Source organism: Sinohyriopsis cumingii, chromosome 14, assembly GCF_028554795.1.
Source record: "Sinohyriopsis cumingii isolate HCF-2022 chromosome 14, ASM2855479v2, whole genome shotgun sequence".
NCBI classification, from domain to species: Eukaryota; Metazoa; Mollusca; class Bivalvia; order Unionida; family Unionidae; genus Sinohyriopsis; species Sinohyriopsis cumingii.
Genome location: NC_142974.1, coordinates 104624394 through 104696482, shown reverse-complemented (window position 1 = coordinate 104696482; position 72089 = coordinate 104624394). Strand labels below are relative to the sequence as shown.

Genomic DNA, 72089 nt, shown 5'->3' with positions numbered 1-72089 from the left:
GAATGATTCAATACAGGCGAATCCAGTCAGATCAAAATCAGGTAATGGTCCATTAATTGCCACTCGCGTCATCTCGTTTGTTGGGTGACCAAATCTTTCAAAGTACACAGAACAATCTCCGTATCCCAGAAAACTTCCTGGATAACATGCAACCATATCAACCGAAATAACATCATTGTAATTATATTTGGTATTCCATAATCCGCCATGTCCATATTCGACGCAACTTGCGCGTACGTCCTCGAGTAAATCAAATCGTGTTGGTTTCCAGGAATTTCTTTCTCTGGCGAAATGAGCCGCAACAGATGGAACGGTAAAACAATTAGTTAGTAATTTTTCAGTATTTTCCGCGTGCTTGCACTCTAAAAACGTCGCGAGATCTTTCATCTCGTCATGGAGGGATTCTGTTCGATATATTTCACCGTTTGGTTTGACAAACTGATCAAATTCACCTTCTTCATTACTTTTAAATAACCATACCGATACAGGATCGGTTTTACTTATTTCTTTAATAAAATCAAACATACCTCCCCCAGAATTATCTGTGGGGTAAAATCTAACAGTTCGATCACGTGGAAATATTGTTACTGCGTTAGTCCATGCGTGCGCGTTATGATCGATAATATTTATTGGAGCTCCCTTCGATTTATATTTTGATTGGTACAGTACTTCTCCCGTTATTGTCGCTACGGTTATTGGAAATTTTAATATTTTTCCTAACTCAGCAACATCTTTTATTGTAGCACCGGTATCCTTAACTGAATCAGCCCACGAGTTTATTTTTTCACGCCTTAAATCAGTTAATCCATTTCCACGCATCGCGTTTGTAAAGTGTTCTATTACTCGTTCGGCTACACAATTTAACCTTGAAAATTTCATCGGCGCTAGTTTATCAACGTTGGGTTTTTTATTTATCTCATAGATTCCATAAATAACCGCTGTTACAGGATATGCTCGCTCATAATACGGTTTGTCAGTACCCGTCAGCAGACCCGGTCTGGAATTTTTACTTAATATGACAGTTTTATTATTGCCAAGGACAGGATCATATTTGTCACGGATAATCCAACTACCTGTTTCTGTTAATACAATAAATTTTACTCTGAAGAAATATTTTTGATTGCCCTCGTATTCAGCGATGTAGTTAATAATAGTTGCCGCTCGCTTGTCGTTCATTGTGGCGTCCGTGACTTTGTCAGCTTTCTTGACTCCGTCAAGGCGTATGATCTTGAACGTTGACCATGTATGAGATGCACCATCCGTGTAAAATTCTTTCTTGGCGTCGTGAATTTTCGAGATCAAACTTTTATTTTTCGGATCAACCAAATCTCGCACTGGCAAGTCAGAAGATAATCTGTCAAGGTTGAATTTATATTTAACAGGCCTAGTTTGGGATAATCTCTCAAACTCGTTCATATAATTAAAACAAATATTTAAAATAAAAAATATTATATATACAATGTCTCAATGCAGATGGTTGATGATCGGCTCAGTAAATCGATGCAACAAATCCTGCAGAAAGGAATTTTGTTGGATGCACTCACAAAACATACGACGAGGAAGTCTAGGGCCAATACCATGTCTGCGGTGTGGTATTGGAGTGCGAGGAAAAACAGAATTATGTGGAAAGTGCGGCGAAAAACGGTTCAGAGAACTTAAAAGATATTATGACAAAAAAAAATAATAGCGGTGAAAACGCTATAAAATCCGTGGAGGATTATATATCAAGATTTCAGACAAACAATGATTTAAACAAATAATATTATTATAATGGAGCAAAATAAATTTGTCCCACATCCTGTCATAACAAACTATGAATCAAATATTAATGGTATCATCAGACACTGCAAGTTGAAGAGACAAGTTGGTTGTATTAATAATCATGGTTATCTAAGGTTCACATGCGGGGGGGGGGAAGAAAAATTATTTCTGTCATCGTTTCATCTACGAATGTTTCTTCGGAGTGATCAAAGACGGTCTTGTTATTGATCATATTGACGGGGATCCTCAAAATAACTCCCTACACAACCTTCGAGTTGTCACACGAAGCGTGAACTCTGCATGTGGTAATACAGTAAGATGTAAGACAATCGGAAAGAGGGCGGTAATTTCCACAAACACAGAAACTGGCGAAAAAATTATATTTCAGTCTATGCGTGCTGCTGCTAAATATTTTGATATTGACCCGCGTGTGGTAAAATACGTCGCAGAAAATATAACCAGATCTACTTTCTCGAAAAAATATAAACAGAAAATTACCTTTCAGTATCAATAATTATCATCACCACATTGAATTATATCATTATTTGAGGGGGCCCAGTACTGTCTGATTGTATACTACTGAATTTTTGATTATATAAAAGGGAGATTACTTTGTAATATATAGTTTTCTTCGTAGATTTTTGATTTTTTATGATCGTAATTAGTCAGTTTAACTAATTACATCGTAATTAATTACTCGTAGAAGTATTATTTATGGTTTTTAAATATTTCCCATCATACAACATTACGAGAAATCATGATAATGTTATTGATCCGCAAGGAAGCTGTAATACAGGTACAGAACAGAAACCGTTGTCATGGTAATCGATCTGCAGGTGTGTTCATGCCACTGTTATTATTGATTCGCAGTCTGCTTAGGAAAAACGCTGTTTATATTCAGAAACTGTTGTTATAAATACAGAAACTGTTATTATTCAGAAACCGCTGTTTTATATTCAGAAACTGTTGTTATAAATACAGAAACTGTTATTATTCAGAAACCGCTGTTTTAGTGTAAATATTGGTTCCTTGGCTATATATTAACTTCCGAAACATATGTTCGTAACAAGGTTTGATAGCTCAATCAGTATGGTATTGGACTGTGATGCTCGCGGTCCAGGATCGAATCCCCATGGCTGACAATTTTTCGGTGGTGTGCGCATAATTGCGATTTTTATAATAATGGGGGAACCGCAAAACCCCCCGCTCAGCAAAATTTAACCACAATATTGACTTGTGGTTGATACATATTTTCGTATCACCCACTGGATTAATTATTGTGGGTGGGATTTTTGCTGAGCGTATATGTTTGTACTGTCCTTAGTTAAGTTATATGTTTGTGCCGTCCAATGCATAATCTGAGCTCGCTAATACACTCGATAGGGGCTCTTCATTCATAATCTGAGCTCGCTAATACACTCGATAGGGGCTCTTCATTCATTGTATATAATCATTTCATTGTATATATCCATTTCATTGTATATATCCATTTCCTTAGTTATATGTTATGTGTATATCCTCTAAACTTGGTAGATTGCGGTGGCAAGCTACGAGTTTAATGAGGATTGTGCCGTCCTTAGTTAAGTTATATGTTATGTGTATATCCTCTAAACTTGGTAGATTGCGGTGGCAAGCTACGAGTTTAATGAGGATTGTGCCGTCCTCCCTCTTGGGCCTTCTAGACCGTTGTTTGGCGGGTTAGGGGCTCTCGTAGAGGGAATATTTGCCTAATGAACTTGGTAGATTGCAGTGGCAAGCTACGAGTTCTTGGTTGTGCTGTCCTTGAAACATCCCGACGAACTCGCTAAACACTCGATAGGGGTTCTAGGGATATTTTTTTATTTTAAAGATTTATATATTATATAATGAACCATGAAAATATCAATGATGTAATTGTTGCTATTAAAAAATTGAAAAAAGATGGAATTAATATATCCGATGAACTTAATCCTGAAAAAATAGTTTCTGACTTTGAGATTTTACAAGAACGTAAAACCCAGGGGACACACACACTATCATCTGAATACAAGCTCATGAAGCGGATTCAGGCGGCAATGTTTCAGTCGCTAGCTACCGTAGAAGATGATCATGTGAAGGAGTTCGTTCCTCTCTCTGCCGCCGTAGAAAGAATTAAATCGTTATTATCCCACGAGTATGAGGCAAAGAAAACGATTAGTACTCGTATAAGACAATTAAGAAAAATTATGTCAGAGAGTAACTTCGTTACTGGTGAAACGATCCAGAGTAACTTTGTTACTGGTGATAATGAAAGTTTTGGTAACTGGGGTCCCTGTCACGTGTAGTGTAAAATGATCAAATTTTCAGAAAAAAAAAAATATTTTTTTTGCAAGGCCGATTAATTTGTACCAAACACAAATTTGTGCCAGTAATAATAAAATATTTTTTTATTTATTTTTTTTAAGTTGATCGAATTTGAGTCTGATCTCTGTTACAAATGTTCTTCTAACTGTTAAGAAATCCTCGTGTGTAAAAACCCTCCATTACATAAAGATCTACGATTTCACATACAGATTTATCACAAGTTCTTCTCCACGTATGTCAATTAAGCGATTAAGGTGGTCTGTGAGTTTAAAATTGATTCGTGTTAACATATTATTGTGACACCGCAAATACACAGGATTAGTTGGTTCTTGCACGATTAAACTTCCAGGGGGAACTTGTGGTGTGAACGTGTACAGGATGTATCCTTGTTGAGCTTGATTTGATCTTCCGAGATCTATTTGATAGCTGCCATCGATTACGTCACAAACCAGATTGACCGCGACCGTCGGTGTTATATTAACGATTCCCGGAGATACGTGTCTTCCGCCGCCATGTGGATCATTATCATATCTAAGAACGGTTGCTGGTGGAATTAATTTTCTCCATGCATCGAGTATTTTAGGAAAAAACTCATCAATGACATCATTGACAGATTTTCTTAACTCAATTACACTATACCCGGGAAATTTAAAATTTGGTACATCTGCTTCTGTTAATTTATACTTTTCTAACCATTTATCTGCACCAACTTGTTTAAATGATTCTAAACTAACCATCGCTTGAACTATTCGGTTATTAAAATATTCCATATCTGATATAAGCTGATTTAATATTTCCACACGCGTGATGATTTTTTCACGTGATGACGCTGATATGTCAAACATATGTTCGTTAAAATATTGATTTAGTTGATCTAGTTGTTTTTTACATTCTTGATTGATTTCCTGAAAATATTCAATAATATCACTTCGATGAAGACCAAAAGTATTAATTGTTTCCTCGGGATTTCTAAAAGTCCATGCCTCCACACTACCGAGAAAGATAAAACTGCTAAACATTGATTTATTTTTTAAAATACGTAGTTTTTCCCCGTATGATGGATTAATTTCATGATATGATTGCCTATCCGTGACATAATCAGACTTTTTCGGTTCTGGTGGTATCGGTGTTATCGGTGGTGATATCTCGGGCCATCCTAGTACGGATCTTATCGTGGACTGATAAATATCAACGGCATAATCAGGCAAGTTTATTTCAATCGTCGAGGATAGGGTGGGTTCATGAACATTAATTGATATTTTTGCTTCTTTTCCTGTTATTGATTTTATTCTACGTTGAAATTCCTCACTGATCTCTTCAATCTCGTAACTGCCAGTTGGTATTCCAACAACAACCCAGTCAGGTGTTCCATCGAGTTTGTTGTTGTTAGCAAATACAAGCGAATTATTTGCTGGTGTACCATTAAATGATTTTGATCTGATATTTGGCCAGCTGTAATATACTCGTAATTGCGCTAGTGCTATTTCTTTTACTGGAATTGCAGTAGGAAAATTAACACTAAATTCAGGATTGATTGAACTTACCGAGATCATCGTTATCTTTGGCGGAGTTGTGTTGGTCACGATCTGCTGGAGTAATTCTGTCATTATTGATGCTTGTATCTTTAATACCGATACCTTCGTCGTATATTTTGGTTATCATTGAAAATTCGAAATCAGATATAATTCCATCACTGAGACTCGCTGATAACAACGAGGATAATTTCGAGTATGCTACTGTCGCTGTATGTAATTTTATTGTGTAATCGGATAATTTTTCGTTCGTGCAAGTACATATTTTTTTTGCGATGATATTAAGCACACCTGCAATAGTTGTTGCTGCTGAAATACAAATAGTTACAGCTACTGGTGCCATCGTTGTCAACGCTGATAATATGACACCGGTTTCAGCAACAACAGCGGATACTGAATAAACAATCACGTCGACGATAACCAATCGTCGTCGATATTTTTTTACTTTTACTGTATATTGATCGACTTGATCTTTTAGCTCCGCCTGCCATTCACGTGCTTGATTGTACCTGTATTGTGCACCGTCCATATATATTTTTATGCAGTAACCAATTGAGGTGTTTCAGCTACAAATTCCAAACACCACCAGAAGGATGTTGCGGTTAATTTCTTATCAGCTGCTTCCAGAATAAATATTTCTTCGTTTGCGCTATTTAATACAACAGATACAACCCCGGAAAACCTGTCGGTGGAATGACGCCATGGAAACCTTGTAAATATTTCAAATTTTGCAGCACTAAACACAGACAGCCTGTACACGCCAGTGACTGTTGCGGTATATTTGATAGTATTATTTTGCTGCGACCATGTTGCAAATCCCGATGATACCGTGCATACGATGTTTGTGATATGCCCGGGAGTTATTCCAGCTGAAATTTTAATCAAATTGGTTTTATTGATAATCTCAGGAATTCCCGCTATGATGTCTAGCTGTGTTTGTTTGATCGTGTCTAGGTTAGTTTTGATATCAACGAGTTTCATGTCAATGGCGTGTGGAGTACCGAAGAATTTATTTACGGCATCATCGGTTTTTTGAAAATTTCTTCGAAGTCTTATAAAACCGGTTACGTGAACATCATATTCGGCCCGCAGCGTGGATAGTTTTCCATCCAAGTTGTCAACGTATTTTTTTGTTGCTGCGTCTTCGTCAGATGTTGGATCTTTTAAAACTACTATTTTATTTCCGTTCATGCTGAGTTCACCTGTCATTGTGTCACCGGTGTTTTTTACGCGATTAGCAACACTTTTTGCAATTTCATCTCTGATGGTTTTAAGTGACATACTTGAATCTCTGATTTTGCCGCTATCAGTAAACACGGGAATATTATCCGGAACTGTACCGAGTACTCGCCGGACTATATCATTCCATTTGATATTGCTGGTTTTTAGTTCACCATATCGATCTTGAAAAATAACAACTTCATCTGGGTCAACTTCAGCCAGGTTCATGATATCAGCAAGGTCATCTTTAGTCGCATACTTTGACAGATCAACGTCGCCGGGCTTTTTCTTAACGCGTGAAGATCTTCTTCCGTAAATATCAACCATTATATAAGATCCTTCGGATCTAAGATCTGTTTAAAACGCTTTACGCGCAACAAATCGGTTGCTTGTATAATCGTGCACGACTTTATGTGGCGGCCTGGATGATTTTGATATAGCGTCGAGTACATTAATTACTTCACGGCCGCATATTGGCGGATCTGTCATTGTTTGTGTGGGTAGCGTTGAATACCAAACTTTGGAACCTCTGGTTGTTGCGTGAAGTGGTGCGACATACTTGATAAATTCAACAGGTGGAGCTAACCCGTACGAATCAAAATAAATGATTCCACGTGGATCAACCGCGTATGATACCCAATGAGTACCGGGTCCGGAACGTTCGTCAAGATTAATAATACCTGTTTCGAGTTTGTTTGGTTGTTTCGGTAATTGATCTCGCATAAAAACACCTCTAAAGGCTTTTATTTTTAATTTTTTAGCGGCATTAAGTAAATCAAAATTTGATGCTGGAACGTCTAACGAAGTGATCCTGGAAGCCTTAGGCCTCTCCCCCAACGAGATCCTGGCAATCTTAAGCCGCGTCCCTTTTTTGTATCCTTGCCCTGTTGCTTTCTTTAGTGCCATTCCAGCAGCTGTTCCAACAGCACCTAACGCGGCTGCTTTTGCTACGGCTGGAGCAGCTGCAGCTATTAATGCCGGAATGGCCGCAAGAAGTGGAAATATACCACCGGTTTTAAACATGTCTTTGATGGCGCTCGGGGAGAGATGGAATTGAACTCCAGTTTTTGATTCTAGGGCTTTATTGAAATGTTTAATCTGATTATTTGTCAGCGATAATTTGTTTGGACCACCACTAATATGATCTCGTTTTAGTGATATTTTAGTTCCGCATTTGTTGGCGGTTTTTGATTGAAGCTTTTTTACCTGACCGGGGGTCAGAGTAACATTAACATGACTATACGACATTTTTTATATAAATAATATTTTTTCTGAATAACTAAAGATTTTCCACTGGTGCATCAACAACTCTCATTCGACCACTACCACCTTCAAGTAACATGGCTTTGTCGCTAAGTATGACCGCGATCGCTCTGTAATCAACACCACCGGTATTTAATGTTGCTTTGAGATGTATATCAACGACAGATTGTTTTGATAGATCAAGATGTTCTAATGAAAAATAATAAATCGGGTACAAGTTTTTAAAATCTAGTTGTGATATTTGCAACCCAGTATCTACATTTTGATCACGTCCCATAAATGACATCAAACGATGATATGCACGTCCTATATGATTTTGTGCATAATTTAGTTGTACGTTCTCTGTTGGTTCCTGTTGTCCGTTTATCCGTAAGGAAATATTTGTGAGACCTAGTTGGTCAAATATCATATGAGAGTGAGTTTGTGAGTTTAAACGATTAGTTTCCTGAAAAGCAATAAAAATATGTCGTGGTGCAGAAACACCCTGTTGTGATGCTATATGCCATGTAAACTGACCGTTAACGTTAGTTTGCATACTATCCGTGCTTGTTGTTAATCATGACAACAAGGATTTACCACCTGCATCCATGAAAGAAATCAGTTTTTGTTCTTCTGCGATCGTTGGAGTCATTAAAGGCATCCACAGTGAAAGTTTCGATAATACTACTTTACCAGCATCACCAGCGGGTCTCCACAGAGCATCATTATCATCGTTCTTTCTTACAAGAACAACCGTGTGTCTAGCTCCAAAAATAACCTTTTAAACATTCCTGCAAAATCCAAAAATATGCGATAGTGGAATTGTGCATGAAAAACCTCTATTGCCTCCTAGCAACATATTTCTACGTGCTGCAAATCCCAAATTGAAATTGTCATTAGAACCATGAACTACTGGCCACACAGGAGCATCAGCGGTATCGGCATCATTTCTTGGTCGTCTTATATTATACGGATTGCTTTCAGGGTGATTGGAGTTATCTTTCACAAACATCATTGTGGGACCTGCTGATCTTGTATAATCATCAGAATATCTTGCCAATCCTATTATTGTTGCAGCAACGTCGACATCATTCTGAATTGATTCAATATTTTTTCCATCAATCATATATGTGGCGCCACTAAATAATGCCATGATCCCGTTGTTGACAAAACCAATTTTTACTGGATCTAAGTAATTAGTATTATCCGTTTTCACAATTGTACCTTCTACCTCAAGAAAGGCATCAGCGGGTAAAAAGTATCTACTTGTGTCATGAACTTGTAGTTCAATTCTTCCACGTTGATCTGGTTGTTTTGCGTCATAGGAATAAAATTGATAATCACGTACCGATTCATCCTTAAGGACGGGTGCTTCCATGTCAAATGCTGTGTCGGATACGCGCTTGAACATTTTATTATAATTATTTTTCGTCTAACACGTTGATTACCGCTTTCGGGAAATTCCACTTCGGGAAGTTCCACTTCGGGAAGTTCCACTTCCGGATATCAAACTTGAGATATTATTTCCAGATTCACCGAGTCCTTGATCTACTAACGCTGCTAGTTTTTGATTTGCAGCTTGATTTATTATTTTACTAACATCTGCAGGCATCACCTCAGTACTTGGTAATTTTACTAGTGGTTGTTGTTTTCGTCGCAATAATCGTGCTAGTCTTTCTTTGATCGCCGAGAACGCCTTACCAGCAACATTGACAATTGCACCAGGAGCTTTATCACGAACAATATCAATAGCCTTCATCGATAATTGTTTTGCAACAGGTGCTACTTTTGGAGCTATCCTTGTAAATAATCCCTGAATAACATCACCAAGTCCATCTCCGTAAGTAGCTCTATAGATTGGTAATCGTGAGTTTACAGCCCTGACCTGTACAGGTTTGCGATGATTATTATGCATTATCATCTTATTTTTATTTACCATTTATCTAACAACTAGTCATCAGCAAGTTCATCGATAAGTTCTCGGTAAACGCCGATATCCATGATACCACCTTGAAATAGTCGCCGACAAATATCAGCTGCTTCATTAATTATTTCTGGTGAATTATTTCCAGCTCGTTTTCCTCCTATGAGAACTTCTAACCGTGACACGTCATTGATGATATTATCAGGACAAACAAAATTGTTTTCTTCTGATGTAGTCAGAAAACCACTTCCAACAGCGCTCGGAGGATCATCATCAGGATCTCTTTCTTTACCCAGTGAACGTAATTTCTCCTGTTGTTTAGTTTCTATACCTCTAAATATTTCTTCTTCTTGTTTCCATTTTTCTTCTGCTTTTCGCTTCATTTCCTTTGCCATCTGCCTCCTTTTCTCTCTAGATGGTTTCAACATCAATTGTTGTTGTTCTATTTGTTGTAAAGCTGAAGGAAGCTGATACTGGGGGAATTCTTCTTGTTCTGGTTGTTTCAGTCTCTCTCTATGAAGTCTTTTTACTTCTTCATTAAGTCTTTTGAACTCTGAACCTCTAGCTTGTTTTTTGTTGTAATATACGCGATATATCCATTTAATGAAATTATCATCACTTGTTTTTTCATGAAAGGGTTTTAAAATATTAGATTTATCAGATATATTATTTAATATCATCTCAGGTAATTTTTTTCTTTCAGTATTTCTAATAATATCAACAACTCCTTCGTTAAATCTTGCAATTAGTTTTAAGTTTTCTTCTGCTGATTTGGATTCAGATGCAAGTTTTTTTCTCACATCGGCGACTTCAGTACGAAGTTCTCCAATACTTTCAAGTACTTCCTCACCAACAGGTGGAGGTTGAGCTGCAGCTATGTCAGTTGGAAGGTCTCGTAAAATCTTCTTTGCCTGTTTAGTTCTTCTTGCTATTTTTTCTGATACCGGAAGAAGATCTTCTTTGATGACAGTTGTAACTTTCTCAGTAGCTGCAGTGACGGGCTTAAATAGTTTTTTAGTTTCTTCTTCATACTCAACTTGTGCTTCTTGCTGCGCTTGCAGATTTTTTCTGAATGAGTCTCTGACAGGAAGAAATTTTTTAATTGCTTCTAATCGTTCTCGTGCTGTTCTTGCAGTATGAGATCTGGATGTATCATTTTATTATAACATAATGATTTAATTAATATCAGCAGAAGGGGTGTAAATTAAATTAAAAAAATAATGAACAACTGTGCGTGGCTGCGTCAAGGAACCACTAACAAATGTAATAAAAAATGCCGTGGAGAATATTGCAAGAAACATAAAGAAAAACCTTCATGCTGGTCCACGAAGTTGTGTTGAAAACAACGGCGTTAGAGGATTGTATCAGATTTGCAAAAATTGCGGTGGAGATCGATATCGAAGTTTGATGATATATTATAAACACAGAAAGAACATAAATCCAAAAATAGAAAAACCACCATCAGAACTTGAATATTACTTGAAACATAGAACAAATAAAGATAAAACAAATAAAGATGAAACAGATGAGGAAAAACGACAGCGAGAACGCGTTGAAAAATATTCATCAGACTTGGTATGGTGGTAAATTAATAGCAGCAGAGAGGGTACCTACCAACGTTGGTCGTCAAAAAAACAAACAAAAATAAATAAACACGTAGAGTACTTTATTTTTTCAGCTACTATTTCGAACTGAGGTTTTATTAGTACAATCGGTCATTACAGAAATAAAACATCTCAAGGAAAAGTTCATTTGTAAAAATCTTGACCTTTCTACGAGATGATTTTATTTGTTTGTTTTATTTGTTTTGTCGGAATTTTATGGTCTGTTCACCCTCTCTGCTGCTGCATTTGGTTACAGCGCCCCGTTTTAAGGGATTCTCAGATTTGTGTGATTACTTGTTTGATTATTGGAACTCGGTGCAGTGGAGATATCTCTTAGCCCGAAAAATAATTAGCCAATTACTAGGAGCAAAGGCTACGGAGGGAAGTGTTAGTGAGTTTCCATGATGCCATGGTTCACCTTTAGTGAATTCAGGTCAAAACCGCACGAGTGTCCCTGTCGTACCATAGTCCTTTTAAAACCTAGTGGTGTACATTGGTGGTGTGACTGCCGCGGCAGTGTTTACGATAGGAGACCGGTACATTACACAATGGAATTAACAAGAAGGGGACTCGGCAGATACCGTTTATGTCGCCATGGTGGCAAATGTCATGCAGTTTTACTGGTGAAATGTGCCTTGAAACCATCAATTGGCTGGCCTAAGGTGGCGTATTAAAATTGTTCCATGTGTTATGGGGTATAGTTATATAGTTTCTTCGGCGTGAACTGCTGCCGGAACGGAAAGTTGGTGAAGAGAAACCATGCAGATGTGCGGTTGATAGATATTTGGAACGTTGTGAGAGCTGTGGTCTTGCATTGATTAGAGTAAAATTTATATATAGAATGGACACTTCGGGCTTTCTAATTTTCAACTGAAGTTGTATAGAAGTCTTTGAAAATTTTGGAGTAAACGTATGACTTCTAGCGGAATAGCGCCAGGGTTCGATACCGCTCGGTCAAGCAAATACTCCTGGCAATTCTGTTTGAATTTAATAAATTATTGTTTCGTTCAGTGTTTAATCTTATGTATAAACTTGGAGTGAACGCCATTTGTAACGTTAGCTGATTCATCGTGGTTTTGTTTGTTCTATAGTTGTGGTTATATTGTGTAGCACTTTTAGTGTCTGAGAGATTTTATAGCATACTGTTAAACTGTCTCAAGATCGTCCCACCACGTTTTCATGCAAAAACCAGGTCAAAAACATATTTGTAAACATAATTTGTCACGTTGGATAAATATTATTATTATTATTATTATTATTATTATTAAGTTACTTTCGTTGTTTAAGCGTCGGGGATAGAATCTTCAAAATGATGATATGATATGTTCACATATATACTGCAACTAAACTGCACGTACAGGAATCCAAGACCACATTTCATAGGAAGTGTTCGAAAAATATTATAGTATACCACGGCAATAAAATTTACTTTGAAAATATTTGTATTTATTAATGCAGGAGCCTATAACTGAGAAGCAATAACAAGGCAAAGATGATAGAAATGGAAGGGGTATAATATGAAACACAAGTATGCCTCAACCCAACGATGAGGAATAAATACAAGATTGGTCAGTTTAGCTCTTTCTTCGTTATAATTTGGATTCGACTTTGCCTTCATATCATTTATGTTTGCAAAAAGAGAAACATTTCTAAATTACATATAACATTACATTAAAAGGTAATAAGTCACATGTAATATATATAAATTAAATACAACATTTAAAAGTTACAGATAAAATTCAAGATAGCCGTATTATCCAAGACTTGACTTTGGACAAATAAAACCCAACTTGTCCCATCAGGCAAGCTCTTTCACGTGGATTATTATTGAAAGTGAATTATTCGGGCAAATAAAATCTTTTGGGAAAATAAATTTCACGATCCACTTTCCCCACAAAGGTAGTTTCTGAAACTAATGACATCACCTTCTGTTTTTTTTTCTTGGAATTATCCTTTTTGTGCTCATTTATTTATTTATTTATTTTTCGGGAAGGGTGCTTTTAACTGGATGATATTTTTAGACCATTTAGGTAGGCACTCCTGCCCTACTATTATAGTTGCCAGGCGGCACGTATGTTATAGATTTTGATTTTGTATATGTTTAGGTTCATTATTATTATTATACATCTGTATATTTTTACCCTGTGAATTGTATTTTTAAGAACAAAATACTTATCCATATATTCTAGACATTCGTTGTAATCTAATAGGTATCTTTCCATCAGTCTGTACTCTTCTCTTATTTTCTTCTTATACCTTTTGCTCTCCTTCTGCTCCTGTCTAGTTCTTTTATTTGTTCTTCTGTCCGAGTTGATTGTTCTGGTTCAGTTGTTTTTGTCTCTGTTAATGTTGTAATTGTAGATTTCGATGTGTTTTGCTTCGATTTCGTATTCTGTTTATCTTGTTCGTCTTGTTGGCCCTGTCTTTGTTCTAGCTGATTTTGTTTTTCCTTTTGTTTGCTTTCAAGCTTGATGTTCATTTGTTCTTGTTTCATCTTAGTTTCTTCCTTGGCTGTTCCTCTCATTCTTTGTCGTTGTTGTTTCTGTTTTCCTATCTCTTGTTTCTGTTTTTCTTTTTGTTTCACGATTTGCTTCTGTCCTAATTATTGCTGTTGTTCTTCTCTGTGTTGTTGTTTTTGGACGATTTTTTGTGTTGTTGCTCTTTATGTTTTTGTTTCCCAGTCTCCTGTTTCTGTTTTTCTTGTTGCTGTTGGAGTTGCTTTTTCCCTCGTTGCTGTTGTTGTTATTATATTATTATTGTTCTTGCTTTGAGCATTGTTTTTCTTCCAGTTGTTTCTGTTGTTGTTGCTGTTGTTGTTGTTTTGTCTGTTCTTCCTGTTGCTTTTTGTTTGGGAAGATTTCTAACGTCGCAGTGTAAGTTTGTTCATTTTGTTCTTTTGTCTCTTCACTGGTCCCTACTTGTGTCTCCTATTGATTTTTAGGGCATTTACGTGTGTGTGTGTGTTGTTTGTTCATTTGTATAGATGATTTTTTATTTTAAAAAATATTTTATGTTAATTTTTGATGGGATATTTATTATTTGTCTCTAGTGTTATCTATGGGGTTGTTCATCCGAGCAGGTTTCTTTAACCTTACTCGAATTTCCTTCCCATTTGTTTTGTGTGACCTTTGCCAGAGGTCTCCTAAGTCCCCTGTTTGCTATGTGTATATTAGTACTAATATTAGTACCCTTACTCCTATCTCGTGGACAGGGTACAAACATGAGCATATACGTGTCAATGGAGCAAGCATAATATCAACATTTTTAACATATTCCTTGCATATAATCCAATAAACTGAGTAGTCCTCTTATTTAATACCGGAAGTATCTAAAATCATTGTAGAAATAGTTGTAAAGACTCGTTTACAAAGTTATCCGATATTTTCGTTTAGATCGTCCGCCATATTAGTTCAAATAATGATTACTTCCGTTCTCAGCCTCGTTTGTTTGTGTGCCATATAAAGACATTGAGGCCTTATTTGGAAACGTAAACAAATCATAGTAAAAATATTGCGCGGTTTGAGTCAGAAATTCTGCGCATTAAAAGTAGATACGGTTTATCGGCAACTTTGAAATTCCACTTAGAAGCCATTATTCGCCACTTGATTGATAAAAACATAGCGTAGAATATCCAAATATGGTCTGGCAAGCCTTACGTAGAAAAGGGATCACGGCAAGAGTCTCGCGTTATCTGTCATGGCGGACACGGTGAGGTTAGTGCAACCAAGCCAATTTAGTTGATCGTGTTAGGCGTAATAAATTCCAAATAAGCCAAACTTCTTTCACAACATGATTATACTTATGTCGTAGATTTCTACAGTTTGTTTTTCTGACTTTAGTGATGATTTTTTTTTTTGCTCCATTACATGATATAGGATCAGTTCGTAGCCTCAACCACAACAATTCAAGTTGAGGCTACGACGAAAAAAAGTGGAGAAGGAAGGAACTATACAGTAAGGGATATGTATAGTTGATTAGAGGGATATAGAAAGGTGCTAGATTCATAATATCCTATTTCCCTGTGTTTGTGTATTGTCTACATGGGGTGTTTTTCCAAGACTATTTCATGGGCCTGTCCAATTCGCGTAGCGCCATGTGACATAGCCCCATGACGTCATTGCCTCGTACATTCCCAAAACATAGATTCGCTGTCACACCCCTTTATTTATTTTATGCTATTGACTACAATTTGTTTTTCAATGCTATGGTGAGTTTCATTTAGGTCCGGGTTGAGGGATGAGGTGGGGGCTCCAGCTTTGCTTTGTACGTGCCTTTGCCGACGATAAAACAACAGACTGTATTTGTCAAGAAGGAGTTGTACAACATGCTCTGTTATTGTATTATTGACATTTTCCAACAAATAACAAAAACAAAATCAACATCAAAAGAAGTATACTCAGACTAGTCACAATACTAATATGAACTCTAAATCAGCCATATTTTTGTACCAGACGAAAATCTAACAGGTGAATTGGTCTAATAGTATGTCTTATATTTGATACTATCACGAGAATAAACAAAGAATACCAGCTATTTTGTTTACATTGTTTAAATATTTATTCTTGAAACAGATCTCTGATAAGGTTAGATAATTAATGAAAGTAACTTGGAAACAATAGTTGCAAAAGTGATATTGCCACTGTGACGATAAAAGTGACATCGCCACCGTGGCATTTTGCCAATTCCCCTCTTCCCCTTCCCCTTCCCCTTGACATGTTTCACTATCTCAGTATAAAATATATTATAAATAAGCGAGTAGCAAAGTTGAATATCTATACCTGCTTGGATGTATTAAGGAAAGCGCGTTTATGATGGAGAAAGTTTTGTTCACCTGTGAACTATGATTCTCTCTCTCTAATATATATATATATATATATATATATATATATATATATATATATATATATATATATATATATATATATATAATACTATCATACACGTTAGAGAAATTTGAATTCGTACGCTACGGAGAATTGAACTCAGGTCCGCGGGTAATAAACGAACCCATCGCCTTGCCTGCACACACGAATCTGGAATGACTGTGAAGATAGATGAGAAATTAATTACTAGGTCGTCATGCTACACACGAGTGCATATAACACCGATTAGGAATCATCGTTTATTGGTGATGTGAGCTTATTTATTAGGGAATATGCTCGTGTGTGCAGCCAAGGCGATGGGTGCCGTTTACCAGCGGTAATTCTCTATAATTAATTCTATATAACTTGATTTCTTTCATAGGAATCCGTAATCACTGTGTTTATAGATGAGAATTAATTACTGTGTTACGTATATTTGATTTAATTTATGTTTGATTTAATTTCATTGTTTGTTTGTATGGGTTTTTCTTCTTCTTCTTCATTACATGTTATTGTAATGTAACTTTATTTACTGGATTTGATATTGTCGAGAAATTCAGTTCAGTTCTGACTGATTTTTATTTTTATTTTTGAGGTAAACAACTTTATAGGAACATTGTATCTAATGCTCAGCTAATTCCTGACAATGATTCAGAACCAGTTATAGTTTGTAGTAAACAACTTTTAAAACAAAATCACATTCTTTCTGAGAGTAACACTCATAAAGTGGAATCAATGTGGTATCTGGCCTATGTGTCAAATAACATGTATCAAATGGGTTTTTCCAGAGGAATGACCCATATCCAGGCATCTGTTTTGCGTTGTAGCTAGATTTATTATTGATGTTTTGAGAAAGAATAGTCATTAGTGCCTTAACACTTGAGAAGTTAAAAGTATTTTATGTTGTGACCAGTTTGGGGCAAATTGTTTAGTTTTCTTCAATTTATTTGGATTTCAAGTTTGTTTTCCCTGGAAATGTTAGTGCCCTAAATTAATTCTTGGACAAAGACATATATCGTAATTTACACAGAATTAAAAAAAAACTGGAATATTATTTTCTGTGATTCAACAAAGAACTGTTTACACATCAGTACGACGCCGACCACAGCATACATCGTCGCCTTTCATTTTGGATTTCATCGGGATTTGAACTCAGTTTCATTAGGACTTTTTATTACTAGGACTTCTATTTTTTAATTCTTGGATTAATCTTGGATTATTTTTGGGTTTGATTCGTAAAGCCGTAAGCTCTTTTTCTCATTTTTAACTTCGTTTTCTATAGAAATAAATTATTTGTTAAATTTTACAAAGCTTGTTGTTTTCACTCTTTTATTGTTACGTTTTGTAAGAGCCTAAGCACGTAACACTAGGTCGTCATGACTGTGTCTCCTACACACGAGTCCATATAACACCGATTAGGTAGCATCATTTATTAGCGATGTGTATTTACTTGTGAGGAAATATGGGCTCGTGTGTTCAGCCAAGGCGATGGGTGCCGTTTACCCGTGGGCCTGGGTTCGATTCTCCGTAGAGTGCGAATTAAACATTCTCTAATCTGTATGATAGTATTATTTGTATTAAATCTTACTATTGCCTATTATTATCAAGGATTCTTCTATAGAATCCATGGATAGCACTTTCCGTTCTGTCAGATGTATGTATGTATGTATGTATGTATGTATGTATGCATACATGTGTGTGTGTGTGTGTGTGTGTGTGTGTGTGTGTGTGCAGCATGAACACCAGAGGCAGAAGACTCATATTGACCTTACAATCCATGATAATGACCTTGCTGACAGTAAATCACAGACGATAAAACGATAAAAAATAAAGTGAGAAAAAAGAAATATAATGATATCTATTTTCTTTTTCATTATTACCTATCTCTACTTTATACGAATGCCTGTACCTGCAGTCGATAAAGCTTGTTAGCACACACTACACAAAAAGAAAATGAAGTACAATACTGGAAGATGACAGTTTTTACATCCGGGTATTTTGTTGTTAATCTCGAATTCCGCAGAGGTGAAAAGTAAACATGTATCCTTCATTAATTTAGTATTTTCATGACCTAATTTTGACGTACTGATCGCACCTTTCTTAACCTATTATTTAATGGCTTTCTCTTCATGCAATTAAACACGCTCATTCAATTATTTAATGATGTGATTTGAATGCTACTTAAAACACAAGTGTGCCTAATTCAGTCGTTCCCATCCGGGGCGCCAGGATTTTTCTTTTTGGGCGTAGAAAAAATTATCAATATGTGAAAACGGGTTCGTTAGACTCCTGACGTGAAAGTTCCGAAATTTCAGGTAACAGGCAAGGAGACCTTATCCTCACCTCTTCTCCTATGAGATTTAAAAACTGAACGAAATTTCCCTATTGTGCTATTTTTTTGATAGTATTACCTTTGAATCGAGAGAGGTGTTTTACCTCTATCATCGATACCTTGCATGTTAATTGCGTCATTCAATGAATAACAATAAGGAGATTTTAATTAGAAGTGAAATGTCTTCAATAGTCAAATATGCTCATTACCGCACAACACACACACACACACACACACACACGAACGTGTGGTGGGGTGGGGGCGGACTGGGCCAAAAAAAGAGAATATCTGCCGTAAAAGGCAAACAATGTGTTGCATTTTTATATCACTGTGTGTCTACAAATTGCAAACTAAAAGCATATCCACAATCGCTTTGACGATGTCATATGTTACTAAAGAATATAATCCCTAAGAAAATGTCACGGCTATAATTTTAACAAACATAGCAATATGCATATGCATGTGTGTGTGTGTGTGTGTGTGTGTGTGTGTGTGTGTGAGAGAGAGAGAGAGAGAGTTGGATTTTTAACGTAGCTTTAACAATTTTCAATCATATCGCTACGATGTCTGCAGTGTGACATTTTATAGTGATGTCTTGCACTGGGGCATCATGTCGCAGACATTTAGCATGATGTCCCACCCACTCACATTATCCTGACACCAGGCCGACCAGTCCTAACACTAACCTCATAATACGCCAAGCGAAGCAGCTGTTGGTACCATTTGTATAAGTCTTTGGTATGACTCAGCCGGGGATCGAACCCACGACCTCTCGCATCCGAAGCGAACGCTCCAACCACTAGGCCACCGGAGCGGTCTGCATTTGTGTATGTTGGAGATTTCCGATTTCAAATTTCTATCAATTGTAATTTTAATTTTGCAGCAGTGTTTATTGGGCATGATCAAAATGTCGATAAATTGTACGATAAACTCTTAAAATATTCAACCTCAGATGCTATTTACTGAATGCGTATAATGTATTTGAAACTTATAACAAATAGGAAGTCGAGGATACCACATATACATATTTTGGATTTAAAAAAAAGAAACATAAAGCTCAATGTAACAATAACGAAAAAACAGTTAAACAAACAAACAAACAAAAACCAGTGTGTTAGTGTTTTCTACATTATTCGTCAAGATTGTTGTTTCTGTATTAAAAGGTGCGTAGAATCAGAAAAGAAATCTGATGGCAAAATGAGGATGACCGTATAGTAAAGACGTAAAACTATTGACGTCAAGGACTGTTAACATCTTAATCTAAGAACTAAGCAGTATACAACAATCTAAGAAAAACAAAGAAACTGTCTATGTGTTGGATGAAGTTTTTCTTTGTGTTTGTCATATCTCGAACAGCATGTCAATAGGTGTAATTTTTCCAGCCGTATCCACGACGACGATATCAGCTATGTTTGCTATTTTTATTTTATAGATTTTTATTTTTTTAGTTTCCGAAAACCTTGGAAACACACATTGTATTATTATTCATAGTAAAGACATTGATTCACTGAACCCTTTCCATAGCGCTTACTGTATACATGTATTATATTCCATTATCTTGTATTTTTCAACTTGTTTGATTTTAATGCAATATATGTTGACATGAATCCATTTTTAAACTGGTATCTATTCTAATTGCTCAAGCTAAAAAGCTTAACAGCTTTCTGACTTGGTTTCAAAGAAATGATTTTGTTACAAATTTCTTAGCACAATGCCTGCACAGCTGGCGTACATACGGGTGACGGCATTTACCTAACACGTGCACATGAAAACTACAGCACTGTCAAACTGAAGTGTTGACCAGAAACGGAATATTTTAGAACACTATTTATTTTATCCTAAAAGTAGCGTTGATCACCATTGGAACGTCTATGATTTTATTAGTAAAACTCACATTGTATTTTCTACTTTTACAAAGATTTCATTTTTAAGGTTTTGTACAGGCATATATTATTCTACTGTATAATTTTAAGTTGGATTCGTGTGCCCCTTCCCCACTTCTGCCCCAAACATTGTTCCACAAGTTCTTTGTTTTGTGCTGCCACCCACCCCATCCCTCACCCGCCAAGTAGACACTCCTGTGTAGTTTATGATTAGTTTAAGGTAATGCGAGCAAGTACCAGAAATTCACAATATGCCCGTCCGATATAATAACTTCAGGTAGTATAAATTACTAGTAACAAATGGATGGGTGAATGGATAAATGGGTGTAGGTAATTTAGTGAGTCGATATAGGTTCCACTGATAAAGTTGTGTCCGGATAGACACATAGATTTCAATGTGTGTGTGTGTGTGTGTGTGTGTGTGTGTGTGGTTTTTATTTTGAACGTAGTCATATCGCTACGATGTCTGCAGTGTGGCAGTGTGGCAGTTTATATAGTGATGTCTAGCATTGAGGTATCATGCCTCAGACATGTAGTATGATGTCCCACCCAGTCACATTATCCTGACACCAGGCCGACCAGTCCTAATACTAACCTCTAAATGCTGAGCGCCTAACGAGGCAGCTGTTAGTACCATTTTTATAAGTCTTTGGTATTGTTCAACTGTGGTTCGAACACGCGACCTCTCACATTCGAAGCGAACGCTCTAACCATTAAGCCACCAGAGCGGTCATAGCTTTCAATCACAATTTAACTATCTTATCAATCTACTCATTTATATGTTCGTCCTTCCGTCCATCCGTCAATCTATCTTTCTATATATGTAATAAAAATACAAATTACTAAGCCTTTATTCTAAGGTACACCTCTCATATTATTTCAAGAAGAAGAGTCGTTGTACCTTTTCGGGCGTTTTCGTAGATGTACCTTATGTCTAAACTTTAAGTGTTACGAAGAAAGTTCCACGAAAATAGCTAATACATGACCACATGGATTTCCCGCTATCCCCCATTGCTCTTTAAATGTTAAATGCATATAAAGAAAAGCTTTGGGGATTCTTCAGGTTATACGGTGAGTTGTCAAATGAAATAAACTTATCTCCCTTTACCGTCATACTCGCTTAAAAGCCGTGCCTAACTACAACAACGTAGACCCTAATCTTATGTCATATCATGCTCAGGCGGGTCAAGGTCTACGTTGTTTGCTCTACTGATTACTCCAAACAAAGGCCATATACCTATATCAACCAACGCATATGTAACGGTAGATCTGGGTCTATTCAGTTTACAGCAGGGCCTACGTTATAAACGTATATGCACGACATTATCCTGTAATGTCTGAAAGAACGCAATTGTTGCCTAGGAAACAAATTTTCTAAATAAAAAGAATGCATAGCTACTATATATTGTCGTGAAGTATACAGCATGCTTCAGGGTCAGTGCCGGATTAAGGCTTTCCATGACCCCAAGCACAGAAAATATTATGTTGCCACCCTCACCCCCGTACAGAAAATTAAAAGCTAAAAAAGGTGGGGAAAATACCAGTGTTGGCATCATTCCAAATCAAAATATTCGTACAAGCAGATAGAAAGAGTCATATATGATTCATTCAATTTTATCTTCAACAATTAATTTGAATTTTGTATGGTGCTCCTGTTGGGCTGGTGCCCTAAACACGTGCTTAGTGTGCTTAATGGGTAAATCCGACCGTGCTTGGAGTGTGTCAAACATTTGCCATATATACTCTACTAGTTGTGTGTGTGTGTGTGTGTGTGTGTGTGTGTGTGTGTGTGTGGTTTGGATATTTAACATAGTTTTAACAATTTTTCAGTCATATCGCTACGATGTCTGCAATGTGGCAGTTTATAGTGATGTCTAGCACTGCGGCATCATGCCGCAGACATGTAGCATGATGTCCCACCCAGTCACATTATCCTGACACCAGGCCGACCTTTCCTAACACTAACATCTTAATGCTGAGCGGCAAGCGAGGCATCTGTTAGTACAATTTTTAGGTCTTCGGTATGACTCGGCCGGGGATCGAACCCATAACCTCCCGCATCCGAGGCGGACGCTCTAACCACCAAGCCACCGGAGCGGTTCTACTAGTTGTAATCAAGTATAGAGTGTGCAATATATACTCTTTTTTTTTTCTTGTTGTTGAAACCTTTCATCATTTGACAAAGATTTTGATCCACTTGGCTTTAATATTATTTTTTCATTCTACGAAGAAGTATTTTCGTGACGATTTTCGCAAAACCACCAGACCTGCATCATCGATACCTGGCAAATAAATTAGGTTTATATATAGTTGCAACAGGTAATGACATTACCTGGCGATTTTGATTAGTTGCAGGTAATTCTAATTAGATTCAGGTATAGAGATATCTAACATAACTATATAGTTTACTATCATTGTTTCTGTTTTGTCCATTTTGAAAGTCATACTGAGCCTCATAATGCAAATTCTTCGAAAAAGATTATAATTATCTGGTGATAATACCATATCCCAATGACTATTAATTAATTTATAAGAAAGAAGAACATTAAATACTGCTATCAATGGGTTGAATCAAGCGATTCAAATTACTGAAGCTCAATAAGCTATCGGCACAATACAACACAGCATACATGGGGGATTTACGAATGAACGAGTAGCAATCACCAAACGGAGCTTTAGTTTTAATAATACCAATTACAATTTTCTGGAATGAAGTTTTCATATTTCCAAACAAAATAGGGCCTTTTAGTGTTTTAACTCCAGTATGTCCAAGGTTCCTAATCGGATGTAAACAACTTTAATGGAGTCGCTGGGACAAGGCACATGGGAAAACTATTTACAGTGATACAGTCGTCATAAAAAAAAAAAAACGGATTTGATCTATTTGGACCAGAACTACAATATTGCGACAACTGAGTAGGGCTGGGGTTGGGATTTTCTGTTTACTGTTTTCATCCCGAATCACAGCTGGAAATTTGTTAATTCTAAAAGCTTTAAATTACAAAGATATTTTAATAACGACCAAATTTTTTTTTTATAATTCAACTTGCTTGGTTTCTTAACATTCATTGATATGATATGTTTGTAATGGACTACTTTTAAAAATCACTGCGAGTGAACATTGGTGAAAAAATCTACTCCTATAATAAACATTATATATAATTACACACCAAATAACTTTCGTTTAAATATGTTCATCACAAACAACTTTGAGATTAATGTTAGGTATTTTAATGGACATATACACCTGCTAAATGACGTAGTGAAACAATTAGAGCTATCCTCATATAAAAACCATCAAGTCGTCAAAATACTCCATAAAATAGCTACATACCTGAGCTTAATTAAAAAAATGTAATATGTGCATCTTCCCCAAATAAGAATTTCAGCACAAAGACTTGGGAGATAACAGCCAAATTAAAAGACAGAATAGATTAAACAACTCTACAAGCATACCATAAAAATTTCACTCTACAATAATCATTCTCAAACCTAAACGGGCACCTGCTAAGAAAGAACAAAGTAAAATCTATAAAGACTTCGATATATTTCTTTGGACATTTCTACACAGACTTTACCGCAATAGTTGTCGGTAATTTATTCATGAAATGTTATGTACTAGAGGAACAAGCAACTCACTGATAGATGAACAAGAATGCTAACGTTTGATTATTAGGTTTATTTTTGGCAAAATCTTTATTACACTAATGTATGTATATACAATGCTTTTTTTTTTTTTTTTTTTTTTTACAATGGAGGCAATTTAACTCAGGTTGACAACAAACAATATCACACTTAATACTCCATTCAAATACGAATATAATAAAAGCTTACACAGATCTCTTCAGTCCGCAATGCATGGATACTTATACAATTGGAAATAAAGAAAATATATTACGATAAATAAAAATTAAATTAATCTGATAATATAATATAAATTATATTGGAGAGTTTTCTTAAAACTTCAGGTTTTGTCGGAACTTAGTAATTATTTAAACCTTGGTACTTTTATGTTACTGCTGACGTTGTTGTTGTTGTTTAGGGTTTAACGCCATTTTCAACACAAGATAGGCTATGCATGGCGGCCAGTATTATTGGTGGAGGAAGAACCCGGGAAATCCCCGGAAAGAAACACCGACCCACGAGAAGCTACCGGAAAGCTTTCTCACATACTCGCATTGGCCGAGCCCGAGACTCGAACCCACGCAGACGGAGGTGAGATTACTGCTGACGTGATTGGATAGTAGTTTCATTCTTTGTTCCCAGAAATAGCTGCTTTAAAGGGGATAAAGACATGTATAAAATTCCAGAAAAAAGCTGGACAATCATTCATATATATTTCAATTTGCCTCCATCTTCCCTTGGTTGCATGTTCAAAAGTTTATTAGATTTATCATATTTCTTTGTATTCTTTTAGTAAATAATGTTTTAAAGTTAATAAACTTTTAAAAACAAGGAAACTTGTTTGTGAAGGAACGCTTAAGGTTTATCTACCCATTTTGGTCTTTACATCATGTATTTTGGTCATTTTACCAAGTTCGAAACATTCGCATCCAAAATTGAACTCACCCGTTAAACCATATGGTTGGTTGTAAAGTTGACGTTAATCACACGTAACATAAGTGACCACTTTGATTTGTTGTTGTGGGTGGGTGGGTGGGTTAAAATTTAAAGGGCCCTCCAAAGTAAAAATCTTTTTACTGAAATTGTGCATAATACGTGCGAAAGAATAAAACGATGGTAAAATTACAAGTGAAAATTGACTACGTTGGTAAAAGTATGTTTTTTTTTTTTGGGGGGGGGGGGCGAACACCACGAAACCCGACTCCCCAATTTGAATAGATCACCACTCTTGAGTGAAGTCCGTTGTCGATGTGATGGCTTGTACAGTTGTAGGGATTGTTTAAAAATCTTTTGAAATATTTTGCACTTCGTAAATATGTGGTGAAGATAGATAAACTAATACAAAACAAATATTGTTTGTTCTTGTGTCAGTTGATTACTATGCTTACCTATATGCAATAGCACATACGTTTCTAGGTAACCATTGCCTTTAAAAGTAACTACAGCGTATATATTTCTGATGTGCGCCTTTTAAATCAGATGTCCTCATTACAAAATGTAATGACCAAATGGGGACACAAATCTTACAAAACTAAACTATTTTTTTTAAAAAAGCAAAAAACCCAGCTTTGTTATGATACTATATTCAATTATTAGCATGTGTCTAAAGATATACTTATAGTACTGTAGATGTACATAGTTGCTACTATTTGTTGTTCTGCAACCCATACCTTTATAAATGAAGTTGACGTGGCTTGTTTCAAGACGTATACACCCCAAAATGGGCCTCCTTTACACATGAAATCCATTCTTGTCTCGTGTAACATTGCGCAATCTGACGCAATGGAGATTAGGAAAGCAATAGAGAATAAAGCCAAGACAGCTACTAAAATCAAGCTTACGTAATCGTGGTAACTGGAATGGAGCCAGCACAAGCGGCTCCATGACATCGATATTTTTCAAAATGTCAGATCTGGTGAGATATACTGATATATTCTGATATATTATCCTATATTTCTTCTTTGTGCGTGACCAATCGCCTATGGCATTAGCGTGCTTCGGTTGATTTTCATTTCCTTTTGAAATATTTTCACATGTGCTTAGCGTCCCCCCGTCTGTCTCTCTTTCTCTCTCTCTTTCTCTCTCTCTCTCTCTCTCTCTATATATATATATATATACCAACACAGTTGGTGGCTGAGTGGTCTAAAGCGCTCTCCGTTACGGATCACTGCCATCTCACCTCTGTCTGCGTAGGTTTGTTTTTTTATGGAGGGTTCTCTCTTCCTTTTTGATCTTCTCAGACCATTTAGGAGAGGCCCTCCTGCCCTGCATGTTATGAGTTGCTATTTGTGTATGTTTTGCTATTATGTTATTGTTTTATGATTATTTATTTATTTATTCTATTTTTTTTAGGACTTTATGTATTCAAATTTTGTAATATATTCATCTTTGTTAAACAAGGTTTCAATTTCCATTCTTTTTTTCTCCTCTTCTTGTTTTTGTCTTCTTTGTACTTTTCTTTTGTTTTTCGTCATTTCTCTGAATGCTTTCCGTACTTCTGGGCTTGTTTCCTTTGGTGCTTCTTCCTGCCTTTGTTTTGTATTTCTGTTCTCTGTTTGCAGCGATTCTGGATTTTCGCGTGGATTTATGTTTCCTTGCTGCGCTGGATTGTTGCATTTTGTTATTTCTGATAATTTGGGTACTTGAGTTTTTTGGATCTGTTGTAATCTGAATATTGTAATCTCCTGTAATGAATCACTTCTTATGTCTTGCATTTGTTTTGCAATTTCTATACCATGAAGCTGTTGTGATTGTGTTGGTATCGCTTCTTTTCCTTGTAGGCTTCGTTTAGTTTGTTGTTGTTGTGAGTTGTTTTCTGGTTGTTGCTGTGGTTTTATTGTCTTTTGTTGTTGTTGTTGTCCGGTTTCAATATCTTGTTGGCTTGACGTGGTTTTTTGTTGTTGACTTTTATCTTTACTTCCTGTTGGTGTCTGTATTTTGTTGTTGTTGTTGTTTATATCCATTTTCTACTGGAATTTGGGCTGTTGGTGTTGTTGTTGTTGAATTTTCTTAATTTGTATTGGTAGTTTCTTGCTGCTCTTGTCTGGTTTCAATCACCTGTTGTTGTTGCCTTGGATCTTTATTTCCTGCTTGTATCTGTATTTGTTGTTGTTGTTGCTGTTTATTTCCTATTGGAAACTGGGCTCGGATCTGTTGTTGTTGTTGTTGAATTTTTTTCCCTTGTTCTTTGTTTGTAGTTTCTTTCTGTAGTGAATTTTCTCTTCCATGTTGTTGTTGTGGTTGTATTTGTTCTATCCTTTGCTTTTTTGCTGCTTGTTTTGGTATTTCCTGTTCTTGGATTTGTTGTCCCTGTACTTGTAGCTGTTGTTGTTGTTGTTGCTGCCTATCTTGTGATATTGGTTGTTGTTGTTGCTGCGTATTTCCCATTTGTCTGCTGGATATGTTTGTTGTTGTTGTCGTTGTTGGTACTACCCTTTCTGGATTCTGAGGACATCTGAATGGTGTGTGACCTGTTTTCTTACATCTATTGCATGTACGGTCATATATGCATCATTTGTACCAAGACTTGGTTAGGAACTCGAATATGTAAAAAGCTGTCTTGACCTTCTTCATATTACTTTTTTCTATTTGTAATATTCGTGTTCCGTCTAATATTGATGTTGTTTCTATAGTTCTATTCCGTGCTGAGCTAACTGGGATATGAAATTTTTCCTCGAAACGCTTCACTATTTCTTCTAGCGGAATTTCAAGCGGGATGTCTGTTACATGTAATTCTCCTGTTCGTTATTTTATTTCTCTTAGCAGGGGTGCTGGTTCTTTTACTGTCACCTTTTCTTTCCCATTACACATCTCTCCATATGGTAAAATCGGTGTCTTCCCTTTCGGTCTTACTATGTAGCCTTTGTATCCATTAGGGTTTATGGAGTACACTCTGTTCATACATTCTGGGTTGGCTATTTTCATGGCTATCATTACCGTAGTAAGATTAGGTATATTTTCCCTTTGTATGTGCCTCATATCTATTTCTTGTGTTCCCTCTCTATATGTACATTGTAGGTAGCTTCTTTCATGCGTCTCTACCCTTTTCAGCTTGAAGAATTTCTCAAGGTAATTGTCTTCTCTTCTATTCGCCATATTGCCTCGTGTTGCACGTGATGTGGTTTCGCTTTGCTGATTTTCCATGTTAAATTTCCTTTATATCTGTATTTGTAGATTTGTCATTAATTATAAAGTTGATTCTTACCCTTGATAAAATTTGGAGTCCGTAATGGACAGTAAAGATAGCCCTGTAGGGGGGTCCAGTGCTTCTAAACTGTTTGCTTTGTCCTTGCCATTTTCGGACTATAAAACAACGGACTGTACTTCTCAAGAAGGAGTATAAGAAATAAGAATGCCGCGTTGATATTCAAAGCGAAAAATCTAAGTACGGGCTAGCGTTTCGGGAAGTACACAACGTCCATGGCTGGCTTGCAGAGTGCCTTTCCTCCTTCACCATGCTCGGACAACGTACTGCGTAGGTTCGAGTCTCGGATTCGGCCAATGTGGGTATGTGAGAAAGCTTGCCAATAGCTTCTCGAGGGTCGGTGGTTCTTTCCGGGGTATTCTAGGGTTCTTCCTCCACCATTAATACTGGCCGACATGTATAGCCTATCGTGTGCTGAAAAATGGCGTTAATCCCTACAACAACAACAACCAACACAGTTGCGTGAGAGGGTCATTTTAGCGGCAATTAGCTTATTTTATTATCTTATTATATTCCCCCCCCCCCTTTCTCAATTGCTCACAGTAAATCCCAGACAATAAAACGATAAAAATACAGAAATCTTAATGAGATTCCTTTATGAACAAAGTTATTTCAATTTATTTTCTTTCTCTCTAACTCTTTTAAATATACCGATTGTTTTTACAGCAAAATTGTCATAATGTATGCAACATTTTCACGCATATCAACGAGCCTTGGTAGCACAGTGGTTAGTTTGGTTGACAACCGACCAAAACGACGCAAGTTGGACTCGTACTATGAAATCAGCCTTCGTGGGTTAACATAGTGCGCAATTTAGCATAACGCTGTTTGTTGCGACAAGCCAAGCCAAATCATGTATCTTAAGTCTTGCAACTTTGACAGAATAGGGATGAGTATACACTCGTTCAAACGAATCCCGCTTCTTCTACTTACGTAGTCTTTATGGCCAAAATGATTGTTGTTGTTGTTGTTGTTGTTATGTGGTTTAACGCCATTTTTCAGCACAAGATGGGCTATACATGGAGTCTAGTATAATTGGAGGAAGAGCCCGGGAAGAAGCACCTACTCACGATATCTTTATGGCAAGCTTTCTCACGCACGCCTGAGACTCGAACCCGCAAAGATGCTAGTCAAAAGTATTTTGGGGTGGGTTTGTATGAGGAATAACTTTACTAAATAAGAAAGACATCTCAAAGACTTATAATTCATAATTTAGTTCGGTATAGCACGTAAAACTGAGTAGTGTGGTTAATATGGGCAACAAAAAGAGAATACATGTAAAGCCAATTTTTTGTTCGTACCACCTATGTCGCTACGTTTTTCATATCTTCTAAGTTGATAAAGTCGTCAGAGAACTGACGAAAGGATTTCGACGAAATTTGACATAACAATTTGAACCTTTGACGTACGGAGAATGTTTTCATTTATATAAATACCTACTGTCTGTTGAAAAAGTTAACGTTTATATCTCTAAAATAGAAATGAAAAAATTCAAGAAAAAGACAGTTTCATGTCGGTGGTTTAACATGTAGGATAGACTGGTATCTTCTAGACATAAAGCCTTGTAACTTTAATTGTGGCCTTCATAATGCAGTCCATTTATGAGGAAACAGAACTTAATATAACAAGCCTAATCGTTTAAGTTTTATTTTATAATTCTTGTTTTATTTGTCTTATAATTTGTATATGTGTATAATATAACAGCTGAGGACAAACAATATAAAGAAATTTATTGCTACGGAGTTCTTCTATGGCTGCCATCCCCATCATCTCTGCTTCCTTCCCTATCTCTTTTCCGTTGTACAGTTGGATAAGCAACTCCAATCCTTTCAAATATCATTTTTACAAATACGGACTTCTTTTCGCCCAGTCAGATCAGTCTTAATTGAAAAACATGTACAATTTTTTTCTGAAATACATGTATTTTTTTTTCTTGTTAGATGAGTGTGTGTGTGTGTGTGTGTGTGGTGCTGGTGGGGGGAGGGGCACCAGGCAGATGCCCCCTCCCCTAGTTGCCGAAAAAAAGGTTTTTGTGCCCCTAAGGTCTGCAGTGTTGTGTTTATAGATAAAAGAACTTTGAGCAAAAATGTATTTAAATCTGTTTTCAAAGCGGGATATTTCCTAATATTGAGGAACCCAGGATAAAGGGTTGTTCATCCGACCAGAGGCTTTTGTCAGAAGCGAATTCCTTTCCCGTGATTTTTGTGATCTTTGCCAAAGATCTACTTAGTCTGTGATTGCTGTATGTGTATTTGATATACTGTTTGTGTGATATGGAAAATCCTGCGAGGACGGCAATATGTTGAATAATTCCCTATAATTCTATTAGTAATTTTTTTTTAATTAGATGTAAATCAAGCTATTTTTAATTGCACTCCACCAATGATTAGAAATATAAAGCTTCGACAGGTATTAAAATTATCGTTTTCAATAGTTTCTTAGATTACAACTTATTTTAACGGCATGCAATATTGCTAACTAAAGCAGGTGTCTCAAGCGCGCAGCCCGCCAAGCCGTATCGTGTGTCCCGCCAAAAAAAGTCGTCACAAGGTGTCATGAGCGATAACAAAGATGGTGTGACCCTTGGGTCATTGGTCATCGAAAATGCCCTCTTGCGTCCCTCAGGGTCGTTTGAGTTTGAGACCCCTGGACTAAAGTCACCTCGGAGTTTCCGTCAATATGCACGATTTATCAATTTGATGAGCAACAATGGGGGTAAATTTCAGTTTTGTTTTGCAAACAGCTTTATCTTTAATACTCTCTATCCTTAAACACGTGTGTAAATGAATTTTCAAAGCGTTGTTTTGAATGAATACAGACGGTCTAAAGGAACTTCAACCAGTTATGTATCATAACTAGTGAGCGAGTCGTGGCTAATGCCATGCATCACACATCAATGCCAAGGTCACAGATAGGATAGATATAATTGAGTGGCTTCCATCCATGTATTGATATAACTTATAAAATCAATGAAGTGAATTAAAAAACAGCAATGAATCTATCTTGACCGCCTCTATGTCAAGGTTTCAATAATACATAAGTCAGTGCCTGGTTTACTTGTCCTGATTGTCACCCCTACAGATATGTTGATGAAACTTTATCTAGGTCCACACCTTATATAATTGTTAAGTTCCCCGAATCAATTTAATTCCAATTTAAGATTTTAATTAACTACAGGAGTTGAATCAAGGCAGGGTTTCTAGATCAGTCATATTTGAAGGACACAAATGACCTTTTTAACCTTGACATGTTGGACACAGCTCATAAAGTACCCATAATTATCCCATACAATTGTTTGGTCATTATATTTTGGTCATTTCATTTTCTCAAGTGTGGACACTATTGCAATGTAGCACAAGACAAAAGGGGTGTTGAAGCATATCTCCTTTACTTGCAAGAAGCTTATAATTTAATGACTGCCCCAAGGTATGTTGAACTATATTGGTTGTCATATATAAGACATTTAGATAAAAATATGTAGCCTAGACCCTAATTAAAAAGATAGGATAGCAACAATATCTGGCTTTTATTATCATCCTCCAGCACTTGTCAAAGACCTGATCCAACATTACCAGCAGACTTGACTGGAAATCTTGTTAAATAGAGGATTTGTACTTGGGATGTAGCTGGTTTGCTTGTTGTCAATATTTAATAGTAACAATTACAGCACAGGATAAATGTTGTTGCATGAAAATTCTATAACAGTGGTTCTTAACCCATGGGTCACAACAAAAAACTGGGTTGCCATGCTGTTTGAGTGTTTTTGCCAGGATCAACCAAAACAGTTTGATATTTCCTACATAAGTTTTTGTTTTCTACCATTTGATGGGTGGAGAGGCTAACACCACAAACCTAATCTGGATCAATGCCCCAGTGGTTAAGATCTGCTGTTCTATAACATATTTATGTACATTTTTTCAATAAATAATCCTTGAAAAAACTAGTCAGATATGAAAAGATAACACTAAAATAAATTGAAGCAACAGAAAAACTAGAGCTACAATTAACACAAACTCAATTGTGTATTAAAATCATGATTGTCAAAGGCAAGACGGCTTGTACAGTCATGGATATACCAAATTTCTATCATAAATGTAAACTATACACATAGAAAATTATCCAGATCAAACTGGGGCCTCTTATGTCACCCACAAAATAAATTAAACATAAAAGCCAAAATAGCTGGTTCCATTTTTCCCTGTTGGAATCGTTAACATATGGGAACTTAGTGAAGTTTCCAGTCCCCCTTACATTCATCAACAGAAAAAGTGTTCAGGAATGAATAGGGTCTAAACACAGACAAGAAACAACAATGAATAGCATATTCAAAGTGACTCTTTAATGGTTTCTCTTGCTTATCATTTCAAATGCACCAAGTCCATATCTAATCACACTGATACCCATTTTAAACTGATATTGAAAAACACATCCAATAACTTATTGTCTGTTACGATGGCATATATCCATTAACTTCTTGTCTGTTAAAAAGGCATGTTGCTGAAAATGGACTCTCAATGTTCACTAATCCTTGTTCTCACATTAAAGCCACAATTTACCATGTTCCAAAAAAATAAATGCTCACTGCTTTGAATTTGATCCTTTCCATCGTAATTTTGTGAAGAACGTCATTTGAGCAACAGGTCTATGTCTCTGACATCATGACGAAAAGTATCGGATGCTGAATATGTTTTACAAAAAGAAGCGTAATTAGATATTTATTGCATCATCTCACTTTTATTACTTGGAAGGATTTTACTCATTATTACAGGATCTTTGACAGCTTCACAAAAAAATTTCACACTGAAAGTTATAGATATCTTCTTTCTTTTGCATCACCATGAAGATCTTGTCACTCCGGAGAGATAATTATAGTCTGCATGGTGTCGGAAAACCATTCGAGCCAAACGCCAAGGTCTTTTAACTGCTCTTGGTCTTGAGGTGATTACACATCTATTATGAATTCGTGTTGGACAACTATCACGTGGAAGTGCTGCAATTTCTTTATCAGCTATTTCCTGAGAAAGAAAAAAATATTAGTGATATAGGCTTCACCACTATCTGTACACAAGCCTCAAGTAGGCTTTAAAACTATGTACTTCACTTCAACAAGTTCTATATTCGAATCATAAAAGGTAGAAATGAATTGTAGAACAAGGTCATTCTACACATTGGGGGTTGAAGATCATTTGAAGATAAATGGAGTAGGTCTCTTTTTCTGTAAATAATGGTAAAATCAAGTCATGAAGATATGCGGGAGATGGTCCTTGGTAAATTTGAAATAACTGAAGCAGTTTGTGCTTGTAACAGACTTTAGGCTTTCCCAGCTAGTTTCATGAGACAGGTGTGAAGGAGATGCACTTTTTTATGCACCTGTTATTATTCTCATCATTTATTTTTTTCTAGGAGTTTTTTTCTTGCATTTTACAAATGTCCTAAATGTGATCAGAATAGTGGATATTCTGGGTGGATAGTGAACCTACGACCCTTGGAATACAGTCTGATGCTCTACCATGTGAGTTACCATGGCTCCATGGTAGAGATACTGTGAGACTGTACATATGCAAACATTTCTATGTGTGCAGATAATGATGATGATGGTTGTATAGCTCCCCTCTACTTTGTAAATATGAGCTGAAAATCAAGATACATGGACCAGAATCAGCACAAAATATGTATTTATCACAAAAATGTATTGTGCAAAATTATGAAACGGTATCCATATATATGCTATTAGCTTTTTCACACACTGCTTAACATTGACACTTAACATGTCATTCGGATCAGATAGCAGCGATCGGCTGACATGCACCAAATGTGGATAGGAGTTATCAATGCTTAAATTGATCAAAACCAATTAAACAATTCTCTAATGGACTGAATATAATAAAAAATATTCTTATTTGTCAACATGATAAAAGAAGTGTAAAGTTTTTCTTTCTAATTAATAATCTTAATTCACCACTGGCCATCACAGTTCCCACAGGTTTTTCCATCAAACAGTAGTGCTATATCAACTGGATCAATCATGAAAGCCTCAGTCTGAAGCACCAATTCGAAGGTGCTCAGCAAGATGTGAAAAGATCAGAAAACAATTAAAAGCAAAGCATATGTCCGATCAAGAATGCTGTGATTATTTTAATTAAAGATATTTTCTGGTGTTTTTCTTTGGGTAACTGCATAACAGAGTAAACCAAATCTATCACCAGCACGGTGTGATCCAGCAACAGTTTCCCAGTGACCATTACACCAAATTATTTTCCTGCTACATGTGAACCACCAAGAGTTTCCAATCAACTCTTAGCTAAATCAATCGCCACCTAGGCATGAATTATCATATAAATCAGGTGGTTAGTGAAAAGCTTGCCCATGGGCATGGGCCAAGTAGAAAGCGGGCTACAAAATATGTACATGTACAACTTTTATAATGCTGACATTTTACATCCAATTTTCACTAAATTATCACAATCTACCTATGAACCATGTCTGAATCACAAATACATTCTTCAAAACAAAAAACATGGGGTTTAAAGAAAAAGATATGCAAATTAAAGTGGAAAATACTTTTTTTTTTAATAGAAGTTTATTTTGATTTTACAATACACAATAAGTATCAATAAACATGTGTCACTGAACAAACATGTTTCTTACAGCTAGCTGAACATCTGGCATTAACAAATCTTGAACAATTAGGTGATGGCAGGAAGTAGCTTATCATGCATGGTTGACTCTACAATGAAGACATCTGATATTTTGTAAACAATAACACCTGGCTGGAATAACTGTCAACTGACCTGAAGACAACACAGAGCAAGTTTTTACCTTCACCATGGTCATATTCCTTATAAGCACAGAAAAACCTATTTATTGTAATTAATTGTAAGTGTTACTAGTACCAAGAATTAATTATAATACTGTGATTAGGGTACTAGTAACAGTTGAACAGGTTCATACGGATCAAACTGAAAATAAATGAATTTTCAATAACATGTTGTCAGTTTTGAAAGAATATTATCAGTATCATGTGTTCTACCATCAGCTGCTAATTGAAATACAATAAATTAAAAACAAGAACAATAAAGATAAATAAATGTAATGAAATGTAAATCATAATAAAGTCATGGTAACTGGACCTAAATGTTTAAAACATTGCTCTTCAGCTGCTGTACTTTCTTATCCAGTTGTGACTTCAGTAATTTCACTTGGTCTTCTTTTTCTTTTGACTAATGTGTTGAGACGTAAATGTGATTTCCTCTGATCTGCTGGGATGGTTTTATTACTACTGTAAGTCATCTGAGGGAACTGTTCTGGTTGATTTATTTGTTCTACTGGTCACTTTGTCTTGTCAGTGAGAGGTTTATATACCCCTTTGTTGCCCGAGTTGCAGGTGAAGCCAGTATTGATACAAGTAAGGTCATGTCTAAATTGTATTGTCACGACCAATTGTTGCAGTATCCAGGTTTTGAATTAAACCACTGTCTTGCAGTAATGATCTGGTTAAATGACAGATAAAGCATAGGTATATGTTCCTAATGAGGGGTATAAACAAAGAAATAACTAGAAAACTCTTATGAATTTTTTTGTTTTGATTTACATATGCCTAGTTTTTTATATGGTGTATGTGTGTGTGATTTGGATTTTTAATGCTGCTTTAAAAAAAATTCAGTCATATCACTACAATGTCTGCAATGTGACAGTTTATAGTGATGTCCAGCACTGGGGCATCATGCTGCAGACATGTAGCATGATGTCCTACCCAGTCACATTATCTTGACACCAGGCTGACCAGTCCTAACACTAACCTCTTAATGCTGAGCGGCAAGCGAGGCAGCTGTTAGTACCATTTTTAAACATCTTTGGCATGACTCAGCCGGGGTTTAAACTTGCGACATCCTGCATCTGAGGCGGACACTCTAACCACTAGTCCACCGCAGCAGTCTCGTTTTCTATATAGAAAAAGTTAGTCTCTGTAACACTATACATAATAATGCCATGATAATTGATATTAAGTCCCTGCCTGGTTATAAGAATATCTATAGGGTTGACATAAGGATGGTGTATGATTCCATCAGACTGTGTCTCAGTATCACAAGGCTGCTTATTGTATTCTGTATAAACCGAGTTGACCATTGGGTTGGTATATTTAGAACACTTGTTTTTTCTTGTGATTCAACATATCTTTTATTCTGAAAATTCTAATCCGTATGACACTGATACGAAAGGGTGTAATTTTGATATGTCGCACTAATTATTGGTGATGTTTGAATTTTGTTTCACAATAAACACATCAGTAATCCATTTTGATGTGTAGAGGTTGTGCAGCAGGGTGACTGCATTATGGTTTATGAGGAGTGTTTTCTCAGAAGAGCAGAATATTCCAGCAATCTGAATGTGGGACCAGAAGATCTAAGTTCACATTGGAGGATATATAATAAATTAAGTTAAAAATGCCTGGACTTTAAACAGGTATGTTAATCACTACTGGCTGCGCTTTTTGGTCACGATTTCCATTTTTCTAACAACTGTACGTGTAGAAGAGTTGGACAGGAGTGATGGTACACTCTTGTATAAACTCAATGGGTTTTCAGTAGTTTGGGGATCTATCTGATTTGTTTCCCTGCAGAGAGTTGCCTTCACTTCCAAATGCTACTTATGCAAGGGCTTGTTGGGTCACATGTACTGGCTGAAAGCTTGAAAAATACCTCTTGGGGAATTAAATTAAATGTATGGATAATACTAATTCAATGAAAACTTTGCATGAAACATTGTTTATACAGCAAAACACAAATCTTAATACAACTACAGGTTGTTTCGATTTGTTTCAAAATGGAAACAATATACTTGTTGGTAAACACCCAATGTAAATAACATATATGGACACTTCACTTTGCGGTTGGAAGTATTTAATTTACCCAAAACTTTTTATTAAAATCCAAAATAACTGCAGATACAAATACTGTGCACTACTGGTTAAAGAAATAAAAGCTGTAATGACATTTTGTTCAAGAATACAACACATCATGACATATTAAATAAAACTGTTTATTATGGTATTAAAATTTGTGATACTTCAAGAAATTAGTGGAATTAATATGAAATTTTGGAAGCCATACCATAATCTCATTAAATCTGAATCCATGTTATAATAATGCATATTAGAGCACGGTTTCGGTGTTAGAATGATTAACTAGCACTTAAGAGCTGTGAAAATTTTAGTAAACATCTACCAGGTACTCATTCAATTCGATTAAAATCAGATCTCCGCTATTCATAATGAAGATCTGACGATGACCGTTTAAGGGTTATGTTCTGGAATTAAGCCGATGGAAATGCAGCTTTTAAAAATATGAAAGTGAATCAAATCATTTGGTACGCATCCATGATCTTCATCCACACTGCTCAGTCTACAAACGCAAAGATATAAGACTTCATGTGATTGGTTAATAAATATTAGTGATTATGGTAATGACATATATCACCAGAACATGACTTCTAAGCTGTTGCTATCAGATTTACATGTAGGGCAGCGTATATTTGATTTTAATCAGAATTACTCACTGATCACAAAGATCGTTTACCCAGTTACCTGATCAAAGGGAAATTGTTTTAAATGTGTACAAATCAGAATTGCTTTGCTGTAGTTGACACAGGCAGAAACGGCATGTAAAAGTGCATTTTTTTCAGTGGTCAGAGTTTACAAGTCAGATCCATCTAAAAAAGAGAGTTGTCATCAGTGGGTCAGAGTTACATTTTGAAAAAATATTTAATTCCAAATTGATACACTGTACCACTCTGGTGGCCAAAATGGTTAGAGCATCTGCCTTGGATCTCAGAGGTTGCAGGTTTGAACCTCAGCAGAGTCAAACCAAAGACTCATAAAAATGGTACTAACAGCTGCCTCGCTTGGCACTCAGCATTATGAGGTTAGTGTTCGGATTGATTGTCCTGGTGTCAGGATAATGTGAAAAGGTGGGACATCATGGTACATGTCTGTGGCATGATGCCCCAGTGCTAGATATCTCTATAAACTGCCACAGTGCAGACATTGTAGAGATCTGTTTGAAACAATGTTAAAACTACGTTCAAAATCCAAATCACATACACACGGATGGATGGATGAAAAACTGTGTAAAACATACCTGTATTATGGATTGGAATATGTCACAAATATGTTGACAACTTACAATTTGTTCTAATTAAATCCACTGAATTCACAATGCTTGACATTTTAAATCCATTTATATGATGTATCCATCAAATTAAATTATAGATCACACAGCGGTACAGCAATAGTTTAGATAATCCAATTCACAATATCCCATGATATGTTAATTCATTGCATCTTACCAAAAAAATAATGGAAGTTAAGAGCATAGTCAAATACCCACAATCTGTTAGTTGCTACTGAGCATGTATCACTTGTGTCTAAATCAAAGGAAAAAGATATTAAGATTAAGGTGCTGCCAAGTTAATCAGTTCTTTTTTAAAAGAAAACTTATGGCAAATGTGTACCCAATGGCTCATTTACTGGATTATTATCAACCTGTTCACAGCTCTATTAGCAATAATTAAAAAACAAATGAAAGTCAAAATAAACTAAGACTCAAACTTTGTCAGTACACTAAACAAACCTGAAGTTCTTTTGGCAGAATAGTATTTTTACGGATGGCATTTAGTCTCATTCTAGTGGGGAAATATTCTGCTGACAGTTTCCGTCTCTTTAAGTCCCTCCACATCATATGGTCATAACGTGTTCGGATTTGTGTATTCTGAACAAGAGGGGATACATCTCGCTGCAGGAGAGACCAAGAGTTCATTCTCGTCACCTAAAAATTATGAAATATGGTTTCAGAACAGAGTTCTATATATTTATTTCAAAGTATCTGTTACATCGTTTTTTTTCACTATTTAAATTATTCCTGGCAATCTCAAAAACTGTCAGTATCTCAACATATTTACATGCATCCAAGAAGATTTTCTGGGGGGGAAACATTGAAGGCTAATATGTTAGTAGAATATTTTGCAGCTCTTGCAAGCATATTTAAATCAATTTTACATTATAAGTAATATTAAGAAATGTTTGTAGAAAAATATATATACAGATCCATTTATGACACGATAATAAATCTGGATAAAGAAAATATTCCAAGCATGTTAATTTTGATTTAGATGCTAAAAATCTATTTACCAGTTTGAAACAGAATGCATTGAAAATGTTTCTTTTCAATTTAGAGGGGTTTATTCACTATATATATATATATATATATATATATATATATATATATACACACACAAACAAAAACATACATATATAGTTTTTAAACAAATGGTGTTTACTTCATCCTCTTCAACCATGGAATAGATATCAAAGCTATACACATTTTTAAAGCAAATAACTTATTAGTAAATGTGCCAATGACGATCTGCCAATGATAAAACCCTTTTGTCTGACAGCAAAAGGGTTTCAATATATACCCTAAGGTTGTCTGATCTATTTTCAATGTGTTCTGGCTTCAGATATATTGTGAGAAAACAAGTTATTATTATATGACCATTTAAACTGGGGAAGTCACTCCAAGAAGTATTAAAGAAACACATAAAACTTTATTTCTTTCAATCATTCACATTAAAGAGTAGTTTTGTTTTGCTGCAAAAGCTGATATAGTTTTTCTTATCCCATGTACTGTCTTGTCTACTTATGGGCTTTTGAATATTGGCTTAATGGATGGGTGGGTGTGGTATAGTCAAACTATCAAGTATTACATACAGCATGTACTGAGTTTAAAGCTATATATTAACTTTAAAAAGTTGTCATTTAAATGTTCAGTGAATTTGTTTAGTAGAAAATGTATTTGTCTGAGCTCAAATGGGCAATATGGTATTGTACTTAAACACAATAAATCATGACATTGAGAAAATATAGATATATTTATTGTAATTATCTTGTTGTTTAAAGACTAATGAAGATGCAACAAGCAATACATTTTTTTAAACACTTATATGAACAATTAGTAATGTATATATTTACATATTTAGTGTCATATTTATGCATTTGTCATAACAAGTCATTATTACCAAATACATGGAGAACTGTGTTGTATTCATCACAAAATGATACTAATGGCCAATACAGTCCTTCAAACCTATTTTTTGGAACTACTGTCAAGGTTGTTCAGGACTGACTAGAATCCATTTTGTTTTGCAAACATGTCAAAAATAGTTTATGTTTGATTTCTTCAAGTTTTATTCGAAATCCACATCTCCAGCCCACTAATTGGGGTATTCATTAAGTGTCAGAGGCATTTCATTTTCCTTATAGACTCCACATTGCTATATACTATGTACAAAAATGTGTGGAAATTCACTTTTAAAGTATTCTTAAACACATTCACTGCAGAAAGGTGTGTACAACTTGAATGAATGAAATGGGACATCCCTTTTATCATCATTTTTGTCCATTTCTTCATAATCCGATTACTATCCCCTACCCACCTGCACTATAGGCGTCAAGATCAAATTTTTTCAAGAAAATGCGTAAACATGTCGCAACAATTTCTTGATACTTGTATGTCACACTGAGGGAGCCAAATTGTTACTTACAATGTCCATATTCACGTACCATTTATAATAACACAAGCCCCGCCAATCCCACATGCTTAATCTATGGAGAGGGGTGATTGATTGCGTGATTTGATCAAGAATACATCTAATGTACAATTTAACCTTGGTTAAAAAATGGACAAGTCCAGTTCGTGCAGTGTTTAGAACAGTAAGAGACATCATCTGATTGTTTATTTTCACGTCAAAATTTCTTCATTATCGTGATCTGACGAGAATTACTCCAACATTTGCAAAATATTTTCAGTTTTGCATTGAAACTATTAACCGGAAGTTGCACAACCGGCTAACATTGCCGGCTAGTGACGTCAATTCTAGTACCCCTCTAGAGGACGTATATATATCACGTGACTCTACTTTGTTCTTTCCTTTACATTGCGGCCAGCTGCCTCGGTAAGTTAGATGTCATATGTTGATTTTAATCACAAAAATCAGTGTTCATTTCTTACCATCATTTGTCTTTGAGATGACATAAAAGTATATAAATGATAACTTTAATTATTGTTTAATACATTTTTTTTAAATGGTACCGATTTTCGGCCAATATTGTGACCGGCATTTGAATGGTTGATTTTATTACACGTCGGCACGTCTGCCATATTTATTGAAGGTATTCTTTAAAAAAATGTGGATTTTCTAGAAAGAATCAATTGTTTACATTAATATATTTCAAGGAAACAATTGTCTTACCATTAGGTTTAGAATTCATCATTTAAGTATATATTGAAAAGGTCGACATGGCCAGCATTCATGATGGAATGACGTCATATGAATAATTCTGCTTGCCTACAACCCTTTTTGTACGATTCAAACATACAAAAAGTGTTGCCAATACAAATTTAGGTTGAACGTTTCCTTTTAAGATTTTGGCACCGTACTATACGAAAGCAGTTTTTTTTTCGCAGAAATTCTTGTTCTAAATGTTGGTGTGGGTTTGTCGGCTCTGCTTAGTCCACTAATACACGTGTACTGGTCCCTCGTTCAATTTTTGATTTACAGTTCACTTTTCAATAGACTTTCCTTGGATAATTCAATATGGCGGACAGCACATGGTTGGCATGCATTCTGTGCACTGGCGCGACGTGTAGACTTTTCTTTTAATGAACGAGTACAGTGGTACTAATACTTTGTTGAAAGAAGCATTGAAACGTTAATGGAGCAGCTTGGTGACACCCATCGGCACACATGTTCACGTCATATACATATGCTGGCAATTTCACTTAGAAACCATTGCATTAGTTTCATAATGTCCGTGAAATCTAGTATACTATGTCTGAGGCATGCTGCCTCAGTGCTAGATATCACTAAAAACTCATTGCAGGCATTAGAGCTATAGGATTGAAAAATTGTAAATGCTTTGTTAAAAATCTTGTCTTGCACATGACCATTTCCAGCCTTGAAGCCACATAATTTTTTTGAAACCTGTGGTATATACTCCTGTAGTACTAATATTGGTACCCTTACTAGCATCTTGTGGACAGGGTACTAACATGAGGATATACGTGTTAATGGAGCAAGCTGGGTGTGATTCACACCCAGAGCTCTTTTAGCCTGATAACAACACTTGAAACATTCCTTCCATATAATCCAATCAATTGAGTAGTCCTCTTGCTTAATACCTGAAGTATAACAATTTCATTATAGAAATAGTTGTAAAATCTTGTTTACCTTTTTTAGCCAATATTTTTGTTTAGCTCGTCCGCCATATTATTTCAAATCATGATTACTTCCGTTCTCAGCCTTGTTTGTTTGTGTGCAATATAAGGACATTGACAAATTATTTGGAAATGTGAACAAATCGTAGTAAAAATTTGGCACCGTTTGGTAAAAAAAAATTTTGCGCATTAAAATTTAATATGGTTCATCTGCAACTTTGAAATTCCCCCAAGAAGCGATTATTCGCCACTTGATTGATAATAATGTCGAGTAGAACAGGGGTCGGCAACCTAAGGCACGCACATGACGGGTGGCACGTCGAGATTTTTTGTGGCACGCAAAGGGCAGCCAAAAATCAAAATTTTAAGTGTTACTCTTTTACTGGTGGCACGCGCTCATTCATTTTGTAATTAATTCTGGAAAAAACTTGGCACGCTATGTAAAAAAGGGTTGCCGACCCCTGGCGTAGAATATCAAAAATATGGTATGGCAAGCCTTTCGTAGAAAAGGGGTCACGATGAGTGTGTTATCTGTTGAGGCAGACAGGATGAGGTTAGAGTAACCATGCCAATTTATTTTATCGTGTAAGGGCTTAATAAATTCAAAATAAGCCAAACATCTTTCACAACATGATTATACTTGTGTGGTTGATTTCTACCGGTTTTTTTTCTTTCTGACTAGTGATTTTTTTTGCTCCATTATGAGATCAGTTCGTAGCCTCAACCACAAGAAATCAAGTTGAAACTACGACCTTGTAGTTAATACGTCTGGTGCCAGTACTTTGGACAGGTTACCAGCATGAATGTATGGACACGAGTGGAACAGCTGGTGTGCGATTTACACCTAGTCCTACATGCAAGGCCTCAACACTGACGTTTGTTTTAGGCATCTGGGTCTTGCTGCCCAACTAATGGCACTGTAGCATGTTTTGATGACTAACATCGCAAATGGTCTAATTTTCAGTAATATCTGGCAGCCAATAACGATGCTTTAAACAAAAAAGTGTCATATTTTAGTCGCACTTAACTGTTCGTCTTTTCTCTAAAAAAATTTCAAATTCTCTAAAGAAATGGACCCGCTTTCAAGTTTCATTGGCCTACATTTCAGTTAGCTGGAAAGCGATGAGGCCTGGAATGCTAAAATTTGTGCATGCTGAAATATTAACGAAATGAATCAAAATATATTGTGCACATTGGAACTATAAGTGCCGTTTCGTTCATGAAACATATCTCCAGCATTAACCTACTTAAAAGATAACGCTGACCACTGTTGCATTTCAACAAACTCAAACTTCAGCGGAACATGAAAGTGCGTTCATTTGGTAATGTCTGATTTTGATTCCCCCAGAACAAAAACTGCACAATAAGTATATTAACCTGTTGCCTCTTGCAAGCACATTTTGAAGTCTACTCCATTCGCATGGAAGCGCATTTTGATATTGGCTCTAAATATCGGCCATTTTAAGCCAGTTTTCGTAGCACCACATTTGGGAAAAACCCCTATTACATACTTCATTTCTGCAAATGACAATTACGTCGGATCACATGGTCATTTTTTATGCTCTGGTCTATATCTGCTATTTAATGTAACTGGTTCGGAATTTCCACTCGCCAAAATGGAGGTCACGTACTTCATTCATTACTTGAAGTTTTTATGATTAGAATCACAACTATGAAAGATTCAATAACTTGAGTAAAGGATCTGATGTTGATGTAGGCAGCCATTAGTTTTTATACATTATCAAATTCTGATGACTTGGTGATCTAGATGCGGACAAAAAACTTGTAAATTAAAGTATGAGAAATGGCAGCTACAGTTGGTCTCGCTGACTTCAGTTTTAAAGCACAATTTTGTTGTGAAAAATAATTACTCACCTATTGGACTTCACTCTTAAATTTTTCCACTCATGTGTACCAAAAATGTGAGATGGTTCAAATTGCTGTTAAACGTAACCTGCACTACATTGCTTAACAGTTGACAGGCTGGCCTATGTGTATGGAGTCGAATAGTTAACACGTGTTCTATTTATAGCTCGCTCCGCTGGGTAACTTTGCTGTACAAGGTAAAGGGTTAATTACGTAATTGTGGAAAAGTTGATGTGGGCTGCCACGCGAGAGATTCCTGACACTTTGAATACTTGTTCCGGTGTCAATCGACATCGGATCACCAGTCCTGCCAACTCTTGCAGTTTTGCTGCAAGTATTGTGAAAATTAACACTAAAATGCATAATTGTGACATAAAAGTAATGATGATTATTGCTTCCAGGTTTCATATTATTCCAGCAGCACATTGGACGCTTTAAATCGACATGTTTGTTCATGCAGATTTTTAATATAAAAGCTGGAAGGGACACTGTTATTGTACGTCAACATGTGAAATGGAAGAATTGCGTCGAGTGATAGCAAAAGCCATTGAGCTGCATAGGGTTTGGAACGAGAGTTTGTGCTACTGTACTAGTTGCAGGGGCTTGTTATAAAGAAAATAGAGTATCTGTCCATGAATCGAGGGATGAGGGATCTAACTTGTAACAATATAACACCAGGGAAGATGCCAGTCCACACCCCTCTGTAGTTCAACACTGCTAGTTTATCATAATTGCATCAGCTAATTTCCAATGTATGCCAGTCGCAATTCAGAATAGTTAAATTTTCAAAACAGCTCAACACATAGTTCAATTTGTGACATAATGTAGAAAATGCAACAATTGTTCACTGATTTGGACAAATGTTGGCAAGAAGTGCCATTTTGCATTCGGATATTCTTGGATTTCACCATTAGCCCAAGTTTAATTGCAGGGGTTGTCGCATTTTGTCCTATTTGTTTTCCCTTTATAGCACAATCATAATATTGCTGCTGGTAATGGTATTTTGCAAGATTTAAATGTTTCAGCTGAAATTGCAATGCAAAACTAAAATTTATCTTTTCAGCAAAATCGCCAAGTCGAAGTCACCTCAAGGCAAAATGGGAAAAGAAAAGATCCACATTAACATCGTCGTCATCGGACACGTAGACTCTGGAAAGTCAACCTCCACTGGTCACCTTATTTACAAATGTGGAGGTATCGATAAAAGAACCATCGAAAAGTTCGAGAAGGAAGCACAAGAGGTGAGTTGTTCAAGATTTTTGTTGGGCGACGATTGGAAGACTCTTTGGCAGCTTTTGGTCAGACCACTGATACAGCCAGTGGACACGATGGATACCTGCTTGACAAGGTTTTTGATGGAATTCTCCAAAAGTAACGCTTATTAGCCCTGATAAGTGGTATCAAAATTGTAACCAGTTGGGTCTTGAAGAAGACCGCTTTTTCACAACATTCGACTGTAAATGCCTATCCATTTTCCATTTTCTTTTTCTTGAAATGTTTTTATTTGTGCAAGGTGATGCCTGTGTGGTTTTAAATGTGACCACTTTTCCTCTCCATGCCAGAGGTATTTATCTGTCTGCATATTTAGTCGAAAAAATATTTCGCATTTGCTGTACAAGTTAGTTGGTAATGTCATTTTGTAGCCACTTTTGCTCGATGTTTCGGTTGCTTTGATAATGCTCAGTGGTTCTTGGAGCGAGGGGGGAGACTAGGAGCTCGATCAGTTGACCATAGCTGGTCATGTACCCCGGTTTGGGACAAGCGATCACCATTCAAATTTATGTAAAAGTGCAATTATCAACTTTATGAAATTTACAGTTACAGTAAAAGGGGTTATTGAATGATTAATAAAATTATTGCACACCTGGAAATGCATTTGGGCTAAATGTGCAGCTTCAGTAATGTAATCACGATATTGACAAGGGTCATTGTGAGTCGAGCAGGTGCTAGAGTTTTTAAATTTGTGCCAGCACCATCTGCCATGTGTAAATTTGTAAAAAGACTTTAAAAAAATCAACCCAGACATTTATGTGGGTTAAGGTCTATCAAATTCACACCTTCTAATCGTCTTTATTTAAACTGCCCATAGTAGTTTTACATTGGCTCCTTTTGCAAACGTTTACCATTTATACATATAATGGTGGCAGTGTTTCCCTTAACGCACATTTGTGCATCAGGGACACTCGCAGGGGAAAATTGACGCACATTTTGTTACTGTGCTTTTTTTTACGCAAGGGTTTTTCATTATATGATCAGGATTGATTTAATACCCAATGCATTGGACGATGGATAACATCGTATATACTTCACATATAGGCATTGACTGGTTCCCTGCTTTGTTTGCCCCCTGCCTTGCACTTCTCTATTCCTATAGCAAAGTGCAACGCAGGGAACATAAAACAACTAGACTAGCATAGTCAGTGTTATAACCGAGTAGCTTCCCCATATCTCTCGCGCTTCTCGCGATTTCAATTGAGCTCGGGAAGCTGTTCTAGATATTTAACATCAAGGCTCGTTGCACTAGAAAGTGATCGCCAGATTAAAACGTGCACTAAAAAGCATTAGCAAAGAAAGTGAAAGAAGCAGAACACAAAATAGTAACTGTGGATCTAACTTTAATGAAAAAATGGAATATTCATTATGATTACCGGTGTGACTTCTGATGGCGTGATTGCTTAGACTGCAAAAGTGAATAATCCTTTTGTGACAGAATTTTAGAATTTTTAAAAATGGGCCCTCGTTCACCATAAGATATCTGGAGAACACATTATAACCTAAGACATTATTTCACAACATAGAAATCTGTAAACTTGCAGAGACAAAAGCGTTGTTTAGATTACAGCGTAGTTTGGATTACAAAGTCGGCGGGTCATTGCAGATTTTGTTGATTTTTAACTTTTACTGCAGTAAAAGAAAGATCTTGAAATTCAAGTGCAACTTATTAGAAAGATGAATCTGTATCCTTGATATTAGGATAGATGTTCTTGGACGAAGTACAATGAAACCTATGATAGTACACATTTGATGAAAGGCAGTAAACTGACTCGCCATTTGGTTAAAAAGATTTATTTGGCTTTTTGTATTGGCTTATATGTAATGTGTTGGGCTATAATATTGTTGAGGAGACTATTAAAAGTACGCCTTTAAAAGAAAAATGAACTAACAAAATTATTCTTTGAATGGACAATGCATTTGTTTGTTAATTGTGCATGTTAGTGTATTTGTATGTTTAGAGAGAGTATGTTGTGCAAGGTGCAATATCCTATTTCAAGCTGAGAAAGTACGAGTCGTATGAAAATTTGTCAGTACATTTTTAACCCCCACATTTTTTATTTCACCCCCAGTTTTGACACCTAGGGGTTTTTTGTACCCTCAATGTTAAACCCCTGGGGGATACACTGACATATATATATATATATATATATATATATATATATATATATATATAAGGATAATGTTAAAAGTAAGACTTTAAAAGAAAAATGAATAAAATTATTCTTTGAATGGACATTGCATTTGTTTATTAATTGTGCATGCTGGTGTATTTATGTTTAGAGAAAGAGAATGTTGTGCAAGTTGCAATATCCTATTTCAAGCTGAAATAGTACGAGTCCTATGAAAATATTGGTACATTTTTGACACCTAGGTTTTTTGGTACCATCAGTTTTTACACTCTGGGGGATACGTTGGGTGGTATGTACTGAAGTTTCTTCTGTATGCTCCCTTGCATGGTTTCATAAAAATATTCTTGTGTAAATTTTGTTTTATTTTGAGCCAGTTAGTACTCGCCTAGAATATAGTGGGGGCCTGATCTGAAATTAGACTACTCCTAGAAGATATATTAATTGAGCACTAGTATGCATGCTTTTTACAACCTGCGAAGTTTCTGAAGTGTGCAGTTGTCTTGATGGATACATTTATTTATCAGATGGGCAAAGGGTCCTTCAAGTATGCCTGGGTTTTGGACAAACTGAAGGCCGAAAGAGAAAGAGGTATCACCATTGATATTGCCCTCTGGAAGTTCGAGACCACCAAATACTACGTCACCATTATTGATGCCCCAGGCCATCGTGATTTTATCAAGAACATGATCACAGGAACTTCCCAGGCAGACTGTGCAGTACTGGTTGTGGCTGCTGGTGTGGGTGAATTTGAAGCTGGTATTTCCAAGAATGGACAGACCAGAGAACATGCTTTGTTGGCCTACACCCTGGGTGTCAAGCAGCTCATCATTGGTATTAACAAGATGGACAGCACAGAACCACCATTCTCTGCGGTAAGTGATTGACACTGTACCACTTTGACGACTAAAACAAAGTAAAATTTCATTTTAATATCCAGTTTTACCAGAAAGAAAACCATATCCTTCAAAGACTGAAAGTTGATTAAACTTTCACAATTCAGAAAGTATCTTAAAAACAATACAGAAACGATGTCCAAGTAGAAAGGCATTTCCTTAAAAGTTTTGCCACACATTTACTGCTTGTTTGCGTCACTGTGAAATGTGAACAATTTTGGCATACATGTAATCATTTGACTGTTGTAACTTAGGGTTTGGATGAAAGGTAACTCTACTTGATCAGCTGCTACTACGGTGGTTTTAATAATTGTGCAGACAAAATAATATACTGCAGAAATTGAATATGTTACTCTTGTAGTGATGGTGATGTTAAAGAATGGTGATAAGCATGTGATGCAATTGGTTGAACTGGGCATCACTGGTAGGGATTGGGGTGGGTTATGAGGTTTGCAACTGTACATGAATGCAAAAAAATGTGACTGAGCTGGCAAATGCACATTTTTTAAAGCCTGATTTGATGCACCATGCTGTTGCATTGTGTGAAATGATACTTTTGACTAAATTCATCAATTTACTGCTTACAATTAATGCCTTAAGTGCCAGATGTTGACACAAACAAAAATTGACCATTTGATGGAATGAGATTTCATTTGTTGCTTTGAGAACCAGTGACAGTTTTGACTATAACGGTTAGTGTTGTGCAGATATATTGTAACAGATCATTTCCAGCCCTATATACAAGTAAATTTCCTAATCTCAAGAAGTACTGTTTACTTTGAAACGGTTGGTGAAAAACTGTACAACACTGGTTGAACATAAATGGCAGAAATAGCAAATTTTAAAAAAAGATGTCCCAACCTGCAAGTTTTTGGGGCACCTTTTCAGCACCTGCAACTTAAAGATGTCCATCTGAGTGTGTGCCATCTTAAAAGTTTATAAAATTTGCAAGGAAGAGATAGAAAATGTCGATACTTTAGTAGTGACAATATTCAAAGTTTGTAATCGTTTCCCACACTTCTGGGAAATTTGAAACAATCAGATAGTTCTAAGAACATTGTAAGGTTGTAGTATGGATCATTTAGTTGTTTGCCATAAATCTTTTTGTTGAGACAACCCAAATGCTCATTGGATTACATTCGCTGGTAGACTTTTTTGTTTCACACAGTTTGATATTGGTATATTATTCAACATGGTATGAAAACCGGTCTAGAATCAAGAGGCCATCATGGTGGCCTTGAAGCATAGCTGCTTTGAAGATGGGCAACCAAACTTGAACATTGTAAAATTGAGTTGTACCTGCATGAAATCGTTATGAAAACGATTATCACAGAAATTGTGAGCAAGTCAATATGCCTTTAATCTGCTGAAAGACGAAAACTAGTGCATTGATGAAATTTGAGCTGGTACTAACGATTTCGATTGCTGGTTGCACGAGCACACATAATTTCCCAATAGTCATTTTCAAATATTGTAGAAAAATGCAAGTCTTGTACTGGTTGTAATTAAAATGCAAAAACGAACGAGCACAACATTCTCTATATTCCGAGACCAACTTCTGGAGCTTTGTTGCATCTCGTGACTGCCAAGTTGAGAACCAGACTGCTCTGCTTAATGAATCAGACAGGCCAAGTTTCTTCTAGTTCTCGAAATAATGTTCTTTCTGGTTTTTAAAAAGGTATCAGACTTTCGTTTAATATAACTGAAATTTTGTACGACAGCATTGAAAAGGAGTGTTGTTGCAATCATGATTTTGTACTGAAGATGTGCGAGAGTTGCAAAGTCACGTGACTATTGACGCAAATGGCAAATACCTGGTCATGTTTCATCTATGCAGTTTCATCTAGCCTGTCGTTGGGTTAAAGACGTAACGATTATAATACTTGCCTTTTTTTAGAGAATAATTTTCCTATAGATTTTATGCAGCTACAAGTAAATATAACGGTTTAAATTTGCTATGCCCACTGGTAAGCTATCTTGTGGTGGCGACAGATTCAAATTTTTTGATATGTAATTGCTCTGAACCCACTCCATTCTAAATGTCCATTGGAAGAAATCTGAATTAGAAAATTACAAATCTCTGAGCTGAACTGTGGTGAGAAACTATTGCACATTGACATGTAGCTTGAAGCATTGGTTTCGGGTCTTCACTAGAATGCAGGAGAACTGGGAAATTGTCCATTTTTATATATATCAAGAAACTATTTTATTGTGTATAGATAAGATTAGAACCCATGGATCAATACAAGTTTTGGGAACTGGTTTATTGAATTACAAGACAACACCTTGATTTTATGGAAAATTCAGTTCTTGTTTAGACAACAACGTATAATTTTAAAGGTCTTTTACCAAAATTTAAATATTTTAGATTTTTTTTATACTAAAAATTGTATAAAGTCTTAACTCTTTACCTCATAATGCATAGGGACAAAGTGCAGCATGCTATAAATAGAACACCTGTTACCTAGCTGAACGCATACGCATAGGCATGCCTGTGAATTGTTAAGTAATATAGTGATCTGTTTAACAGCAGTTTTTAACCATTTTACATTTTTGGTACACATCTATTATGTGGAAAAATTTAAGAGTAAAGTCTGATTGTTATAGCTGTAAATAGTTTTCACGGAAGTATATTTTATGTGCTTTAAAATCAAGAGAACTCGTTCAGTCATGTCAGTGCGGCCATGTGACCAACCGTATCTGCCATCCCATACTCTATGTTGCACGATTTAGTCTGCGTCTAAATCACTTAAGTCATCTAACTTTGATAATAAAAACTAATTGCTGCCTACATAAATATCAGAGCCTTTACCAAAGTTAATGAATCTCTTGTGGTTGTGATTATAATTGTGAAATTTATGTGCTTTATGTGCTTCAAAATCAAGAGAACTCGTTCAGTCATGTTAGTGAGGCCACGAGACCAACCGTATCTGCCATTTCCCATACTAGAAACTTGCACGATTTCGTTTGTGTCTACATCACTTAAGTCATCTAAATTTGATAATAAAAACTAATTGCTGCCTACATAAATATCAGAGCCTTTACCAAAGTTAATGAATCTCCTGTGGTTGTGATCGTAATTGTGAAAACTTCATAAGCACTGAACAAAATCCTGCCTGTGAACTGTTAAACAATATTGTGTATGTTGATGTTTAACAGCAGTTTTAACCATTTTACATTTTTGGTACACGTATGGAAAACTTTAATAGTAAAGTCCGATTGTTATAGCTGTGTAATTATTTTTCACGGAAGAATTTTTTATGCTTCAAAATCGAGAGAGAACTCGTTCAGTCATGTCAGTGAGGCCACATGACCAACGGTAGCCGCCATTTCTGATACTCGAAATTTACAAGGTTTTCATGTGTGTCTACATCACTAAGTCGTCTGAATTTGATAATTTATAAAAACCAGTTGCTGCCTACATTAATATCGGAGACTTTACCTAATTTATTGAATCTTTCGTGGTTGTTATTCTAATCTTGAAAACTTTGTACGTACTGAATGAAATCCGCCGCTGCCATTTTAGAAATTGGAGATTACGACCCTGTTACTTTAAACAGCATATATCGACCAGTGCATAAATAGCAACCACATGATCTGACATAATTGTCATTCGCAGAAATGAATGTAGTATCTAATGGGGAGGGGGGGGTCCCAAAGGTGGCTCTACGAAAACTAGCTCAAAGTGGCTGATATTTACAGCAGGCATCAAAAGGCGCTTTCGTGTGAATGGAGTAGAGACGTCCAAAGACACTTGCATGAGGTAAAGGGTTAAGGACTATGCTAGTTGGAAAATCTTGCTAGAGATTTTATTGGCACACAAATTCAGGGTTAAGCTTTGTTACATGACAAGGTTCTAATACTTTGCATTTATTGTTTTTTATATATAGTGTGATAGGAAATGTTTACTTTGTATGTCATGCACATGTATTGCTCTATAATTCTTTCGAAAGGTTTGAAAGGAAACAATTTGATCATTACGTTTCCATGTAGCAACATAATGTATGTCAGCAAAGTAAAGCTTGAATTTGTATTTTGTACATTGAAATGGCTTTGAAAGCCATTTGTCTGATTTGTTTTGTGTGACTCGTCTTGTGGTTTTTGTACATGATAATCCTTTCCGACATATGTTTTGGAGTCTTCGAAGCAAAACTTAAGATTTGGAAAAGGCATGTTTTTTTTCTAAATCCAAAATGTTCTTGATTTCCATTCAGTAGTCATGTTAACCTTAAAAAAATTATGCATTTAACCTGAAAATGTTGTATTGGAGCTTTTGAATGCTAGGTGATGTTTTTTCTGCAGTATGCAGGCCAGCTGCTTGAAGATTATGTTGAGCCACTTTTTGCCAAGGTATTCTTTTTGGAATGTCGTGATTTGACTCCATTACCATTTCAGGCCCGTTTTGAAGAAATCAAGAAGGAAGTTGAAGCTTATATTAAAAAGATTGGTTACAACCCCAAGGCAGTCCCTTTTGTGCCAATCTCGGGATGGCATGGTGACAACATGCTTGAACCCAGTGAACGGATGCCATGGTTCAAAGGATGGGCTGTCGAGAGAAAGGAAGGAAATGCCTCTGGAAAAACTCTCTTTGAGGCTCTAGATTCCATCTTGCCCCCATCAAGACCTACAGATAAACCCCTACGTCTGCCTCTGCAGGATGTTTACAAAATTGGAGGTTAGTAGTTTAGTTGACAGATTCGTATTGGTCATTGCTATCCTTGTTTCATTGACACTTACATGTGTTCCAACCCAAGTGCTGCCTGTTAGATCTTGCAAGGCTCCAGTTCTAGTTGTAGTCTTGCAAACTAATGAAGGCAACTTCAGCTTAAAATGATAGTACATTTTGAAACGAGAACTTTGTCATATTTGGCATTGTTTCTGTTTGGTGAAATGTCAAAATCTTTAGCATATTTATACACATGGCGTGTTGGGGAAGTCCATAATATCCCTTGCTTTTGCAATAGCTACAACTGCGTTTAGTGGTGATTTGGAATAAGAATCTATTGGGACTTTCCATGTATTGCTGAATTTAATGGTTAATAATTAAAAATTCTCAATTTAAAGACTTAGATGGCATGGAGCTGGTGATGGTCACAGACACCTCAGCAGGTTGGAAATTTGTTGTTCTCGTGGCTATTATACACATGGCAAGTATTTTAGTACCAGTTTATAGTTTGGTTGTCCTTTTGGTAGAACACCTTTGATTGTCCATTTGGTAGAACACCTTTGATTGTCCATTTGGTAGGGCACCTCTTCCTGTGTTGACTGCTTCTGTCCTTTGTACCAGAATGTTGCTCCACATGGTAATTGCTAATGTTGCTGTTACTTATAGATGCAATCAGGTTCACTATTTATTCCGCCGTCCTTGAACAAAAGCATTTATACTTAATTTTAACAACTTTCTAGTCTTGTGATTGTAGTAATTTTGCAAAATAATTTACATAGTTGAAAACTAACCTGAAATTTTAAATGTGTATCATGTTTGAACTCCTTCACAAAGTCTTTATTTCGCTCGGCTGATGTTGGCATGGTTAAATTTTATGCACATTGCAAACTTTTGTAGGTATTGGAACAGTGCCAGTAGGCAGAGTGGAAACTGGTATCCTCAAGCCCGGAATGGTCGTCACATTTGCTCCCAACAATGTAACCACTGAAGTCAAGTCTGTAGAAATGCACCATGAAGCTCTTACAGAGGCTCTTCCAGGCGACAATGTTGGTTTCAACATAAAGAATGTTTCGGTGAAGGAAATCCGAAGAGGCAATGTTTGTGGAGATAGCAAGAATGATCCACCAAAATCTACCAAGAGTTTCATTGCACAGGTTGGTTTCTAGAGCTAGAGTTGTATGTTCATTAAAAATTAACGGAAAATGATAGTTGCCGAAAAATCTGATCAGTTCATCCGTTCTTGATGATAGATCAATGTTTCATATTAGGCTTTGTAAAACGAGTCTGAGAACCAGATTAACTTTACAGCAGCACCCCAGATGCTTTAAACTGCACCTATGTATTCATGCAAAGCGTCTGAATGATCAAACTGTTGATTATCTGTTATTTTTTTTAAATGGCATCCAGAATCGCACATGTTCGAGACTAAAGGGCAGAATGGAAACTGGTATTTATAGAGTGTTATTAATCAACACAGTAGAACACGAAGGAATATTCAAATTCTTGTAAATATAAGCTAGAATGGACAGTTGTTTATTGGACATCACAAGCAATTTGTGTCTCACTGCTGGAGTCAAGATAGTCGTGTGAAATGGATTCTCCCCCCCCCCCCTCGAAAAATTGTGCAGAGTTGCATAGGGTTTTGGAAATAAAATTTTGCAACTGTACTGGTTTTTAAAGTCTACGCATACTTAACAAACTTTTCATTTGAACATAATGTTTATCATCACTGCCTCGAACTTTTAATTGTTTTCCAGCTTTACCATAGCAGTTACTGATATTTCGTTACTGTAAAATTGTCAACCTTGCGGGGAGAAAATTAACTGCCTTTCTGAGACAGACTTTTCAAAGTTGGCAGGTCTGTAGTATGGAATTGAGGCTACCTATGGGTATTAGGAATACTGTACCAATTAGTTGAAGAAAATGCTAGGTGGTTACTATTGTACCTTTCTCGGCGACATTTTTGAACATTCCGACAGAACCATCTGTAATTTGAAGTGCATTGAGCATGAGCAAAGCACAAAAACGCCCAAGAGTAAGCAAGAGTACTTGCACTCAAAACTAAATCTTGATTGTTGGGAATGGAGAAACTGCTATGCTTGCAACAAAAATCTGCATGCAAAATGTGGTCATTTTTGGGATTTAACCTAATAGACTATATGGATATAACTATTATGAATATTTAAACCCTGAAGGAGAACAAGTATTTTTGTAGTTCACTTCTACTGTTTCATTTATTTTTGATCAAAGCTTTAGCTGCACAAAGGAACAAGTTCAGAAAAAGAATAAAAAAAGTCCAGAGAGCTGAACTCTTTCATATCCTACCATATTTGATTTTGATAAAGAAGCGCAAAAAAGAAAAGCAGTGGAAGACGTATGCACAGTGCATTTTAGTATAAACCAAATAACAACGATACTTTTCATATTTATAAAACTGAGTTATTATTATTTAATTTCACAAATTTAATCATATCTGTAACTCGATAAATCGACTCTGAAGGCCGGCATTTTCCTGGTTTCTTTCTTAAGATTTTTATCATTCATCTATATTGTAGTATTTTGCAATCATTGTTTTCTCATATAACGTAATTTGTATTCAAAATGTTGGCAAAAGTAGGCCTTTGAAATCAATGTTTGTGGTGTTTGAAAGTTTATGAAAAGTCTTTGAATGAATGAATCATTCAGAATTCTGTATGAACCCTGTCCCGATTCATAAACTTGGCACATGGTATTAATGAGTGGGTTTTGGTTTGCCATTGCAATTTTGTAAAGAAAAGGTGAACGTGGGCCTGTTTTGTTTTTTTAAAAAAAATCTTTACATCTAAACAGACGCAATGCAATGCCTTGGCTGCCTGTCATAAAATGGTTTATTAAGGCATTGGTAGAATGAATGCAAGTAGACTAAATTGTACCCATTGTTTCTTCAGGTTATTGTATTGAACCATCCTGGGGAGATTAAGAACGGATATTCTCCTGTACTTGACTGCCACACATGCCACATTGCCTGCAAATTTGCCGAGATCAGAGAAAAATGTGATCGCCGATCTGGCAAGAAGCTGGAAGACAACCCAAAATTTGTCAAGTCTGGTGATGCTGCCATTGTAGAACTGACCCCAACCAAACCCATGTGTGTCGAGGCATTCTCAGACTATCCACCACTAGGAAGGTTTGCAGTCAGAGACATGAGGCAGACTGTTGCTGTTGGTGTCATCAAGTCCGTGGAGAAAGAAGATGCTGCTGCCGGCAAAGTCACCAAGGCTGCTCTGAAGGCAACCAAGGGAAAATGATTAGAAGTGGAACTAGATGAAGAAAGTATCTTGTTTCATCCTAAAGTAAAGAAGTCGTTCCCAAGCTTCGTTAAACATAATTTTCATTTTAAAATGGTGATGCAACTTACTAAATATTGGACTTTGTTTCTGCTTAGGTCTAAAATTCATCGCAAAGAAGTACGTAGGAAAGGAATTCCCAAGCTTAGCAAGATATGCTAATGTGTACATTAATAAAACAATAAAAAATGAATCCGTTTTGTTTGTTGCATTTGTCACAAGAATACCATGACAAACATTTGCCATACTGCTGTGGGAGGAAATAATGGTCTCTCTAGTTTTGTTTCTTTTGTACTAGAAATTTTGAAATGGCAACCTACAAATTTGTCAACCAAATAATGGATTTGACATTTTAGACTTCATCTAATGCAGGCTCAGTTGAATATACACAACTGCCTTTCGCTACAGAAACAACCACTTGTTTTCACAAAAAATTTCCCTTTTGATATCCAATTAGGACCAACTTCAAGCACTGCCACGTACTATTGAATGGATATTTGTGGACTTTTACATATATCATCTAGTAACCTGATCTCTATTGAGACCACCATAGCAACTTGTTGCAGAGCTCTTCAGAATGATCTTCAAGTAGTTCAAATTTGGAGTTTGGGAAGGGAGCTTAACTTAATATTTTTGCCTTGGACATTTGAATTCCCACAATTTTTGATGCAAAATATGCATGATAAACTGGTACAGAATTATTTTAGGAAAGGTGAAGATTCGGTGTTGGGGGGGAGCAACAATTTCACAATGTGACGTATGGCTACGAGTGGATCATTTTTGTGGGGATCCTATTATGGGAAGAATAATTGTTGCCATGACAAAATGAATTTAAAGGATTACGGTTGAGATGGCAAGAAGATGTTGACCTCCATATGGTTTAAAAATACTGGAGGTAATTGAGGTCCAAGTTGGAACTATTTTTACTGTGTCGATCCATCTTGCATCACATTTTTGGAGTTCAAATGTGCATTTCCGAGCTTGACAAAAAATGTATTTTGATGCATCCTACTTGACGTGAACTTTTGCACGTTTTCCAGCTGGAAAAACAGTTCATGACATTTTGTTCCTCAAACTGCTCCAACTTGATGGGGAAAAAAATCTTCCTTGCTGAAAGGGTCTTAGGGTTGGCAGGTCAGCATATGAAGGGATAAATTTGCTCCAAGTAGAGCTCTTGTAGCTGGACTTGAAATGTCTGCAAACTTGAACATGTTAATTGAGATGCCAGGTTTGTTCCAATCTGATCTTCCTCGCATTTAGCTGAAATTTTTATGCTCATATTTGTTGTCCGACGAGTATTTTAACTTTGCTTTGAAACTAATGTCCGACCAGTATTTTGTTCCTTAGTTGACAGCTTGAAACTAGTGTAGTTGAATCATTTTCATGCATCTACCAGTGAAAAAGAGTAAACATTTAAGCGCTCCCCTTGTTTGCCAGTGGCAATTGGGTGAAAATCTGTTGGAAGTTTCATCCATGCTACAAAGATGAAATTATCCCACGTCCCCAATTTTGCCCATGAAGTAGCAAGAGGTGGGTGATGCTTACATAACATTACTGCAAACTTGAACCAAGTAAACTCTTGCAAAATCTCGAACTGAAATTTTAAGATTTTATTTAATACCTGGCATTAAACTGGCTCGTTTAAGGTAGAAACCACTGAACCTGATCAACAAGATATGGATTGTATCAATATGCTGTTCTGACGTTTGGAATTTTGCAGAAAGTTTAAACTTCTGTTTTTCTCAAGTGTAACCACCAATCTAATTTCCATTATGGCTGGCAGTTGCCATGTTGTAAATAATTTTATTGATGCACTTAAATGGATGGCACTGTTTACTTTTGGTTTTCAACAAAGCTGTTAATGATTGGCTCTGAATCATAATGGTCATGAACTTTGACCACTAAAGCAACTGGAAAAATAGAAAAAACAGAACTCGAGGTAAAATAGCTGCTGCTCAACCGTGAACACAAAGACGAGATACTTGATAATATTGACCAGCTTCGTTCTGAAGTAGCCAATATTAAGGATCTGAACCAGAACAAGCAAGAGAGAGAACTGAAATAAATGATAAATTTACACAAAATAGTATTAATCACATGAAAATATTGACAGCATGGAGAAATAATCTGCTTTTGCTGTGACAAGTTTTGATTGTAGAGAAAAAGTTTAAAAACCAGTGTGCTGTTGATGAGTAAGTCATAACTGGTATAAATGGATATTTTGCATACATTATGGAGTTGATCAGGCCCGAAATAGTGATACAAGGTCTATGGTATTTATCAGAGGAATAGATAACTACATTGCACAGTTAAAACAACCACAGCCAGTAAGTATTACAACAACCAGTCAAACAATCTGAAAAGGTTTTGCCACTGGCTGTGTGACAACAAAAACAAGAAACCCTTCCTTGACCAATAATCTTTGTCCCAATATTATTCTCTCAGACGTTGAACGACTAGAAATTAAAAATATAAATTGGTGAAAGACTAGTCGACAATACTTCCCCAGAAATCATTAACGAAGCAGCTGCTATTTGTCTGAAATTATTCACAGATGGTATCATGGACATAAGTGTTTATCGGTCCCTCATTCATGAAATCGTCTACGATTACCGCATTGATTGAGGGTATGCAATTAGATCAGTGACAAGTGAAATGATCATACATAATGCTCAACGTGGACCTGTAATAGTCAAGGTGTTAAATTTGCGATTACCAACATAATAAAGCGATATATGGGGATGGAGTTGATGTTATTCAGGTTATATTTAGAAGGATAACAACGATTGCTCTCTTTCATGGACTCGGATGGTAAATCAAAGCAGTTGTGGTTGACGATATGGTATTCAAAGCAATGTTGCCGGTTTATTCACATGACAGATAGCATCACAGCAGGGGTGTGTGAGCACCACGACATATTCATCGCGTTTAAAGAAATGCCAGAGTAGATTCGCAGGAATGAAATCCAGTGGTGTTTGACACGCATGGGGTTAGTGAAGTTTATTTGCGAATAAACGGACACCAAGAACAGCCTGAAGAAGTGTTGTTGAATTTTGATAATCGTGTTGCACGTGCTTACCATCGTTGATGACATTCATGCGACATGATCAGAATCTTGATTCTGGTTTGCAGATATCTTGGCGGTTATCACGGCATTTGCTCCGATCCATTATATATCACTGGAACTCTTGGAATTGTTTGGTCAATCAGTCGTTGATAAACACTTCCGAGTTCATGTAGCATGACTGCCCACTGGTGGTTATAGAGCAATCGCTGTTGTACTCTGTCAAAACAATGCTGCTTGAAGGTATTGGTGGACGAATGAGTCATTGATTTCCCAATAGAAAACGTGTAATGAAATCGTCTATGATATTATAATGTCTATGATATTATAATGTCAGATCATCATGTTAGTGTCATATTAAAAAGCTACAATCAGCATTAAAAAAGAATTCTGGAATAAAAATATTACTGAAACCAGCACAGATCGCAGGTTGTCCAAATAAACTCGCTGACTGAACATCAACTCGAGCACTTCAAGGACACCAAACAATCAAAGACCGGCGTTAGACTTAATCTTTCTGCGGATGCCATTAAAGATGCATATTTCCACTTCTTGCAGTTATACCACCATTGATGGATGTTGCAGCCTCAACTGTTGAAAAAGTATCTGCACTTGGTGCTGTTGGAACTGCCGCTGAGATGGCATTAAAGAAAGCAACAAGTCATGGACTAAAGACTTCCAAAAAGGGGCGGGGTCTAAGACTGCCAGGATGCCCACTCCCCCCCCCCCAATTCATGGCATGGTCAAGCCACTCGCGGCTCAGGCATGAAACTGCCTGGGACACATCGTTGATGTCTCCCATGTCCAATTTTGATTTACTTGATGCTGCTAAGAAATTAAACAACAAAATCTTAGTGACCAAAACAACCAAACCGTTCTGAAACCGGTGTCATTAATGTCGAGTTAAGTTCTGGTCCAGGCACTCGTTGGGTTGCATATGCGGTTGACCCACATGGAGTTGTTTATTTGTATGGGCTGGTGCCACCAAAATAATTTTTACAATATAGCGGCTTATCCGGTGACATACCAATATGGTATTCAACATTACTAACACAGACAATAACTGATCTGCCAATATGTGGCCGTGAAGTACTTGCTGTGCTCGACGCTGTGTCAATGTCTATGACACCGCTGCATAAAGTCGTGTACGTAATTATACAAGCGGTCGTTTTAAACAGATGTTAGTGTAATATTCAATGTTAGATATTTGCAGAAGATCTGCTAAAGACAAACCCAAAGGTGTCTTATAAAAATATGCAACTTTTAACGAGGTCAAGAATGAACTCGCTGATCTTTTGCGTCTCGCAGATGTGGACACAATGAAGGTGTTGTCTTTTAGGATCAGCAAGGACGGTTAAAGACGAGCAATATCCTGTTGATATATATTATTCTGCAAGTTACATGCGCGACCGAAGGTAACCTAGTGGTGTTTGCTAAAAACTATAAAAGCAGAGAGGGTGAACAGACCAAATTACCCGAGCAAAACCCTTGTGTTTAGACCAAAAAAAATCCGTGCTCGTTCATATAGGTCATACCACGTCTACGATTATTGTTTGTCCCAAACAAGATTGTAGACGAACCCTCTCTGCTGATATTCATGTTGCAAAAGAAATTTTTACCACCATATCAAGTTTGATGAATATTTCTCAACGCGTTCTCCTCATCTGTTTCATCTTTATTTGTTCTATGTTTCAAGTAATATTCAAGTTCTGATGGTGGTTTTGGATTTATGTTCTTTCTTTTTCTGTAATAGTTCATCAAACTTCTGTATTGATCTCCACTGCAATTTTTGCAAATCTGATATAATCCTCTAACGCCGTTGTTACATCCAACACAACTTCGTGGACCAGCATGAGGATTTTTCTTTAAAATATAATTATGTTTTTTACAATATTCTCCACGGCACCTTTTGTTGCATTTATTTGTTGTTCCTTGAATTAACCATGCACAGTTGTTCATTATATGAATGATATCTGTTTAATTAAATTTACACCCTCTCTGCTGATATCAATTAAAAAATTGTTATATTAAAAATAATGGTATATCCAGAATCTCGTGCTGCAAGAATAGCACGAGAATGATTAGAAGCAATTAAAAAATTTCTTCCTGTCAGAAATTCATTTAAAAAAAATCCACAAGCGCAGCAAGAAGCACAAGTTGAGTACGAAGAAGAAACTAAAAAACTGTTTAAACCCGTCACTGCAGCTACTGAACAAGTTACAACAGTCATCAAAGAAGATCTTCCGGTATCAAAACAAACAGCAGAACAAACTGAAAAAATAGCAAGAAGAACTAAACAGACAAAGAAGATTTTACGAGATCTTCCACCTGGCATAGCCAGGGAAATAGCTGCGGCTCAACCTCCACCTGTTGGTGAGGAAATACTTGAAAGTATTGGAAAACTTCGTACTGAAGTTGCCGACGTGCAAAAAGAACATGCACCTAAATTCAAGCCAGTAAAAGAAAATATAAAATTAATTGCAAAATTTAAAGAAGGGGTTGTTGAAGAAATTAGGAATACTGATATAGAAAAATTACCCGAAAAAATATTAGATTATTTATCTGACAAATCTGGGATTTTAAATTACATATCTGACAAATCTGGGATTTTAAAACCCCGTCATAAAAAAGTAAAAAATGAGGATCTTATTAAATGGATATATCGCATACATGCAAACAAAAGACAGGTTAAAAGTGATGATTCGAAATACAAAGATCTTTATAAAGAAGTAGAAATACTTCGCAGAGAGAGACTAGAACAAGAACAACTCTCCCAGTATCAGCTTCCTCCACCTTTACAACGTAAAAAAATTTCTGTGCCGGCAATGACATTTACACCGATAGATTCACCACATGGATTTCGAAGTGACTTACCTGACATATCCCCAGTCACCACTGAAGTACTTTATCCGGTGATGCAACCACCAGTATTGAAAACACCTGAAGATGAACCTAAAACAGGATCTGGTTTATGTCCTGATAATATCTTCAATGACGTGTCACGGTTAGAAGTTCTCATAGGAGGAAAACGTGCCGGAAATAATTCACCAGAAATAATTAATGAAGCAGCTGATATTTGTCGGCGATTATTTCAAGGTGGCATCATGGATATCGGAGTTTACCGAGAACTTATCGATGAACTTGTTGATGACTAATTGTTAGATAAATGGTAAATTAAAAAAGATGATCATACATAATAATCATCGTAAACCTGTACAGGTCAGAGCGGTGAACTCAACGATTACCAATCTACAGAGCTACTTACGGAGATGGACATGGTGATGTTGTGCGGGGATTATTCACAAGGATAGCTCCAAAAGCAGAACCCGTTGCAAAACAATTATCGATGAAAGCTATCGATATTGTTCGTGAAAAATCTCCTGGAGCAATTGTCAATGTTGCTGGTAAGTCGTTTTCGGCAATCAAAGAAAGACTAGCACGATTATTGCGATGAAAACAACAACCACCAGTGAAACTGGCAAGTACTGAAATTATGCCCGCAGACGTAAGTAAAATAATAAATCAGGCTGCAAATCAAAAACTAGCGGAATTATCTAAAGGCAGAAAGAAATATAACATCAAATTTGATAGCAGATCAAAGACTCGGTGAATCAGGAAATAATATTTCAAGCATGATATCAGGAAGTGGAGTTTCCAAACACGGTTTTCGTGTTAGACGAAAATAATTATAATAAAATGTTTAAATGTGAATCCGATGAAGCATTTGATATGGAGGCACCTGTCCTTAAAGATGAATCGGTACGTGGTTATCAGTTTTATTCTTATGAGGCACGAATACCAGATCAACGTGGAAGAATTGAACTACAAGTTCATGATACAAGTAGATACTTTTTACCCGCTGAGGCTTTTCTTGAGGTAGAAGGTACAATTATAAAAACGGATGACACTAATTACGGAGGTGCAGTAAAAGTTGGTTTTGTCAACAATGGGATTATGGCGTTGTTTGATAGCGCCACTTATATGATCGATGGAACAAATATTGAATCGATTCAGAAAGATGTAGACGTTGCTACAACAATAATAGGATTAGCAAAATATTCTGATGATTATACAAGATCAGCAGGTCCTACAATGATGTTTGTGAAAGATAACTCCAATAACCCTGAAAGCGATCCGTACAATATAAGACGACCAAGAAATTTTGCCAATAACGCTGATGCTGATGTGGCCCCAATGGTTCATGGTTCTAGCGAAAATTTCAACTTGGGATTTGCAGCACGTAGAAGTATGTTACTAGGAGACAATAGAAGATTTTCATGTGCAATTCCACTATCGCATATTTTTGGATTTTGTAGAAATTTTAGAAAGGTTATTTTTGGAGCTAGACACACGGTTGTTCATGTGCGAAAAGGTGATGATAACGATGCTCTGTGGAGACCTGTTGGTGATGCTGGTAAAGTAATATTGTCTAAACTTTCACTATGGATGCCGGTAATGACTCCAACGATCGCAGTAGAACAAAAATTAATTTCTTTCATGGACACTGGTGGTAAATCCCTATTGTCATGGTTAACAACAAGCACAGATAGTATGCAAACTAAGGTTAATGGTCAGTTCACATGGCATATAGCATCACAACAGGGTGTTTCTGCACCGCGACATATTTTTTTTGCGTTTCAGGAAACTAATCAATTAGGCTCACAAGTTCACTCTCATATGATATTTGATAAACTAGGTATCACAGATATTTCTTTACGGATAAACGGACAACAAGAACCAACAGAAAATATACAACTAAATTATGAACAGAATCGTATAGATCGTGCATATCATCGTTTAATGTCATTCAAGGGACGTGATCAAAATGTTGATACCGGTTTGCAAATATCACAATATTATTTCAGAACTTTGTATCCGATTTATTATTTTTCACTGGAACATCTTGATCTATCAAAACAATCTGTCGTTGATGTACATCTTAAAGCAACATTGAATACAGGTGGTGCTAATTATAGAGCAATTGCGGTCATACTCAGCGATAAAGCCATGTTACTTGAAGGAGTGGTCGAATGAGAGTCGTTGATGCACCAGTGGAAAATCTCTAATTATTCAGAAAAATATTATTTATATAAAAATGTCGTATAGTCATGTTAATGTTACTCTGACTCCCGGTCAGGTCAAAGAGCTTCAATCAAAAACCAACAGCAAATGCGAAACTAAAATATCACTAAAACGAGATCAGATGGGTGGTGGTCCAAACAAATTATCGTTGACAAATAATCAGATTAAACATTTCAATAAAGCCCTAGAATCAAAAACTGGATTTCAGTTACTTCTTTCTCCGAGCGCCATCAAAGACATGGTTAAAACGGGTGGTATATTTCCACTTCTTGCTGCTATTCCAGCGTTAATAGCTGCTGCCGCTCCAGCCGTAGCAAAAGCAGCCGCGTTAGGTGCTGTTGGAACAGCTGCTGGAATGGCTCTAAAGAAAGCAACTGGAGGACGATATGGCAAAACAAAAAGGGACGCGGTCTAAGATTACCGGGATCTCGCTGGGGAAGCGGTCTGAGGCTCCCACGTTAGATGTTCCAGCATCAAATTTTGATTTACTTGATGCTGATAAACGATTAAAAATAAAAGCCTTTAGAGGTGATTTTATGCGAGATCAATTACCAAAACAACCAAACAAACTCGAAACAGGTATTATTAATCTAGACTCGACTTCAGGACCCGGTACTCATTGGGTATCATACGCGGTTGATCCACGTGGAATCGTTTATTTTGATTCATACGGGTTAGCTCCACCTGCTGAATTTATCAAGTATGTCGCACCACTCCACGCGTAAGTCTGGTATTCAACGCTACCCACACAAACAATGACAGATCCGCCAATATGCGGCCGTGAAGTAATTAATGTACTCGACGCTGTATCAAAATCATCCAAACCGCCACATAAAGTTGTGCATGATTATACAAGCAACCGATTCGTTGCGCGTAAAGCGTTTTAAATAGATCTTGGATCTTAAAATATAATGGTTGATATTTACGGAAGAAGATCTTCCCGCGTTAAGAGAAAATCCGGCGATGTTGATCTGTCGAAGTATGCGACTAAAGATGAACTCGCTGATATCATGAGCCTGGCTGGAGTTGATCCAGATGAGGTCGTTATTTTTCAAGATCGATATGGTAAACTAAAAACGAGCAATATCAGATGGTATGATATAGTTCGACGAGTACTTGGTGCAGCTGCAGATAATATTCCTGTGTTTACTGACGGTGGTAGAATCAGAGATTCAAGTGTATCATTTACAACCATCAGAGTTGAAATTGCAAGAAGCGTTGCTAATCGCGTGAAAAATACCGGTGACACAATGACGGGTGAACTCAGCATGAGATGAAATAAAATAGTAGTTTTAGCGGATCCAACATCCGACGAAGATGCAGCAACAAAAAAATACGTCGACACCGTAGATAGTAAATTATCCACGTTGCGGATCGAGTATGACGTTCACGTGGGCGCTTTTGGAAGATTTCGCAGAAACCATCAAAGAACCGCAGAAGAATTCTTCGGCATTCCGCACTCCGTTGACATGAAACTTTGTGATATCAAGACGAACATTGACACGATCAAACAAACACAGCAAAACATCGTAGCGGGGATTCCTGATATCGTTAATAAAACCAATTTGATTAAAATTTCAGCCGGAATAACTCCTGGGCATATCACAAACATCGTATGCACTGTATCATCGGGATTCGCAACATGGTCGCAGCAAAATAAAACCATCAAATATACCGCAACAGTCACTGGCGTGTACAGGCTGTCTGTGTTCAGTGGTGCAAAATTTAAAATATTTACAACGTATCTATGGCGTCATTCAACGGATAGGTTTTCCGTGGTTGTATCTGTTATATTAAATAGCGGAACCGAAGAAATATTTATTCCGGAAGCAGATGATGAAACATTAGACTCACCATCTTACTGGTGGTGTTTGGAATTTGTAGCTGAAACACCTCAATTGTTTACTGCATAAAAATATATGGACGGTGCACAATACAGATACAATCAAGCGCGTGAATGGCAGGCGACGCTAAAAGATCGAGTCGAACAATATACAGTAAAAGTACAAAAATATCGACGACGATTAGTTATCGTTGATGTGATTGTTTATTCAGTATCCGCTGTTGTTGCTGGAACCGGTGTGATATTATCAGCGGTGACAATGATGGCACCAGCAGCCGTAACTATTTGTATTTCAGCAGCAACAACGATTGCAGGTGTGCTTAATATCATCACAAAAAAAAATATGCACCTGCATGAATGAAAAATTATCCGATTACATGATAAGATTGCATACAGCGACGGTCGCATACTCGAAGTTATCTTCGTTGTTATCAGCGAGTCTCAGTGATGGAATTATATCTGATGCCGAGTTTTCAATGATGACTAAAATATGCGACGAAGGTATCGGTATTAAAGACATAAATACTAATAATGACAGAATTACTCCAGCAGATCGTGACTAACACAACTCCGCCAAAGATAACGATGATCTCGGTAAGTTCAACTAATCCTGAATTTAGTATTAACTTTCCTACTGCAATTCCAGTAAAAGAAATAGCACTGGCTCAATTACGGGTATATTACAGCTGGGCAAATATCAGATCAAAATCATTTAATGGTACACCAGCAAATAATTTGCTTGTATTTGCTAACAAGAACAAACCAGATGGTACTCCTGACTGGATAGATGTTGGAATACCCACTGGTAGTTATGAGATCGAACAAATCAATGAGGAATTTCAACGTAGAATAAAATCAATAACCGGAAAAGAAGCAAAAATATCAATTAACGTTTATGAACCGACGTTGTCCTCGACGGTTGAGATACATTCTCCTGATTATGCCGTTGATATCTATCAATCCACGATAAGATCCGTACTAGGTTGGCCGGATGTTTCCCCCCCCCCCCCCCCGTGTATGAAGGACCACCAGAACCGAAAAAATCTGATTTTACGTCAACAAGTAGCTCTCGTCACGATATTGAAATGAATTCAAATTGGTTAGGTTACATAGAAATAAAACCAACGGTGATAGATTGACGACTTTATTATGATCCTGACTCTATTTTTTATTATCTTATTAGACGTATTATTGTTTTGGATATTGATCCTATATTTTCTTAAATAAACTCAGACCATAAAATACAGTTAAATAATTTACATGATAGTTTTCGGGAGTATTTATCTGATTTGACATCTGCGCGCGATAATATCATCAGGTACATAGAGGTTTTAAATTTTATAGTTGATTCTTCTGAAATTATCTATAATAAAATTATAGATGTAGTTCTTAAGTCATCAAGCGATTATAAAAAATCCTTCGCAACCAAATACAAAATATCCGAAGCTGATATTGCAACATTTAAGTTCCCTGATTATAATCCAGATAGATTAAGAAAATCTGTCAATGATTTCATTGATGAATATTTTCCTAAAATACTCGATGCGTGGAAAAAACTAACACCACCTCCAACTGTTCTCAGACATGATAATGATCCACACGGCGGCGGCAGGCACGTTTCTCCGGGAATCGTTAATATAACCAGCACGATTGTGGTCAATCTGGTTTGTGACGTAGTCGATGGCAGCTATCAAATAGATCTCGGAAAATCAAATCAGGCTCAACAAGGATACATCCTATATACATTTACACCACAAGTTCCCCCTGGAAGTTTAATCGTGCAAGAACCAACTAATCCTGTGTATCTGCGGTGTCACAATAATATGTTAACACGAATAAATTTTAAGCTCACAGACCACCTTAATCGCTTAATTGACATGCGTGGAGAAGAGCTTGTGATAAATCTGTATGTGAAATCTTAATTAATCCAGCAAATGTTACCAGCACGTGATTGTTTTATATACACTTGAAAAACACCATCAGAACAGTGTTTTCAAAACACAGAGCAATTTAGCGTTAATTTAGTTATTGATGAATTCGGAAGCGAGAACAGTTAGATGAACTCCGCCGAGAACATATTATTGAGATCATTTGTAGCAGAGATCAGATTCTAAATTATACACACTCCTGTATTAAAGTCGATCAACTTAAAAAAACAATATTCCAGAATAAATAAAACAAGGGGGGGGGGAATCAGAAATATTTTATTTTTATTTTATTTTATCAGAAATATTTTATTTTATTTTATCAGAAATATTTTATTTTTTTCTGAATTTCAGTGAAAAATCAACAAATTTCGTGTTTTTGAGGGGTATTTTACTGGTTTTGGGTGATTTTGTCTATTAGATCGTCGGGTAAAGTTGCCTGATTCTCTAATTGATTTTAATTGAATAAAATACCAAAATCAATAAAAACCAGTAATTCAGTAAAAAATTACATATTTTTTGAGCTAATTTTACTGAAATTTGAGCTAATTTCACTGATATTTGAGCTAATTTTACTGATTTTTGTAATTTTTACTGGTTTTTATTGATTTTGGTATTTTATTCAATTAAAATCAATTAGAGAATCAGGCAACTTTACCCGACGATCTAATAGGCAATTCAGAAAATAAAATAAAATATTCAGAATAAATAAATCTGAGTACCAACTAACCCATCAGAATTGCAAATTTGATCATTTTACATAAATCTGAGTACCAACTAGCCCATCAATTTCAGAAAAAAATATAATATTTCAGAAAAAAATATAATATTTCAGAAAAAAATATAATATTTCAGAATAAATATATAATATTTCATAAAAAATAAAATATTTCAGAATGAATATAATATTTCAGAATAAATATAATCTCAGAATAAATAAAATATTTCAGACAGGGTTGCTTTGGTCGTTACCCGCTGACATAATTTTTCTTAAGTATCTTATGCGGGTACTGATTGTTTTTTTTTGTTTCGTATTCGCTGGATAATTCCGACCTGATCTTTTCTATTGCAACAGAAAGAGGAATAAATTCATTTACTTAATCATCGTTCACCACAGCCAGTGACTGAAACATAGCTGCCTGAATCCGCTTTATGAACTTATATTGAGATGATAGAACATACTTATTTTCATTTTTAAGTTCTTCTAACGTTTCAAAATCATAAATTATTTTTTCAGGATTTAGTTCATCAGATATATTAATTCCGTTTTCTTCTAGTTTTTTTTAATATATAATGGTTCATTATATAATATGTAAATCTTTAAAATAAAAAAAATTATCCCTGAACCCCTATCGAGTCTTTAGCGAGTTCAAGGTACAGGTACACGAAACACTACCCCGCTATGAGAGCCCCTAACCCGTCAAACAACGGTCTAGAGGCCCAAGAGGGTGTGTTTGGTGAAGATATACAATGAAATGGATATATACAATGAAATGGGTATGTACAGTGAATGAATGACGGCACAAACATATATTATGAAACGATTTTCTTAGCAAGTTCATTAAGTATCAATGAAATGGGTATGTACAATGAATGAAGGACATTACAAACATATATTATAAAACGAGTTTTTTTTAGCAAGTTCATTAAGTATGAAATGAAATATATACAATGAATAATTGAATAAAGGACTGCACAAACATATACGCTCAGCAAAAACCCACCCACAATAATCAAGCCCGTGGGTGATACGAAAATATGTATCAACCACCGGTTGATACGTGGTTGAGTTTTGCTGAGCGCGGGGATCTGGCGGAGCCCCCAATTATTATAAAAATCGCAATTATGCGCAAACCACCGACATGTTGTCAGCCATGGGGATTCGATCCTGGACCGCGAGCGTCACAGTCCAATACGATACCGATTGAGCTATCAAATCTTGTTACAAACATATGCTTCGAAAGTTAATATATAGCTAATAATCATTGAAAAGGAACTAATTTCGAATATATTTACTCAAAATACAATTCTGAATTCAAGAAATACGTTTATATGATATAATTTCACCAAACAAAGCTAAATTAAGGAATTTCCTATTTACTATACCACGCCATGTATGATAGAACATCCGGTCTAGATCATCTAATTGCCAGATTTTTCCATCCTCTCTATTACTCGATAAATAAATAATCACACATACATACACAATCTCGCATTATATTTCTGCACTGAACAAGGAAAATGCAACTGATTTTTAATTCCAAACACTATCGTGGACCTATGAGTCAGTACATTGCCACACGATACAGACTAGACGCTGGATTCTGCACTCAGTAGGCTGGAATATATACATGTCGGTTTTCTGTAGGTTAGGATGAAATATACATGTATTCTATATGTTACATTCCTTGAACAAACAATAGGTAGTCGTGATGTCCTAAAGTATACATGGTTATAAGGTGGGTCGAATGCGCTGTTCTAATAGGGCAGAAAAATACACGAACTGTAAGTTAGAAATCTGTAATACATACTGTATCCACCAGGCATCACAGACCTTGGATGTTGTATATGATTATGACCATAAATTATCTCCCTTTCATGAGTCAAAAAATAAGTAGTATAATAATGACAATCTCCGACCCCCCCCAAAAAAAATAAATATAATTCGAGGTGGTGATGATAGTTAACAGTACTGAAAGGTGATTTTCTGCTTATATTTTTTGGAGAAAGCAGATCTGGTTATATTTTCTGCTACTTTTTGCACTGAATATGAGTGAATGTCAAAGTATTTCGCAGCTGAATGCATCGAACGAAATATAATTACTTCGCCAGTTTCTGTGTTTGTGGAATTTACCGCCCTCTTTCCGATTGTTTTACATCTTCCAGTATTACCACGTTCACGCTTTGTGCGACAACACGAAGGTTGGATAAATTATTGTTTTGAGGATCCCCGTCAACATGATCAATAACAAGACCGTCATTGATCATCCCATTATGACATTCATGCACAAATCTATGACAGAGATAGCTTTTCTTTCCTTCCTCATATGCGAACGCTAGATAATCAGAATTAATGACATGACCAACTGGTCTCCTCAACCTACAGTGTCTGATCATGCCATTACGATCTGATTCGTAATTCTTGATGAGAGGATGTGGGACAAATATATTTTGCTCCATTATAATAATATTATTTGTTTAAATCATTGTTTGTCTGAAATCTTGATATATAATCCTCC

General features: G+C 36.2%; 2 protein-coding genes across 2 annotated transcripts; one reads left to right on the top strand and one right to left on the bottom strand.

The window, feature by feature from the left end:
* Positions 1–32835: 32835 nt before the first annotated feature.
* Positions 32836–41431, bottom strand: LOC149784540 (small ribosomal subunit protein uS14m-like). The gene is made up of 3 exons (XM_089932626.1): positions 41232–41431; positions 39140–39334; positions 32836–33526 (listed from the first exon to the last, which is right to left on the bottom strand). Exons 1-3 carry the CDS (start codon positions 41289–41291, stop codon positions 33344–33346), a joined length of 438 nt encoding a protein of 145 aa, XP_089788752.1. The 5' UTR covers positions 41292–41431; the 3' UTR covers positions 32836–33343.
* A 7-nt stretch (positions 41432–41438) lies between these two features.
* LOC149784539 (elongation factor 1-alpha) lies at positions 41439–57129 on the top strand. Its single transcript, XM_089932625.1, has 6 exons — positions 41439–41519; positions 45711–45888; positions 48576–48923; positions 53340–53619; positions 54508–54764; positions 56538–57129. The coding sequence occupies exons 2-6, from the start codon at positions 45745–45747 to the stop codon at positions 56895–56897; spliced, it is 1389 nt and encodes a 462-aa protein (XP_089788751.1). The 5' UTR covers positions 41439–41519; positions 45711–45744; the 3' UTR covers positions 56898–57129.
* Positions 57130–72089: the final 14960 nt, after the last annotated feature.

Bases quoted from the DNA above. Each gene is read 5' to 3' on its own strand.
- LOC149784540 (XM_089932626.1), bottom strand. From the start codon at position 41,291: ATGATGTCTCTTACTGTTCTAAACACTGCACGAACTGGACTTGTCCAT. The intron at 39,335-41,231 runs GTTAAATTGTAC...CATAATTTTTAG, and splicing joins TTGTCCATTTTTTAACCAAG to GTGACGAGAATGAACTCTTG. The intron at 33,527-39,139 runs GTTTGTTTAGTG...TTTCTTTCTCAG, and splicing joins TTCTGCCAAAAGAACTTCAG to GAAATAGCTGATAAAGAAAT.
- LOC149784539 (XM_089932625.1), top strand. From the start codon at position 45,745: ATGGGAAAAGAAAAGATCCACATTAACATCGTCGTCATCGGACACGTA. The intron at 48,924-53,339 runs GTAAGTGATTGA...TTACCATTTCAG, and splicing joins CAGAACCACCATTCTCTGCG to GCCCGTTTTGAAGAAATCAA. The intron at 53,620-54,507 runs GTTAGTAGTTTA...AAACTTTTGTAG, and splicing joins GGATGTTTACAAAATTGGAG to GTATTGGAACAGTGCCAGTA.